The sequence below is a fragment of the Syngnathus floridae genome, chromosome 11 (genome assembly GCF_059516105.1).
Source record: "Syngnathus floridae isolate MCC-2025c chromosome 11, RoL_Sflo_1.0, whole genome shotgun sequence".
Taxonomy (NCBI): domain Eukaryota; kingdom Metazoa; phylum Chordata; class Actinopteri; order Syngnathiformes; family Syngnathidae; genus Syngnathus; species Syngnathus floridae.
In genome coordinates, this window is record NC_142423.1 from 110,335 (window position 1) to 181,534 (window position 71,200).

General features: G+C 47.2%; 6 protein-coding genes and 2 long non-coding RNA genes across 11 annotated transcripts; all 8 read left to right on the top strand.

Moving 5' to 3' along the window:
• The first annotated feature begins 3,003 nt into the window (after positions 1–3,003).
• Positions 3,004–4,014, top strand: LOC148390200 (janus kinase and microtubule-interacting protein 3-like). The gene is made up of 4 exons (XM_088390867.1): positions 3,004–3,227; positions 3,313–3,546; positions 3,667–3,862; positions 3,939–4,014. Exons 1-3 carry the CDS (start codon positions 3,138–3,140, stop codon positions 3,850–3,852), a joined length of 510 nt encoding a protein of 169 aa, XP_088246993.1. The 5' UTR covers positions 3,004–3,137; the 3' UTR covers positions 3,853–3,862; positions 3,939–4,014.
• On the top strand, positions 4,000–4,783 carry LOC148390201 (janus kinase and microtubule-interacting protein 3-like). Its single transcript, XM_088390868.1, has 2 exons — positions 4,000–4,306; positions 4,386–4,783. The coding sequence occupies exons 1-2, from the start codon at positions 4,094–4,096 to the stop codon at positions 4,500–4,502; spliced, it is 330 nt and encodes a 109-aa protein (XP_088246994.1). The 5' UTR covers positions 4,000–4,093; the 3' UTR covers positions 4,503–4,783.
• A 20,476-nt stretch (positions 4,784–25,259) lies between these two features.
• On the top strand, positions 25,260–27,747 carry LOC148390202 (janus kinase and microtubule-interacting protein 3-like). 2 transcript variants are annotated; one of them, XM_088390364.1, is made up of 10 exons: positions 25,260–25,331; positions 25,544–25,606; positions 25,693–25,791; positions 25,877–26,116; positions 26,231–26,296; positions 26,358–26,426; positions 26,503–26,580; positions 26,637–26,870; positions 26,950–27,075; positions 27,445–27,747. In XM_088390364.1, exons 1-9 carry the CDS (start codon positions 25,263–25,265, stop codon positions 27,064–27,066), a joined length of 1,035 nt encoding a protein of 344 aa, XP_088246490.1. In that variant the 5' UTR covers positions 25,260–25,262; the 3' UTR covers positions 27,067–27,075; positions 27,445–27,747. The 2 variants fall into 2 exon arrangements, with proteins under 2 accessions (XP_088246490.1, XP_088246491.1); XM_088390365.1 differs by having other exon boundaries at positions 25,877–26,110.
• A 638-nt stretch (positions 27,748–28,385) lies between these two features.
• On the top strand, positions 28,386–35,167 carry LOC148390203 (uncharacterized). Its single transcript, XR_015861387.1, has 8 exons — positions 28,386–28,951; positions 29,129–29,175; positions 29,299–29,376; positions 30,941–31,111; positions 31,235–31,312; positions 32,877–33,047; positions 33,171–33,248; positions 35,079–35,167. It is a non-coding gene; the product is annotated as an uncharacterized LOC148390203 (long non-coding RNA).
• Positions 35,168–44,732: 9,565 nt separating this feature from the next.
• On the top strand, positions 44,733–46,059 carry LOC148390204 (uncharacterized). The gene is made up of 4 exons (XR_015861152.1): positions 44,733–44,840; positions 45,099–45,292; positions 45,417–45,530; positions 45,762–46,059. It is a non-coding gene; the product is annotated as an uncharacterized LOC148390204 (long non-coding RNA).
• A 1,599-nt stretch (positions 46,060–47,658) lies between these two features.
• Positions 47,659–50,061, top strand: LOC148390205 (janus kinase and microtubule-interacting protein 3-like). Of its 3 annotated transcripts, XM_088390343.1 has the most exons (10): positions 47,659–47,730; positions 47,943–48,005; positions 48,092–48,190; positions 48,276–48,515; positions 48,630–48,695; positions 48,757–48,825; positions 48,902–48,979; positions 49,036–49,269; positions 49,349–49,474; positions 49,844–50,061. In XM_088390343.1, the coding sequence occupies exons 1-9, from the start codon at positions 47,662–47,664 to the stop codon at positions 49,463–49,465; spliced, it is 1,035 nt and encodes a 344-aa protein (XP_088246469.1). In that variant the 5' UTR covers positions 47,659–47,661; the 3' UTR covers positions 49,466–49,474; positions 49,844–50,061. The 3 variants fall into 3 exon arrangements, with proteins under 3 accessions (XP_088246469.1, XP_088246468.1, XP_088246470.1); XM_088390342.1 differs by having other exon boundaries at positions 49,349–50,061; XM_088390344.1 differs by having other exon boundaries at positions 48,276–48,509; positions 49,349–50,061.
• A 15,042-nt stretch (positions 50,062–65,103) lies between these two features.
• Positions 65,104–66,118, top strand: LOC148390206 (janus kinase and microtubule-interacting protein 3-like). Its single transcript, XM_088390845.1, has 4 exons — positions 65,104–65,327; positions 65,417–65,650; positions 65,771–65,966; positions 66,043–66,118. The coding sequence occupies exons 1-3, from the start codon at positions 65,238–65,240 to the stop codon at positions 65,954–65,956; spliced, it is 510 nt and encodes a 169-aa protein (XP_088246971.1). The 5' UTR covers positions 65,104–65,237; the 3' UTR covers positions 65,957–65,966; positions 66,043–66,118.
• LOC148390207 (janus kinase and microtubule-interacting protein 3-like) lies at positions 66,104–67,287 on the top strand. The gene is made up of 2 exons (XM_088390846.1): positions 66,104–66,410; positions 66,490–67,287. Exons 1-2 carry the CDS (start codon positions 66,198–66,200, stop codon positions 66,604–66,606), a joined length of 330 nt encoding a protein of 109 aa, XP_088246972.1. The 5' UTR covers positions 66,104–66,197; the 3' UTR covers positions 66,607–67,287.
• Positions 67,288–71,200: the final 3,913 nt, after the last annotated feature.

The following is a 71,200-nucleotide window of genomic DNA, read 5'->3' on the forward strand; positions in this document are numbered from 1 at the left end:
TGTCACAGCAAAGGTGTTCTAGTCGATTCCAGAAAAAAATTGGCCGGTTGCTCTCTTTGTTTTTGTCACAATTCTGGCAAATGAGTTTGCCCGCCTGCCTGAGCGCTCCCCGTTTGTACATCCAGACGGATGAGATCAAGCTGAAAGACAGAGCGGTTAGTGTTTTGGATGAAGCCCTGGGGCCGGCCACGTCCACCGCCTTCAGCTGCAGACTCAGGCTGCCGAGCAGCAGATCGCTGCCCTGAGGGATTCCCAAAGGGCGGGCCTAAACTACCCTGGAAGTGGGGTCAACGCCGCTACTAGCAATCCTCTTCATTGCGTAAGCCACCTCATCACACACTTGCAGTACGCATGACTTAGTTCGTTGCTGGAGGAAGGTAGCACAAAAACAGTTTTGAACTTTGAACGAGTGCTTGTGTGTGTGTGTTGCGGGGCGTTTTCAGTCTCAGGAGGATCGGGACACGCGACGGTTTCATCTGAAAATCGCTGAGCTCAGCGCAGTCATCAGGAAACTGGAGGATCGAAACGCCCTGCTTTCTGAAGAGCGCAATGAACTGGTAATTTATTGACGGCACGCTTGAAGGTTTGCGCTACGTTTGATGCGCGCCATCCAGCGAGGCACCCATTGCGCTTGCTTATTAGTTGAGCGGCGCGGCGAGTCGGTTGCCTGGTAGATGTCTTTTATTGGGAGCCAAAGCCACGATTCCGTTCAAACCGATGCAAAAGGAATGGATACGTTCTGGCCCGCGTGTTGTGCGTCTTTCACATCCCGCACTTCATGCTTGCAGCTAAAGCGACTGAGAGAAACAGAAAGCCAGTTTCTGCCACTCCTGTACAAAAACAAACGCCTGAGCAGGAAGAATGAAGAACTCTCGCTGGTGCTGTGTCGCCTTGAAAACAAAGTGCGCTTTGTCACCCAGGAGAACGAGGAGATGGCAAGCTTGGTAAGTCGACGCGGACAACGGCGGCGTGCCAACAGAGTCCACTGCATTTGTGTTCCACAGAGAAGGCCTAGTTCGCTCAATGACCTGGACCGCGGTTGCGGCCAGCAGGACGGTGAAATGGAGTTCCTTCAAGTTGTGGAGCAGCGGCACATCATCGACGACTTGTCCAAGGTCTTCAGGCAGGCGACTCGGTGCACGTACGGCAGCGCCGCGCTCGCTCGCTGTCGCCAGGAAACCTTTTCCGTCCAAAGCTTGGCCGGCGGCCGCCATCCAAAAAATTGGCCCCTTAAATTCCGACCTTTCAAGCAGGAGCATTGTGCGCACGCGTTTGAACACGCTTTAGACTTGTTTTGCCGTTTTCAGCAGCTCAAAGCTCCCGTTTTGTCAGCGCCTTTGCCACTCGCTGTGCGCTGAAAACGACGGACTTGCCCGGCTGCTCAGCCCGTCAACCATGAGCCGCGAGCGCGACGTCATTGTCCGTAGGCAGCTAGTGGCAAAATGCACCCTGTTAGAGTTGCGCTCGCTCCAACTTATTTTGCAAGAACCACACGGGAGACAAGTAAGTTCTTTTGGACACCTGCAGGTGGAGAGTCCATCCGTTGTACGAATGAAGTCTGACTCTCGGCTCCTGCACGAGCATTTTAATTAAGAGAAACAGGGTGGGTGTAAGAGTGGATTGAATAGAGGAAGCCCTTGACCTCTAGTCAAAACATAGCAAGGGGTGTTTTACGACTTTGTGTAGGAAGGGATAAGCGATAGGGATAAATAAGGGATAAATAATATTATTTATTACAGGTCGCAGTCAAAGTCAAAGCAACACAATGATACGATAAAGATAATCTGGAAAACCCTGACACACCCTGTAGTTGTCACTTTTGGAAAAGACGAGCGTCCCTCCAATCATCGCCGGTGACGTGTTTTTCAGGCTCTGGAGACAGGAGCTCATGTCAGAAATGTCATTGTGAGTCGCGTTTGTTTCTGCGCCGGAGCCGTTCGTTCCCTTTGCATCCAAAGAATCTCAAAGGCGGATTATTTGTGTCGACAGGAGAGAGATTTGCTGCTACGATACCGACGTCGAGAATCTCTGAGGAGGAACAAAGCGTGAGGTCCTGCAAGGTGAGTCTGTTTGTTTGCGGCTGCTTGGTGTTGCGCAAGATGAAATGGCCTTTTTCTCGCTATCGTTCCTCTCGTCGATTCATCGTGAGGTGTCGCTTCAGTTTGTTCAGAGAGATGTTTGCTTCCGCGCCCGCAGGTCATCGAAACATTTTACGGCTACGACGAAGACGTGTTGGTGGACTCGGACGGATCGTCCTTGTCTTTTCACACCGACAGAACCCCCGACACGGAACCCGAAGAGGTAGCCCGCCATTTCTGCCAGCGTATTGGCACCAAACATTCCTCTTCAGCCTGGAATCGGACTCGTCTTTGCGTCGCGGGTGCTTTGTCGCCGGTCTGACTGATTCTGGTACTAGTGCTGTGTTGCATTGGTGTGTGCATGAAGAGGCGGAGCTTCGCTACCGCCAGCTGACGCAAGAATATCAAGCGCTGCAACGAGCCTACGCTCTGCTAGCCCAGACCAGCGAAAGGGGACTACGACGCCGAGAAGGAGATCAAGGTGGCGCCCCTTCCCGCAACCCCCGGCCGGGTCGCAGCCTCCCCGTTCTCACCCAGCCTCGGGTGTTCTCTGGTCTGAAAGGAGGAGGAGGAGCCTCCCTCCTCCTCCTTTCAGACCAGAGAAAAGCTGATGGTAGAAATGGGTCACTATCAAAGCAGAGTAGCAGATCTGGAGTCAGCGCTGAAGCAACAAGGACAGGTAAGCTCATCAATGAGCACACCTTTTTCTCAGACAAAATAGCTACATTCTTCAGTCACTCATCCGTCTGGCATTACTGGACCAACCCCCCCCCCCCCCCCCCCCCCGAACGTGGCTGGGAAAATGCGGAGAAAAGCAAATGTCATTTTCCAGTCAACCAAAGAATTTGTGGATGAAAATGACACAACATTCCAAAGCTGTCCACGCGTTTGTCTCTTCTAGAATGTCAAGTGGGTGGAGGAGAAGCAGCTGCTGCGTCAGAGCAATCAGCAGTTGGCCGAAAAGGTGACGGAAAGAAAGGCGCTGGGCGGAGTCGCTTGGCGTCACACCTGTCGGGAAGCCCCGCAGATGAGGTCTGACTGTCTTTTCAGGTCAGGCGGATGGAGGCGGAAGAAGCGCGTCTGAAAGAGCACATCCAGGATATCCGAGACCAAAACGAACTGCTTGAGTTCCGCATCCTGGAGCTGGAGGTGGGAAGACTCGCACAAGCGTGTTGAGGCCAGAGATGTGACGGACGGACGGACGGACGGACGGATGCATGCCTCTGCCTTTCAGGAGAGGGAGTGGCGCTCCCCCGTCTTGAAGTTTCTGCAAGTCCGTTTCCCAGACGGCCTCAGCCCTTTGCAGATCTACTGCGAGGCCGAGGGCGTGAGCGTACGTAAGGCGTCCCTCGCAACCCTAACCTTAACCCGAGGTCCCAGAACACCTTACATTGCTCCTTGCGCCTTTCCCCCGGACATCGTCATCAGTGATCTGATGAAGAAGCTGGACATCCTGGGCTATAACGCCGTAAGTGTATGTCGAACTCCTTATGTTCGCACTCCACGAGACTCGGCGGCTCAAATGTGACTTTTGGAAGGCTTTGCGCTGAAAGAAGCTTGTTGACGCTGTGCCTTTGGGCTCTTGCAGAATCTCACCAACGAGGAGCAGGTGGTCGTGATTCACGCCAGGACCCTTCTCACCCTAGCCGAGAAGGTAACGCGCACGTCCACGCACGCTCTCGCATTCTGCTTATGTGACAGCAGCCTTTCCTCAGTGGTTAGAATACATCAAAGTGACCAAGTCAGCACTTCAACAGAAGATGTTGGACATTGAAAGTGAGAAGGTAGACAGACACGCGACATCAGCCAAGGGGAACTCCGGCAATGTGCCCCAACAATTCTGACCTTGAGCTGTGCTAGGATATGTTCTGCAAGCAGAAGGGCTACCTGGATGAAGAGTTGGACTTCAGGAAGTGTTCCATGGACCAGGCTCATAAGGTAAGCCGCCCTCAAATCTCCCGCCGGACCACTGATGGACGAGGATTGCGGCCCAGAGGATCCTGGAGCTGGAGGCCATGTTGTACGAGGCGCTACCGCAGCGGGACTGCCCCGCCACGGACGGCGAAAAAGCCAGCCACGCTGGCGTGAATGACGTGCTGACGGCGGATCAGAGAGAAGAGCTTAGGAGCGCCGTGGACCAATGGAAGCGAGCCCTGATGTGCGAGTTGAGGGAGCGCGACGCTTGCATCCTCCAAGAGAGAATGGATCTGCTGCACAGCGCGCAACAGGTAAGGGCCCAAAGCCAGCCCGGCACTTACTTGCACGCTTACTGGCTTTTGAATGCCACTTTCCATTTGTCCGTCCTAGAGGAACAAAGAGCTGAAAGAATTCATCGAAGCTCAGAAGAGACAAATCAAACAATTGGAGGAGAAGTTTCTGTTTCTCTTTCTATTCTTCTCCTTGGCCTTCATTCTGTGGCCCTAACACCAGCTGGTGAGTGAGCTCCAGCGGCACCGCACTCGACACCTCCGATACACTGCCAGCCGGTCTCAGACGTTGGCAGACGCTCCGATGCCAACGTATACCCCCCGCCACGGTGACAGAGGCACCGCGTCACACCGGCGCTCATCCAATCAGAAGGCAGGAAAAGCAAATTCACATGCAGGGCACTTTTGAACCAGAAGAGAGCGCCACAAAAAACGGTTGTTGCCCCAAACGCGCACTAAAAAGGGTCAGAATAACAAGAGTCCCACTGGCCAGCCGGGGCCACCCGTCCAGCGGTTTCTTCAGGGGGGAAAAAAATTGGAGTCACCGGTGAGTACATTTTGCATTTAGCTCTGCTTTTCTGCTTCTGTCTTCAAGTGTGTGGCATCCTGCGATCAAAGAGTCAGCCAACCCCAAAGCGGTTGACCTCAACGTCCCACCACCATGCCTACCAGAGCAGGTGACGTGATGCTTTGGACATCCTTCCGTCTCAGATGCCCAAAAGTACTCTTTGCCACATCTGCGGCAATACGGTGTCTTTTCAAAGGTGCAAATAAATCCAGCGTGGGCGGAACACGCACGTCTTCGGTTTTTCCCGCTTTGTTTGTGTGACAGCTGTTGTGAAAATTTTATACAAATAAAGTTGTATAGTACAGGTTTGGCCAAGCCGCAACTCCCGAACCGCATGCGGCTCTTTTATGTTCATATCAACATTTGTGTGTGTGTGTGTGTGTGTGTGGGGGGGGGGGGGGTTGTGCGTGTTGGCTTCACTTGAGTTCAATTTGGTATTTTGGTCAAAAGCGCATGTGGTGAAATTCCACAAAGTAGGATGGGCAAACACATTTCTTTAAACTATGAGTGTCAATTGGGCTCTCGAAATGGCAGGGAAAAGATGCACAGCAAAACGAAAATACGTAGATGAACACAGGACGTTTTAATCAGAGTGGGAAAGTTTCTATTTTTTGTTGAACGTGATGGCAAACCATTCTGCCTGATATGTCAGACCTCAGCGCATTTCAAAGATTCAAATCTTCAGCGCCATGCACTTCAGCTCACTCCATGCTAACATTGATCAGGCGTCGAACCCGCATCATCATGCTTAAGAGGTGGCCATGCTAACCAGTGCGCCATTATGTCAACGCATAATAACTAAGTCTACTGGTCAAAACAGCGGTTACTATATGACGTCGCTACGTCGTGGTCACGTGACGCAGACAAGACGTCAATGGACGTGGGCAGAGTTAACTTGTTTAAAAGGGAGTAGGCAGAAGAAATATTTAATTTATTTAAATCTATTTTGAGTGCACACCATTATGCCAATGCATAACAACTGTAAATCTACTAAACAAAACAGCGGTTGCTATATGACATCTGCCACGTCGTGGTCACGTGACATACGTGACGTCGATGGGCGTAACTTTCGCCGGAATTCAAATCCGCGGGGAGAGTTAACTTGTTTAAAAGAGAGTGGGCAGAAGAATTATTTAATTTATTTAAATCTATTTGGTGTGTGCGCCATTATGTCAATGCATAACAACTGTAAGTCTACTAAACAAAACAGCGGTTGCTATTTGACGTCTGCCACGTCGTGGTCAGGTGACGCGGACGTGACGTCAACGCCTACTTTACATCCCACCGATCACAGGACTCCTCGGCTGCATAACCGTGCCCCCTTCCCAACCAATCGGATTTGCTATACGCGAAAACGACGCCAATGGAAAGAGCTTCCGCCCAAATTTAAATCCGTGGGCGTGGCTCGCAGCAGGAAGTAGGAAAATGGCGGCGATGTTGACAAAGACACAGCGGATGGTAACATACGACTAACAAGAGAAATATTTTTATTTTCTGCTTGCAACTGGACCGTCCAGAGCGTACACGGTAAGTACAACTCATCGTTTTTAAAAAGAAGTACTTTTGTTGCCCTGAAAAGCGAGTGAGCGTGGCGTTTGTGGGGGACGTCGAATTTCGACGATTCTTTCTGGTCAACGGTTGTAAATGATTGTGTTGATTAAAAAAGAAAACTTGATGTAACTCTACTTTTAACTGCCGTTTCAGATAGATTTGGAATTGCATCACATCCAATTTTGCCTAGAGCGTACACGGTAAGTAACACTCGTTGTGTTTAAGGAGATTTACGTTTGTAATAGCAGAAGTGTAGCCGCGTTGCGTTGTACGTGTGAATGTTGGTCCGGGCGAAATGTTAATGTTTAATTTCATTCCTTTAGGTTCCACGGTGTTTGTTGGCTGCAAGTTTTCCACTGCAAGAAGAGGCTCATATCATTGACCAGGAGCGAGCTACAATGGTGAGTAGCCATAACATTTATGTTAAACACTTCCTATTTCATGTCTAACAGTACTTGATTTAACAAATAACCATAAATAAATACAGTGTGGGCACTGAAGTTAACATATGTGATTATACTGCCTAATCTGTCACCGAGTAGATTGTTGCAAAGTAATATAAGATCCAAAGTTGTAATTCAGAATAGTTTTCAAAAGAAGGCCATTAGAATTATATACAAGTCTGATTACCCTGAACAAGCTATTAATTAAATCACAAATTCTTCAATTCAAAGATTTGGTAGATTATCAGACAAATAATGTCTAACAGTAATTGATTTAACACATCACGATAAGTAGATTGAGTGTGGGCACTCTCAAGTTAACATATGTGATTATACTGCCCAATCTGTTACAGAGTATGTTGTTGCCAAGTAATGTAGAATAGATCCAAAGTAGTAATCCAGAATAGTTTTGAAGAGGCCATTAGAATGATAAACAAATCTGATTACCTTGAACATAATAACAAGCTAAGTGTTTAATATGTCCTATGAAGTCAAAATTGGGCACCATCATGTGGTGAAATTTGGAATTGCATCACATCCAATTTTGCCTGGGAACAAACAGATTACATAAATCTTAGTTTTGAATAAGCCACTCCTTCTCAAACAAGTAAACTCTGCCCATTTTGCGCAGTAGATGTTCTGTTAATATCTAGTATTTATACAAAGTCATAATTTAAATTGCTTTCAACCTTCATTCATCGGTTCAACCAACATTACTCGCTCTTATTACCAACTTGTATTGATTTAACTAAGCGTTTAATACTTCCTATCAGGTCTCAAATCGAGATTTGGCAAAATACAATTTCAGCAAATCCAATTTTGCCAGGGAACAAAAATAGATTAAATAAACTAAATAAGTCCTCTTCCCATTAAATAAATCAGAAAAGTCTGTCTTGTAACCAGTCCTCTTCAAACAAGTAAAGTCTGCCCATTTTGTGCCGTAGATTTTGTGTCTATGCCTAGTATTTAAACAAAATCATAATTTAAACGACTTCTTTCCTTCATTCACTTTGGAAATTTGGAATTGCAGCAAATCGAATTTTGGCAGGGAACAAAAATAGATCAATTAAACTAAATAAGTCTTCTTCCCATTAAATAAATTAAAAAAGTCTGTCTTGTAACCAGTCCTTTTCAAACAAGTAAAGTCTGCCCATTTTGTGCCGTCGATTTTGTGTTAATGCCTAGTATTTATACAAAATCATAATTTAAAGGACTTCATTCCTTCATTCACTTTGGAAATTTGGAATTGCAGCACATCAAATTTTGCCTGGGAAGAAAAGTAGATTAAATAAATTTAATAAGTCTTACTACTTCCCATTAAATAAATTAAATACGTCTTACTTGTTCCCACTCCTTTTCAAAACAGTAGTTTAAAACGAGGGCCCTTCACTCAATCTTTAACCTCAACCCCGCACGTTGTGTTGTATCTGTGAATGTTGGTTGTGGCCAAATGATAGTTTTCTTTCATTCGTTTAGGTTCCAAGAAAACTTGATGTAACTCTACTTTTAACTGCCGTTTCAGATAAGCGGGTATTACGTCGCAGTCAAATGCCGCGGATATGACGTAATTGCCCGAACCTCCGCCAAAATTCAAATCTGTTGGCGCGATGGCCGTGAGCCACTGAGCAGCGACGATTATCAACAGAAATATCTTTATTTTCTGCTTGCAACTGGACCGTCTAGAGCGTACACGGTAAGTAACACTCATTGTGTTTAAGGAGATTTACGTTTGTAATAGCAGAAGTGTAGCCGCGTTGCGTTGTACGTGTGAAAATTGGTCGAGGCGAAATGTTAATGTTTAATTTCATTCCTTTAGGTTCCACGGTGTTTGTTGGCTGCAAGTTTTCCACTGCAAGAAGAGGCTCGTATCATTGACCAGGAGCGAGCTACAATGGTGAGTAGCCATAACATTTATGTTAAACACTTCCTATTTCATGTCTAACAGTACTTGATTTAACAAATAACCATAAATAAATACAGTGTGGGCACTGAAGTTAACATATGTGATTATACTGCCTAATCTGTCACGGAGTAGATTGTTGCAAAGTAATATAAGATCCAAAGTTGTAATTCAGAATAGTTTTCAAAAGAAGGCCATTAGAATTATATACAAGTCTGATTACCCTGAACAAGCTATTAATTAAATCACAAATTCTTCAATTCAAAGATTTGGTAGATTATCAGACAAATAATGTCTAACAGTAATTGATTTAACACATCACGATAAGTAGATTGAGTGTGGGCACTCTCAAGTTAACATATGTGATTATACTGCCTAATCTGTTACAGAGTATGTTGTTGCCAAGTAATGTAGAATAGATCCAAAGTAGTAATCCAGAATAGTTTTGAAGAGGCCATTAGAATGATAAACAAATCTGATTACCTTGAACATAATAACAAGCTAAGTGTTTAATATGTCCTATGAAGTCAAAATTGGGCACCATCATGTGGTGAAATTTGGAATTGCATCACATCCAATTTTGCCTGGGAACAAACAGATTACATAAATCTTAGTTTTGAATAAGCCACTCCTTCTCAAACAAGTAAACTCTGCCCATTTTGCGCAGTAGATGTTCTGTTAATATCTAGTATTTATACAAAGTCATAATTTAAATTGCTTTCAACCTTCATTCATCGGTTCAACCAACATTACTCGCTCTTATTACCAACTTGTATTGATTTAACTAAGCGTTTAATACTTCCTATCAGGTCTCAAATCGAGATTTGGCAAAATACAATTTCAGCAAATCCAATTTTGCCAGGGAACAAAAATAGATTAAATAAACTAAATAAGTCCTCTTCCCATTAAATAAATCAGAAAAGTCTGTCTTGTAACCAGTCCTCTTCAAACAAGTAAAGTCTGCCCATTTTGTGCCGTAGATTTTGTGTCTATGCCTAGTATTTAAACAAAATCATAATTTAAACGACTTCTTTCCTTCATTCACTTTGGAAATTTGGAATTGCAGCAAATCGAATTTTGGCAGGGAACAAAAATAGATCAATTAAACTAAATAAGTCTTCTTCCCATTAAATAAATTAAAAAAGTCTGTCTTGTAACCAGTCCTTTTCAAACAAGTAAAGTCTGCCCATTTTGTGCCGTCGATTTTGTGTTAATGCCTAGTATTTATACAAAATCATAATTTAAAGGACTTCATTCCTTCATTCACTTTGGAAATTTGGAATTGCAGCACATCAAATTTTGCCTGGGAAGAAAAGTAGATTAAATAAATTTAATAAGTCTTACTACTTCCCATTAAATAAATTAAATACGTCTTACTTGTTCCCACTCCTTTTCAAAACAGTAGTTTAAAACGAGGGCCCTTCACTCAATCTTTAACCCCAACCCCGCACGTTGTGTTGTATCTGTGAATGTTGGTTGTGGCCAAATGATAGTTTTCTTTCATTCGTTTAGGTTCCAAGAAAACTTGATGTAACTCTACTTTTAACTGCCGTTTCAGATAAGCGGGTATTACGTCGCAGTCATGTGCCGTGGATATGACGTAATTGCCCGAACCTCCGCCAAAATTCAAATCTGTTGGCGCGATGGCCGTGAGCCACTGAGCAGCGACGATTATCAACAGAAATATCTTTATTTTCTGCTTGCAACTGGACCGTCTAGAGCGTACACGGTAAGTAACACTCATTGTGTTTAAGGAGATTTACGTTTGTAATAGCAGAAGTGTAGCCGCGTTGCGTTGTACGTGTGAAAATTGGTCGAGGCGAAATGTTAATGTTTAATTTCATTCCTTTAGGTTCCACGGTGTTTGTTGGCTGCAAGTTTTCCACTGCAAGAAGAGGCTCGTATCATTGACCAGGAGCGAGCTACAATGGTGAGTAGCCATAACATTTATGTTAAACACTTCCTATTTCATGTCTAACAGTACTTGATTTAACAAATAACCATAAATAAATACAGTGTGGGCACTGAAGTTAACATATGTGATTATACTGCCTAATCTGTCACGGAGTAGATTGTTGCAAAGTAATATAAGATCCAAAGTTGTAATTCAGAATAGTTTTCAAAAGAAGGCCATTAGAATTATATACAAGTCTGATTACCCTTAACATAACAACAAGCTATTAATTAAATCACAAATTCTTCAATTCAAAGATTTGGTAGATTATCAGACAAATAATGTCTAACAGTAATTGATTTAAAACATCACGATAAGTAGATTGAGTGTGGGCACTCTCAAGTTAACAGATATGATTATACTGCCTAATCTGTTACAGAGTATGTTGTTGCCAAGTAATGTAGAATAGATCCAAAGTAGTAATCCAGAATAGTTTTGAAGAGGCCATTAGAATAATAAACAAATCTGATTACCTTGAACATAATAACAAGCTAAGTGTTTAATATGTCCTATGAAGTCAAAATTGGGCACCATCATGTGGTGAAATTTGGAATTGCATCACATCCAATTTTGCCTGGGAACAAACAGATTAAATAAATCTTAGTTTTGAATAAGCCACTCCTTCTCAAACAAGTAAACTCTGCCCATTTCGCGCAGTAGATGTTCTGTTAATATCTAGTATTTATACAAAGTCATAATTTAAATTGCTTTCAACCTTCATTCATCGGTTCAACCAACATTACTCGCTCTTATTACCAACTTGTATTGATTTAACTAAGCGTTTAATACTTCCTATCAGGTCTCAAGGCAAGATTTGGCAAAATACAATTTCAGCAAATCCAATTTTGCCAGGGAACAAAAATAGATTAAATAAACTAAATAAGTCTTCTTCCCATTAAATAAATCAGAAAAGTCTGTCTTGTAACCAGTCCTCTTCAAACAAGTAAAGTCTGCCCATTTTGTGCCGTAGATTTTGTGTCTATGCCTAGTATTTAAACAAAATCATAATTTAAACGACTTCTTTCCTTCATTCACTTTGGAAATTTGGAATTGCAGCAAATCGAATTTTGCCAGGGAACAAAAATAGATCAATTAAACTAAATAAGTCTTCTTCCCATTAAATAAATTAAAAAAGTCTGTCTTGTAACCAGTCCTTTTCAAACAAGTAAAGTCTGCCCATTTTGTGCCGTCGATTTTGTGTTAATGCCTAGTATTTATACAAAATCATAATTTAAAGGACTTCATTCCTTCATTCACTTTGGAAATTTGGAATTGCAGCACATCAAATTTTGCCTGGGAAGAAAAGTAGATTAAATAAATTTAATAAGTCTTACTACTTCCCATTAAATAAATTAAATACGTCTTACTTGTTCCCACTCCTTTACAAAAAAGTAGTTTAAAACGAGGTCCCTTCACTCAACCTTTAACCCTATTTATTCACCTTCTAGGCTAAGTGTTAAAGGCTAAGTGTTAAAGGCTAAGTGTTAAAGGCTAAGTGTTAGAGGCTAAGTGCCAGAGGCTAGGCGCCAGAGGCGAGTTTTTGTGGGCTGAAGTTTTAGTGGGGTTAGTGTGAATACAATCCAAAAGAATACAACAGAATACAATACAATAGAATATAATACATAGATTAAATTCAATAGCTCTTACTACTTCCCATTAAATAAATTAAATACGTCTTACTTGTTCCCAATCCTTTTCAAAAAAGTAGTTTAAAACGAGGGCCCTGCACTCAACCTTTAACCTCAACCCCGCACGTCACATTGTGTTGTATCTGTGAATGTTGGTTGTGGCCAAATGATAGTTTTCTTTCATTCGTTTAGGTTCCACGGTGTTTGTTGGCTATGTTTTCCACTGTCAGAAGGATGAAAATACAAAGTACAACGCTTGGACGTGGGCGAAGACGTCACCGGTGAGTCCTTCCTTCCTATTTATTTACCTTCTAGATGCTAGAGGCTAAGTGTTAGAGGCTAAGTGTTAGAGGCTAAGTGTTAAACACAATACGAACAACACAACGATACTGCACTGAAAAACACGATACCGCACTGAGAAACACGATACCGCACTGAACAACACGATACCGCACTGAACAACACCATGCCGCACTGAACACCATGCCACACTGAACAACACCATCCCGCACTGAACAACACCATGCCGCACTAAACAACACCATGCCGCACTGAACAACACCATGCCTCACTGAACGACACCATGCCGCACTGAAAGACACCATGCCGCACTGAACGACACCATGCCGCACTGAAAGACACCATCCCGCACTGAACACCATGCCGCACTGAACAACACCATCCTGCACTGAACAACACCATCCCGCACTGAACAACACCATGCCGCACTGAACAACATTATGCCGCACTGAACATTATGCCGCACTGAACAACACCATGCCGCACTGAACAACACCATGCCGCACTGAACAACATTATGCCGCACTGAACAACACCATGCCGCACTGAACAACACCATGCCGCACTGAACAACACCATGCCGCACTGAACAACATTATGCCGCACTGAACAACACCATGCCGCACTGAACAACACCATCCTGCACTGAACACCACCATTCCGCATTGAACACCATGCCGCACTGAACAACACCATCCCGCACTGAACAACATTACGCTGCACTGAACAACACCATGCCGCACTGAACAACACCATGCCGCACTGAACAACACCATTCCGCACTGAACAACACCATGCCGCACTGAACAACATTACGCTGCACTGAACAACACCATGCCGCACTGAACAACATTATAACGCACTGAACAACACCATCCCGCACTGAACAACACCATGCCGCACTAAACAACATTATGCCGCACTGAACAACACCATGCCGCACTGAACAACACCATCCTGCACTGAATAACACCATTCCGCATTGAACACCATACCGCACTGAACAACACCATCCCGCACTGAACAACACCATCCCGCACTGAACAACACCATGCCGCACTGAACAACATTATGCCGCACTGAACAACATTATGCCGCACTGAACAACACCATGCCGCACTGAACAACACCATGCCGCACTGAACAACACCATGCCGCACTGAACAACATTATAACGCACTGAACAACACCATCCCGCACTGAACAACACCATGCCGCACTAAACAACATTATACCGCACTGAACAACATTATGCCGAAATGAACAACACCATGCCGCACTGAACAACACCATGCCGCACTGAACAACACCATCCTGCACTGAACAACACCATCCCGCACTGAACAACACCATGCCGCACTGAACAACACCATGCCGCACTGAACAACACCATGCTGCAATGAACAACACCATCCCGCACTGAACAACATTATGCCGCACTGAACAACATTATGCCGCACTGAACAACATTATGCCGCACTGAACAACATTATGCCGCACTGAACAACATTATGCCGCACTGAACAACACCATGCCGCACTGAACAACACGATCCCGCATTGAACAACACCATGCCGCACTGAACAACACCATCCTGCACTGAACAACACCATCCCGCACTGAACAACACCATGCCGCACTGAACAACATTATGGCGCACTGAACAACATTATGCCGCACTGAACAACACCATGCCGCACTGAACAACACCATGCCGCACTGAACAACACCATGCCGCAATGAACAACACCATCCCGCACTGAACAACACCATGCCGCACTGAGCAACACCATGCCGCACTGAACAACACCATCCCGCACTGAACAACACCATGCCGCACTGAACAACACCATTCCGCACTGAACAACACCATGCCGCACTGAACAACATTACGCTGCACTGAACAACACCATGCCGCACTGAACAACACCATGCCGCACTGAACAAAACCATCCTGCACTGAACAACACCATGCCGCACTGAACAACACCATGCCGCACTGAACAACATTATGCCGCACTGAAAAACACCATCCTGCACTGAACAACACCATCCTGCACTGAACAACACCATGCCGCATTGAACAACACCATGCCGCACTGAACAACACCATCCTGCACTGAACGACACCATCCTGCACTTAACAACACCACCCCGCACTGAACAACACGATCCCGCATTGAACAACACCATCCCGCACTGAACAACACCATGCCGCACTGAACAACACCATTCCGCACTGAACAACACCATGCCGCACTGAACAACACCATGCCGCACTGAACAACACCATGCCGCACTGAACAACACCATGCCGCACTGAACAACATTATGCCGCACTGAACAACACCATGCCGCACTGAACAACACCATCCCGCACTGAACAACACCATGCCGCATTGAACAACACCATGCCGCACTGAACAACACCATCCTGCACTGAACAACACCATCCCGCACTAAACAACACCATGCCGCACTGAACAACATTATGGCGCACTGGACAACATTATGCCGCACTGAACAACACCATGCCGCACTGAACAACACCATGCCGCACTGAACAACACCATGCCGCACTGAACAACACCATGCCGCACTGAACAACATTATGCCGCACTGAACAACACCATGCTGCACTGAACAACACCATGCCGCACTGAACAACACGATCCCGCATTGAACAACACCATCCTGCACTGAACAACACCATGCCGCACTGAACAACACCATGCCGCACTGAACAACACCATTCCGCACTGAACACCATGCCGCACTGAACAACACCATCCTGCACTGAACAACACCATCCCGCACTGAACAACACCATGCCGCATTAAACAACACCATGCCGCACTGAACAACACCATCTTGCACTGAACAACACCATGCCGCACTGAACAACACCATGCCGCACTGAACAACACCATGCCGCACTGAACAACATTATGCCGCACTGAACAACATTATGCCGCACTAAACAACATTATGTCGCACTGAACAACACCATGCCGCACTGAACAACACCATGCTGCACTGAACAACATTATGCCGCACTGAACAACACGATCCCGCATTGAACAACACCATCCCGCAGTGAACAACACCATGCCGCATTGAACAACACCATGCCGCACTGAACAACACCATGCTGCACTGAACAACATTATGCTGCACTGAACAACACGATCCTGCATTGAACAACACCATGCCGCACTGAACAACACCATCCTGCACTGAACAACACCATGCCGCACTGAACAACACCATGCCGCACTGAACAACATTATGCCGCACTGAAAAACACCATGCCGCACTGAACAACACCATCCCGCACTGAACAACACCATGCCGCATTGAACAACACCATGCCGCACTGAACAACACCATGCTGCACTGAACAACATTATGCTGCACTGAACAACACGATCCTGCATTGAACAACACCATGCCGCACTGAACAACACCATCCTGCACTGAACAACACCATCCTGCACTGAACAACACCACCCCGCACTGAACAACATGATCCCGCATTGAACAACACCATCCCGCACTGAACAACACCATGCCGCACTGAACAACACCATTCCGCACTGAACAACACCATGCCGCACTGAACAACACCATGCCGCACTGAACAACACCATGCCGCACTGAACAACACCATGCCGCACTGAACAACATTATGCCGCACTGAACAACACCATGCCGCACTGAACAACACCATCCCGCACTGAACAACACCATGCCGCATTGAACAACACCATGCCGCACTGAACAACACCATCCTGCACTGAACAACACCATCCCGCACTAAACAACACCATGCCGCACTGAACAACATTATGGCAAACTGGACAACATTATGCCGCACTGAACAACACCATGCCGCACTGAACAACACCATGCCGCACTGAACAACACCATGCCGCACTGAACAACACCATGCCGCACTGAACAACATTATGCCGCACTGAACAACACCATGCCGCACTGAACAACACCATGCCGCACTGAACAACACGATCCCGCATCGAACAACACCATCCTGCACTGAACAACACCATGCCGCACTGAACAACACCATGCCGCACTGAACAACACCATTCCGCACTGAACAACACCATGCCGCACTGAACAACACCATCCTGCACTGAACAACACCATCCCGCACTGAACAACACCATGCCGCATTGAACAACACCATGCCGCACTGAACAACACCATCCTGCACTGAACAACACCATGCCGCACTGAACAACACCATGCCGCACTGAACAACACCATGCCGCACTGAACAACATTATGCCGCACTGAACAACATTATGCCGCACTAAACAACATTATGTCGCACTGAACAACACCATGCCGCACTGAACAACACCATGCTGCACTGAACAACATTATGCCGCACTGAACAACACGATCCCGCATTGAACAACACCATCCCGCAGTGAACAACACCATGCCGCATTGAACAACACCATGCCGCACTGAACAACACCATGCTGCACTGAACAACATTATGCTGCACTGAACAACACGATCCTGCATTGAACAACACCATGCCGCACTGAACAACACCATCCTGCACTGAACAACACCTTTCCACACTGAACAACACCATGCCGCACTGAACAACATTATGCCGCAGTGAACAACACCATGCCGCACTGAACAACACCATGCCGCACTGAACAACACCATGCCGCACTGAACAACACTATGCCGCAATGAACAACACCATCCCGCACTGAACAACACCATGCCGCATTGAACAACACCATGCCGCACTGAACAACACCATCCCGCACTGAACAACACCACCCCGCACTGAACAACACGATCCCGCATTGAACAACACCACCCCGCACTGAACAACATGATCCCGCATTGAACAACACCATCCCACACTGAACAACACCATGCCGCACTGAACAACACCATTCCGCACTGAACAACACGATCCTGCATTGAACAACACCATGCCGCACTGAACAACACCATCCTGCACTGAACAACACCATGCCGCACTGAACAACACCATCCCGCACTGAACAACACCATGCCGCATTGAACAACACCATGCCGCACTGAACAACACCATCCTGCACTGAACAACACCATCCCGCACTGAACAACACCATGCCGCACTGAACAACATTATGGCGCACTGAACAACATTATGCCGCACTGAACAACACCATGCCGCACTGAACAACACCATGCCGCACTGAACAACACCATGCCGCACTGAACAACATTATGCCGCACTGAACAACATTATGCCGCACTGAACAACACCATGCCGCACTGAACAACACCATGCCGCACTGAACAACACCATGCCCCACTGAACAACACGACGTCGCACTGAACAACACGACGCCGCACAGAACAACACGACGCCGCACAGAATAACACAATACCGCACAGAACAACACAATACCGCACAAACAGTTTTAGATAATATTACGTCGCAGTCATGTGACGCGGACATGACGTCAATAGGCGGAACTCACGGCAAAATTATAATCCGTGGGCGTGGCTTGCAACAGGAAGTAGGAAAGCGGCAGTTCTGGCAAACAAGACACAGCGGTTAGTAACACGATGACTAACAAGGCAAATATTTTTGTTTTCAGCTTGCAACTTGACCGTCTAGAGCGTACAAGGTAATTACAACTGTTTTTTTTTTAGCCCTGAAAAGCGAGGGAGTGTGGCGTTTGGGAGGAATGTCGAACTCGGCGTCTGCTTCCAGCCACAGACGCCAAATTTCGACGATTATTTCGACTGGTCAACGGTTGTAAATTATTGCGTTGACTAAAAACTTTATTTAACTCTACTCTTAACTTTGCCGTTTCAGATATGCGGGTATTACACCGCGGAAATGACGTCAATAGGCTGAACTCTCGCCAAAATTCAAATCTGTGGGCGCAATGGCCTTGAGCGAGACACCGGATACAAACACGACGATTATCAACAGAAATATCTTTATTTTCTGCTTGCAAGTGGACCGTCTAGAGCGTACACGGTAAGTACAACTCATTGTGTTTAAAAAGATTTACGTTTGTGTAGTTTGCGTTGCGTTGTATCTGTGAATGTTGGTTGAGGCTAAATGTTAATGTTTAATTTCATTCCTTTAGGTTCCACGGTGTTTGTTGGCTGTATGTTTTCCACTGCAAGAAGAGGCTCGTATCATTGACCAGCAGGAGCTACAATGGTGAGTACCCCTTTCGTCTTCCATTTATGTTAAACACTTCCTATTTCATGTCTAACAGTACTCGATTTAACAAATAACCATAAATAAATACAGTGTGGGCAGTCACGTTAACATATGTGATTATCCTGCCTAATATGTTTATCACAAATATGTCACTAATCACTAATATGTTTATTTGTTTATCACAACACCTTTGGACCTTCAGCAATCGATTATTTCCCTTCATCTACATAGAGACAGAACGATGGTGTCTTAAACATCTCATTCATTTCACCAAATAACTTCACGCAGGTGGATAACGGCCGTCTCGGTCACGCTATGTTGCGTGATGCAGTTTTGAAGAACCAAATGCATTTATTCAATGAATAAGTCAAGCTAGTTCTATGTTTATGATGTTGTAAGTTACGGTACCGATTGAAGTTGAGTTCGAAGCCAGTGGAAAACAGCGCTGCGTTTGTGCTCTCCAGGTACAAATGTTGTGATCTCTGACTGACGACCGGGCGAGACTCGAGTAAGAGATGTCCAAACGAGCTCCGGCAGGGCGGGCCAAGGCGGAGCGAACGGACGCCCTTCAGGCCGCCAATGACGAGCTGAGAACCAAACTGATGGACGTCCAGTTAGAACTTCAGCAGGAGAAGAACAAGGTGAAAACCTCAACAGACAGACACTGCCTGCCTCCCTGCCTGCCTCCCTGCCTGCCTCCCTGCCTGCCTCCCTCCCTCCCAGTTTTCCCGATGTAGATTAGACATGCGTGTGCCATGACTGTGTCAGCCTACATCAACAAATGCACCGAGGACGTCAGCACCACTAAGAATATCATCACCCGGGGCAACCAACGACCCTGGATGACTGAGGAGGTACGTCAAACGCTACGAGCGCGGAACTCTGCCTTCAAGTCTGGCGACAAGGAGACACTGAGGACAGCGAGAGCCAACTTGAACCGTGCCATCAGGATAGCGAAGCGAGACCGCAGTCGAAAATTTCAAGATCGTTTCCACGACGTCAAAAACATCAGGAGTATGTGGCAAGGCATACGGGCGATTACAGACTACAACTCACCCTCCCCCCCCCCGGTGGGTGTAGTTGATGCTGACTTTCTAAATGGTCTAAATAACTTCTTTGGGAGGTTCGAGGCACTAAACGGCACTCCAGCAGTTAAAACTGTCCCCCATCAGGAAGAGGAGGTACTCTGCCTTGACTCCGCCGATGTGTTGAAGACCCTGAGGAGAGTCAACCCCTGTAAGGCCCCTGGCCCCGACAACATTCCTGGGCGTGTGTTCAGGGAATGTGCAAGTCATCTGGCTGGGGTCATCACAGACATTTTTAACACCTCGCTGGGCCAAGCCACAGTGCCGGCGTGCTTTAAGACTGCCTCCATCATTCCGGTGCCGAAGAAACCTCAAATCACCTCATTTAATGATTACCGGCCTGTTGCACTGACTCCGGTTATGATGAAGTGCTTCGAAAGGCTGCTTAAAGGTCACATCGTTTCCAGACTCCCCCTATTATTTGACCCGTTCCAGTTTGCCGACCGGCAAAACCGCTCCACTCAGGACGCCATCTCCTCCGTTCTTCACCTGAGCCTGGCTCACCTGGAGGAGAAGAACACCCATGTGCGGAGGCTGTTCCTGGACTTCAGCTCAGCGTTTAACACCATCATCCCACAGCATCTGGTAGGAAAATTGGAACACCTGGGCTTCAACACCCCCCTTCGCAACTGGCTGCTAGACTTCCTCACCAACAGACCTCAGTCAGTCCGGGTCGGACAGAACACCTCTGATGTCATCACCCTCAGCACAGGCTCCCTTCAGGGCTGCGTCCTGAGCCCCCTGCTGTGCACCCTGATGACACACGACTGCGTCCTCAGGTTCACCACCAATCACATCGTGAAGTCAGCAGACGACACAACGGTGGTGGGGCTCATCAGAGACAACAACGACCTGGACTACAGAGAGGAGGTGGAGCAGCTGGTGGGCTGGTGCAGAGAAAACAGCCTGATCCTGAATGAGGAGAAGATGAAGGAGATCATCGTCGACTTCAGGAAAAAACAGCCTCACCACGCTCCACTGATCATCAACAGCTCAGCTGTGGAGGTGGTCAGCACCACCAAATTCCTGGGGGTCCACATCACAGAAGACCTCACCTGGACTATGAACACTACGGCACTGGTCAAGAGGGCACAGAAGCGCTTGTACTTCCTGCGGAGGATGAGGAGAGCCCACCTGCCCCCACCCATCATGAGGACGTTCTACAGGAGCACCATAGAGAGCATTCTGACAAGCTGTCTCTCTGTGTGGTGTGGAGGCTGCACCGCCTCCGATTGGAAGAACGTGAGGAGAGTGGTGAGGACAGCAGAGAGGATCATAGGGGCTCCTCTTCCCTCCATTCAGGACATTTCATCTCAGCGCTGCATGTCCCGTGCCCGTAACATCATCAATGACCCATCACACCCCCACCATGGACTGTTCTCCCTGCTGCCCTCTGGGAAGAGGTTTGCAGCATCCGCTGCAGGTCCACCAGGTTCTGCAACAGCTTTTTCCCTGCTGTCATCAGACTGTTGAACACTAGAACTGTTGAGCTCTAAACTGAACTCTGCATCACACATTCACAGAACTGTACTTTATGACACTACGGACCTCTATCTTGCACTATCTCGCACTACCAACTTTACTGAACTTGTATAAACCCTTTAAATAGAAGTTTAATACATGGTTTAGCATTCCTCTGCACACTCTTGAATACTGTTTTGCCTACTTGCACTATTGCATAATTATCACTGCTGCACTTTATACTTATTTTTAATATATATATATATATATATATAGTATATATGTATATATATATATTTTCATAGGATATGTTACTTCTATTCAACTGCAATATCACTACTTTGTTGTAAGACGTATGCAACGGAATTTCGTTTTGTATGCACCATGTGCAGACAAGATGACAATAAAGTTTGTCTAAGTCTAAGTCATGTCAGGTCAGCTGTCTGGAGAGAGAGAGAAGTCAGGACCTGCGGGCGGAGCACCACCGTGCCACCGCCGCCATGACGGAACTCAAAAGCAAACTCCATGAGGAGAAGCAGAAAGAGTTAGCCATTACCAGGGAGACATTACTGCGGCAGCATGAAATGGAGCTGATGAGAGTGATCAAAATCAAAGATGGAGAGATCCAGCGACTGAATGCCTTGGTCCTCAGCCTGAGGGACGGCTCCATGGACAAGGTGATCCGCTCTATCCGTGTCTGACTATCCGCACGCCACGTCGGGCTTCGATGCGGCCGCTACCGTATTGTGTAGCTTGTCCCCAGTAAGCGTCGCGGCGCTCCGTTGCGGTCTCAACGGCCCGGTGTGGCGCAATGTCTGCTCAGGTGAGGAGGGGGGGCGCTTTGCTGGCGGAGGTGGAGGAGACGCGGCGGTGTCGGGAGACCGAGCGGTGTCGCCTCCACCAGGAGCGCGGAAGAAGCCCTGGCAGCGGCCCAGCAGGCCTGGCAGTCCCGAGCGGCCGAGCTCCGATCGGCTCATCACCAGCATCGGGAGGAGCTGAGCCGAACCAAGAGAGACTGCGAGAGGGAGATCCGCCGACTGGTAGGACTGATCAGATGCGCGGTGCGTGGCTATGTTCCCAATTTCGTTGTATACCTGCAGTGCAATGACACCTAAGGCATTCTATTCTATTCTATTTCACAAGAAGAAAATGTCCGGTTGCTCGCTTCGCTTTTGTCACAGCAAAGGTGTTCTAGTCGATTCCAGAAAAAAATTGGCCGGTTGCTCTCTTTGTTTTTGTCACAATTCTGGCAAATGAGTTTGCCCGCCTGCCTGAGCGCTCCCCGTTTGTACATCCAGACGGATGAGATCAAGCTGAAAGACAGAGCGGTTAGTGTTTTGGATGAAGCCCTGGGGCCGGCCACGTCCACCGCCTTCAGCTGCAGACTCAGGCTGCCGAGCAGCAGATCGCTGCCCTGAGGGATTCCCAAAGGGCGGGCCTAAACTACCCTGGAAGTGGGGTCAACGCCGCTACTAGCAATCCTCTTCATTGCGTAAGCCACCTCATCACACACTTGCAGTACGCATGACTTAGTTCGTTGCTGGAGGAAGGTAGCACAAAAACAGTTTTGAACTTTGAACGAGTGCTTGTGTGTGTGTGTTGCGGGGCGTTTTCAGTCTCAGGAGGATCGGGACACGCGACGGTTTCATCTGAAAATCGCTGAGCTCAGCGCAGTCATCAGGAAACTGGAGGATCGAAACGCCCTGCTTTCTGAAGAGCGCAATGAACTGGTAATTTATTGACGGCACGCTTGAAGGTTTGCGCTACGTTTGATGCGCGCCATCCAGCGAGGCACCCATTGCGCTTGCTTATTAGTTGAGCGGCGCGGCGAGTCGGTTGCCTGGTAGATGTCTTTTATTGGGAGCCAAAGCCACGATTCCGTTCAAACCGATGCAAAAGGAATGGATACGTTCTGGCCCGCGTGTTGTGCGTCTTTCACATCCCGCACTTCATGCTTGCAGCTAAAGCGACTGAGAGAAACAGAAAGCCAGTTTCTGCCACTCCTGTACAAAAACAAACGCCTGAGCAGGAAGAATGAAGAACTCTCGCTGGTGCTGTGTCGCCTTGAAAACAAAGTGCGCTTTGTCACCCAGGAGAACGAGGAGATGGCAAGCTTGGTAAGTCGACGCGGACAACGGCGGCGTGCCAACAGAGTCCACTGCATTTGTGTTCCACAGAGAAGGCCTAGTTCGCTCAATGACCTGGACCGCGGTTGCGGCCAGCAGGACGGTGAAATGGAGTTCCTTCAAGTTGTGGAGCAGCGGCACATCATCGACGACTTGTCCAAGGTCTTCAGGCAGGCGACTCGGTGCACGTACGGCAGCGCCGCGCTCGCTCGCTGTCGCCAGGAAACCTTTTCCGTCCAAAGCTTGGCCGGCGGCCGCCATCCAAAAAATTGGCCCCTTAAATTCCGACCTTTCAAGCAGGAGCATTGTGCGCACGCGTTTGAACACGCTTTAGACTTGTTTTGCCGTTTTCAGCAGCTCAAAGCTCCCGTTTTGTCAGCGCCTTTGCCACTCGCTGTGCGCTGAAAACGACGGACTTGCCCGGCTGCTCAGCCCGTCAACCATGAGCCGCGAGCGCGACGTCATTGTCCGTAGGCAGCTAGTGGCAAAATGCACCCTGTTAGAGTTGCGCTCGCTCCAACTTATTTTGCAAGAACCACACGGGAGACAAGTAAGTTCTTTTGGACACCTGCAGGTGGAGAGTCCATCCGTTGTACGAATGAAGTCTGACTCTCGGCTCCTGCACGAGCATTTTAATTAAGAGAAACAGGGTGGGTGTAAGAGTGGATTGAATAGAGGAAGCCCTTGACCTCTAGTCAAAACATAGCAAGGGGTGTTTTACGACTTTGTGTAGGAAGGGATAAGCGATAGGGATAAATAAGGGATAAATAATATTATTTATTACAGGTCGCAGTCAAAGTCAAAGCAACACAATGATACGATAAAGATAATCTGGAAAACCCTGACACACCCTGTAGTTGTCACTTTTGGAAAAGACGAGCGTCCCTCCAATCATCGCCGGTGACGTGTTTTTCAGGCTCTGGAGACAGGAGCTCATGTCAGAAATGTCATTGTGAGTCGCGTTTGTTTCTGCGCCGGAGCCGTTCGTTCCCTTTGCATCCAAAGAATCTCAAAGGCGGATTATTTGTGTCGACAGGAGAGAGATTTGCTGCTACGATACCGACGTCGAGAATCTCTGAGGAGGAACAAAGCGTGAGGTCCTGCAAGGTGAGTCTGTTTGTTTGCGGCTGCTTGGTGTTGCGCAAGATGAAATGGCCTTTTTCTCGCTATCGTTCCTCTCGTCGATTCATCGTGAGGTGTCGCTTCAGTTTGTTCAGAGAGATGTTTGCTTCCGCGCCCGCAGGTCATCGAAACATTTTACGGCTACGACGAAGACGTGTTGGTGGACTCGGACGGATCGTCCTTGTCTTTTCACACCGACAGAACCCCCGACACGGAACCCGAAGAGGTAGCCCGCCATTTCTGCCAGCGTATTGGCACCAAACATTCCTCTTCAGCCTGGAATCGGACTCGTCTTTGCGTCGCGGGTGCTTTGTCGCCGGTCTGACTGATTCTGGTACTAGTGCTGTGTTGCATTGGTGTGTGCATGAAGAGGCGGAGCTTCGCTACCGCCAGCTGACGCAAGAATATCAAGCGCTGCAACGAGCCTACGCTCTGCTAGCCCAGACCAGCGAAAGGGGACTACGACGCCGAGAAGGAGATCAAGGTGGCGCCCCTTCCCGCAACCCCCGGCCGGGTCGCAGCCTCCCCGTTCTCACCCAGCCTCGGGTGTTCTCTGGTCTGAAAGGAGGAGGAGGAGCCTCCCTCCTCCTCCTTTCAGACCAGAGAAAAGCTGATGGTAGAAATGGGTCACTATCAAAGCAGAGTAGCAGATCTGGAGTCAGCGCTGAAGCAACAAGGACAGGTAAGCTCATCAATGAGCACACCTTTTTCTCAGACAAAATAGCTACATTCTTCAGTCACTCATCCGTCTGGCATTACTGGACCAACCCCCCCCCCCCGAACGTGGCTGGGAAAATGCGGAGAAAAGCAAATGTCATTTTCCAGTCAACCAAAGAATTTGTGGATGAAAATGACACAACATTCCAAAGCTGTCCACGCGTTTGTCTCTTCTAGAATGTCAAGTGGGTGGAGGAGAAGCAGCTGCTGCGTCAGAGCAATCAGCAGTTGGCCGAAAAGGTGACGGAAAGAAAGGCGCTGGGCGGAGTCGCTTGGCGTCACACCTGTCGGGAAGCCCCGCAGATGAGGTCTGACTGTCTTTTCAGGTCAGGCGGATGGAGGCGGAAGAAGCGCGTCTGAAAGAGCACATCCAGGATATCCGAGACCAAAACGAACTGCTTGAGTTCCGCATCCTGGAGCTGGAGGTGGGAAGACTCGCACAAGCGTGTTGAGGCCAGAGATGTGACGGACGGACGGACGGACGGACGGATGCATGCCTCTGCCTTTCAGGAGAGGGAGTGGCGCTCCCCCGTCTTGAAGTTTCTGCAAGTCCGTTTCCCAGACGGCCTCAGCCCTTTGCAGATCTACTGCGAGGCCGAGGGCGTGAGCGTACGTAAGGTGTCCCTCGCAACCCTAACCTTAACCCGAGGTCCCAGAACACCTTACATTGCTCCTTGCGCCTTTCCCCCGGACATCGTCATCAGTGATCTGATGAAGAAGCTGGACATCCTGGGCTATAACGCCGTAAGTGTATGTCGAACTCCTTATGTTCGCACTCCACGAGACTCGGCGGCTCAAATGTGACTTTTGGAAGGCTTTGCGCTGAAAGAAGCTTGTTGACGCTGTGCCTTTGGGCTCTTGCAGAATCTCACCAACGAGGAGCAGGTAGTCGTGATTCACGCCAGGACCCTTCTCACCCTAGCCGAGAAGGTAACGCGCACGTCCACGCACGCTCTCGCATTCTGCTTATGTGACAGCAGCCTTTCCTCAGTGGTTAGAATACATCAAAGTGACCAAGTCAGCACTTCAACAGAAGATGTTGGACATTGAAAGTGAGAAGGTAGACAGACACGCGACATCAGCCAAGGGGAACTCCGGCAATGTGCCCCAACAATTCTGACCTTGAGCTGTGCTAGGATATGTTCTGCAAGCAGAAGGGCTACCTGGATGAAGAGTTGGACTTCAGGAAGTGTTCCATGGACCAGGCTCATAAGGTAAGCCGCCCTCAAATCTCCCGCCGGACCACTGATGGACGAGGATTGCGGCCCAGAGGATCCTGGAGCTGGAGGCCATGTTGTACGAGGCGCTACCGCAGCGGGACTGCCCCGCCACGGACGGCGAAAAAGCCAGCCACGCTGGCGTGAATGACGTGCTGACGGCGGATCAGAGAAAAGAGCTTAGGAGCGCCGTGGACCAATGGAAGCGAGCCCTGATGTGCGAGTTGAGGGAGCGCGACGCTTGCATCCTCCAAGAGAGAATGGATCTGCTGCACAGCGCGCAACAGGTAAGGGCCCAAAGCCAGCCCGGCACTTACTTGCACGCTTACTGGCTTTTGAATGCCACTTTCCATTTGTCCGTCCTAGAGGAACAAAGAGCTGAAAGAATTCATCGAAGCTCAGAAGAGACAAATCAAACAATTGGAGGAGAAGTTTCTGTTTCTCTTTCTATTCTTCTCCTTGGCCTTCATTCTGTGGCCCTAACACCAGCTGGTGAGTGAGCTCCAGCGGCACCGCACTCGACACCTCCGATACACTGCCAGCCGGTCTCAGACGTTGGCAGACGCTCCGATGCCAACGTATACCCCCCGCCACGGTGACAGAGGCACCGCGTCACACCGGCGCTCATCCAATCAGAAGGCAGGAAAAGCAAATTCACATGCAGGGCACTTTTGAACCAGAAGAGAGCGCCACAAAAAACGGTTGTTGCCCCAAACGCGCACTAAAAAGGGTCAGAATAACAAGAGTCCCACTGGCCAGCCGGGGCCACCCGTCCAGCTGTTTCTTCAGGGGGGAAAAAAATTGGAATCACCGGTGAGTACATTTTGCATTTAGCTCTGCTTTTCTGCTTCTGTCTTCAAGTGTGTGGCATCCTGCGATCAAAGAGTCAGCCAACCCCAAAGCGGTTGACCTCAACGTCCCACCACCATGCCTACCAGAGCAGGTGACGTGATGCTTTGGACATCCTTCCGTCTCAGATGCCCAAAAGTACTCTTTGCCACATCTGCGGCAATACGGTGTCTTTTCAAAGGTGCAAATAAATCCAGCGTGGGCGGAACACGCACGTCTTCGGTTTTTCCCGCTTTGTTTGTGTGACAGCTGTTGTGAAAATTTTATACAAATAAAGTTGTATAGTACAGGTTTGGCCAAGCCGCAACTCCCGAACCGCATGCGGCTCTTTTATGTTCATATCAACATTTGTGTGTGTGTGTGTGTGTGTGGGGGGGGGGGGGGGGGGGGGGGTTGTGCGTGTTGGCTTCACTTGAGTTCAATTTGGTATTTTGGTCAAAAGCGCATGTGGTGAAATTCCACAAAGTAGGATGGGCAAACACATTTCTTTAAACTATGAGTGTCAATTGGGCTCTCGAAATGGCAGGGAAAAGATGCACAGCAAAACGAAAATACGTAGATGAACACAGGACGTTTTAATCAGAGTGGGAAAGTTTCTATTTTTTGTTGAACGTGATGGCAAACCATTCTGCCTGATATGTCAGACCTCAGCGCATTTCAAAGATTCAAATCTTCAGCGCCATGCACTTCAGCTCACTCCATGCTAACATTGATCAGGCGTCGAACCCGCATCATCATGCTTAAGAGGTGGCCATGCTAACCAGTGCGCCATTATGTCAACGCATAATAACTAAGTCTACTGGTCAAAACAGCGGTTACTATATGACGTCGCTACGTCGTGGTCACGTGACGCAGACAAGACGTCAATGGACGTGGGCAGAGTTAACTTGTTTAAAAGGGAGTAGGCAGAAGAAATATTTAATTTATTTAAATCTATTTTGAGTGCACACCATTATGCCAATGCATAACAACTGTAAATCTACTAAACAAAACAGCGGTTGCTATATGACATCTGCCACGTCGTGGTCACGTGACATACGTGACGTCGATGGGCGTAACTTTCGCCGGAATTCAAATCCGCGGGGAGAGTTAACTTGTTTAAAAGAGAGTGGGCAGAAGAATTATTTAATTTATTTAAATCTATTTGGTGTGTGCGCCATTATGTCAATGCATAACAACTGTAAGTCTACTAAACAAAACAGCGGTTGCTATTTGACGTCTGCCACGTCGTGGTCAGGTGACGCGGACGTGACGTCAACGCCTACTTTACATCCCACCGATCACAGGACTCCTCGGCTGCATAACCGTGCCCCCTTCCCAACCAATCGGATTTGCTATACGCGAAAACGACGCCAATGGAAAGAGCTTCCGCCCAAATTTAAATCCGTGGGCGTGGCTCGCAGCAGGAAGTAGGAAAATGGCGGCGATGTTGACAAAGACACAGCGGATGGTAACATACGACTAACAAGAGAAATATTTTTATTTTCTGCTTGCAACTGGACCGTCCAGAGCGTACACGGTAAGTACAACTCATCGTTTTTAAAAAGAAGTACTTTTGTTGCCCTGAAAAGCGAGTGAGCGTGGCGTTTGTGGGGGACGTCGAATTTCGACGATTCTTTCTGGTCAACGGTTGTAAATGATTGTGTTGATTAAAAAAGAAAACTTGATGTAACTCTACTTTTAACTGCCGTTTCAGATAGATTTGGAATTGCATCACATCCAATTTTGCCTAGAGCGTACACGGTAAGTAACACTCGTTGTGTTTAAGGAGATTTACGTTTGTAATAGCAGAAGTGTAGCCGCGTTGCGTTGTACGTGTGAATGTTGGTCCGGGCGAAATGTTAATGTTTAATTTCATTCCTTTAGGTTCCACGGTGTTTGTTGGCTGCAAGTTTTCCACTGCAAGAAGAGGCTCATATCATTGACCAGGAGCGAGCTACAATGGTGAGTAGCCATAACATTTATGTTAAACACTTCCTATTTCATGTCTAACAGTACTTGATTTAACAAATAACCATAAATAAATACAGTGTGGGCACTGAAGTTAACATATGTGATTATACTGCCTAATCTGTCACCGAGTAGATTGTTGCAAAGTAATATAAGATCCAAAGTTGTAATTCAGAATAGTTTTCAAAAGAAGGCCATTAGAATTATATACAAGTCTGATTACCCTGAACAAGCTATTAATTAAATCACAAATTCTTCAATTCAAAGATTTGGTAGATTATCAGACAAATAATGTCTAACAGTAATTGATTTAACACATCACGATAAGTAGATTGAGTGTGGGCACTCTCAAGTTAACATATGTGATTATACTGCCCAATCTGTTACAGAGTATGTTGTTGCCAAGTAATGTAGAATAGATCCAAAGTAGTAATCCAGAATAGTTTTGAAGAGGCCATTAGAATGATAAACAAATCTGATTACCTTGAACATAATAACAAGCTAAGTGTTTAATATGTCCTATGAAGTCAAAATTGGGCACCATCATGTGGTGAAATTTGGAATTGCATCACATCCAATTTTGCCTGGGAACAAACAGATTACATAAATCTTAGTTTTGAATAAGCCACTCCTTCTCAAACAAGTAAACTCTGCCCATTTTGCGCAGTAGATGTTCTGTTAATATCTAGTATTTATACAAAGTCATAATTTAAATTGCTTTCAACCTTCATTCATCGGTTCAACCAACATTACTCGCTCTTATTACCAACTTGTATTGATTTAACTAAGCGTTTAATACTTCCTATCAGGTCTCAAATCGAGATTTGGCAAAATACAATTTCAGCAAATCCAATTTTGCCAGGGAACAAAAATAGATTAAATAAACTAAATAAGTCCTCTTCCCATTAAATAAATCAGAAAAGTCTGTCTTGTAACCAGTCCTCTTCAAACAAGTAAAGTCTGCCCATTTTGTGCCGTAGATTTTGTGTCTATGCCTAGTATTTAAACAAAATCATAATTTAAACGACTTCTTTCCTTCATTCACTTTGGAAATTTGGAATTGCAGCAAATCGAATTTTGGCAGGGAACAAAAATAGATCAATTAAACTAAATAAGTCTTCTTCCCATTAAATAAATTAAAAAAGTCTGTCTTGTAACCAGTCCTTTTCAAACAAGTAAAGTCTGCCCATTTTGTGCCGTCGATTTTGTGTTAATGCCTAGTATTTATACAAAATCATAATTTAAAGGACTTCATTCCTTCATTCACTTTGGAAATTTGGAATTGCAGCACATCAAATTTTGCCTGGGAAGAAAAGTAGATTAAATAAATTTAATAAGTCTTACTACTTCCCATTAAATAAATTAAATACGTCTTACTTGTTCCCACTCCTTTTCAAAACAGTAGTTTAAAACGAGGGCCCTTCACTCAATCTTTAACCTCAACCCCGCACGTTGTGTTGTATCTGTGAATGTTGGTTGTGGCCAAATGATAGTTTTCTTTCATTCGTTTAGGTTCCAAGAAAACTTGATGTAACTCTACTTTTAACTGCCGTTTCAGATAAGCGGGTATTACGTCGCAGTCAAATGCCGCGGATATGACGTAATTGCCCGAACCTCCGCCAAAATTCAAATCTGTTGGCGCGATGGCCGTGAGCCACTGAGCAGCGACGATTATCAACAGAAATATCTTTATTTTCTGCTTGCAACTGGACCGTCTAGAGCGTACACGGTAAGTAACACTCATTGTGTTTAAGGAGATTTACGTTTGTAATAGCAGAAGTGTAGCCGCGTTGCGTTGTACGTGTGAAAATTGGTCGAGGCGAAATGTTAATGTTTAATTTCATTCCTTTAGGTTCCACGGTGTTTGTTGGCTGCAAGTTTTCCACTGCAAGAAGAGGCTCGTATCATTGACCAGGAGCGAGCTACAATGGTGAGTAGCCATAACATTTATGTTAAACACTTCCTATTTCATGTCTAACAGTACTTGATTTAACAAATAACCATAAATAAATACAGTGTGGGCACTGAAGTTAACATATGTGATTATACTGCCTAATCTGTCACCGAGTAGATTGTTGCAAAGTAATATAAGATCCAAAGTTGTAATTCAGAATAGTTTTCAAAAGAAGGCCATTAGAATTATATACAAGTCTGATTACCCTGAACAAGCTATTAATTAAATCACAAATTCTTCAATTCAAAGATTTGGTAGATTATCAGACAAATAATGTCTAACAGTAATTGATTTAACACATCACGATAAGTAGATTGAGTGTGGGCACTCTCAAGTTAACATATGTGATTATACTGCCTAATCTGTTACAGAGTATGTTGTTGCCAAGTAATGTAGAATAGATCCAAAGTAGTAATCCAGAATAGTTTTGAAGAGGCCATTAGAATGATAAACAAATCTGATTACCTTGAACATAATAACAAGCTAAGTGTTTAATATGTCCTATGAAGTCAAAATTGGGCACCATCATGTGGTGAAATTTGGAATTGCATCACATCCAATTTTGCCTGGGAACAAACAGATTACATAAATCTTAGTTTTGAATAAGCCACTCCTTCTCAAACAAGTAAACTCTGCCCATTTTGCGCAGTAGATGTTCTGTTAATATCTAGTATTTATACAAAGTCATAATTTAAATTGCTTTCAACCTTCATTCATCGGTTCAACCAACATTACTCGCTCTTATTACCAACTTGTATTGATTTAACTAAGCGTTTAATACTTCCTATCAGGTCTCAAATCGAGATTTGGCAAAATACAATTTCAGCAAATCCAATTTTGCCAGGGAACAAAAATAGATTAAATAAACTAAATAAGTCCTCTTCCCATTAAATAAATCAGAAAAGTCTGTCTTGTAACCAGTCCTCTTCAAACAAGTAAAGTCTGCCCATTTTGTGCCGTAGATTTTGTGTCTATGCCTAGTATTTAAACAAAATCATAATTTAAACGACTTCTTTCCTTCATTCACTTTGGAAATTTGGAATTGCAGCAAATCGAATTTTGGCAGGGAACAAAAATAGATCAATTAAACTAAATAAGTCTTCTTCCCATTAAATAAATTAAAAAAGTCTGTCTTGTAACCAGTCCTTTTCAAACAAGTAAAGTCTGCCCATTTTGTGCCGTCGATTTTGTGTTAATGCCTAGTATTTATACAAAATCATAATTTAAAGGACTTCATTCCTTCATTCACTTTGGAAATTTGGAATTGCAGCACATCAAATTTTGCCTGGGAAGAAAAGTAGATTAAATAAATTTAATAAGTCTTACTACTTCCCATTAAATAAATTAAATACGTCTTACTTGTTCCCACTCCTTTTCAAAACAGTAGTTTAAAACGAGGGCCCTTCACTCAATCTTTAACCCCAACCCCGCACGTTGTGTTGTATCTGTGAATGTTGGTTGTGGCCAAATGATAGTTTTCTTTCATTCGTTTAGGTTCCAAGAAAACTTGATGTAACTCTACTTTTAACTGCCGTTTCAGATAAGCGGGTATTACGTCGCAGTCATGTGCCGTGGATATGACGTAATTGCCCGAACCTCCGCCAAAATTCAAATCTGTTGGCGCGATGGCCGTGAGCCACTGAGCAGCGACGATTATCAACAGAAATATCTTTATTTTCTGCTTGCAACTGGACCGTCTAGAGCGTACACGGTAAGTAACACTCATTGTGTTTAAGGAGATTTACGTTTGTAATAGCAGAAGTGTAGCCGCGTTGCGTTGTACGTGTGAAAATTGGTCGAGGCGAAATGTTAATGTTTAATTTCATTCCTTTAGGTTCCACGGTGTTTGTTGGCTGCAAGTTTTCCACTGCAAGAAGAGGCTCGTATCATTGACCAGGAGCGAGCTACAATGGTGAGTAGCCATAACATTTATGTTAAACACTTCCTATTTCATGTCTAACAGTACTTGATTTAACAAATAACCATAAATAAATACAGTGTGGGCACTGAAGTTAACATATGTGATTATACTGCCTAATCTGTCACGGAGTAGATTGTTGCAAAGTAATATAAGATCCAAAGTTGTAATTCAGAATAGTTTTCAAAAGAAGGCCATTAGAATTATATACAAGTCTGATTACCCTTAACATAACAACAAGCTATTAATTAAATCACAAATTCTTCAATTCAAAGATTTGGTAGATTATCAGACAAATAATGTCTAACAGTAATTGATTTAAAACATCACGATAAGTAGATTGAGTGTGGGCACTCTCAAGTTAACAGATATGATTATACTGCCTAATCTGTTACAGAGTATGTTGTTGCCAAGTAATGTAGAATAGATCCAAAGTAGTAATCCAGAATAGTTTTGAAGAGGCCATTAGAATAATAAACAAATCTGATTACCTTGAACATAATAACAAGCTAAGTGTTTAATATGTCCTATGAAGTCAAAATTGGGCACCATCATGTGGTGAAATTTGGAATTGCATCACATCCAATTTTGCCTGGGAACAAACAGATTAAATAAATCTTAGTTTTGAATAAGCCACTCCTTCTCAAACAAGTAAACTCTGCCCATTTCGCGCAGTAGATGTTCTGTTAATATCTAGTATTTATACAAAGTCATAATTTAAATTGCTTTCAACCTTCATTCATCGGTTCAACCAACATTACTCGCTCTTATTACCAACTTGTATTGATTTAACTAAGCGTTTAATACTTCCTATCAGGTCTCAAGGCAAGATTTGGCAAAATACAATTTCAGCAAATCCAATTTTGCCAGGGAACAAAAATAGATTAAATAAACTAAATAAGTCTTCTTCCCATTAAATAAATCAGAAAAGTCTGTCTTGTAACCAGTCCTCTTCAAACAAGTAAAGTCTGCCCATTTTGTGCCGTAGATTTTGTGTCTATGCCTAGTATTTAAACAAAATCATAATTTAAACGACTTCTTTCCTTCATTCACTTTGGAAATTTGGAATTGCAGCAAATCGAATTTTGGCAGGGAACAAAAATAGATCAATTAAACTAAATAAGTCTTCTTCCCATTAAATAAATTAAAAAAGTCTGTCTTGTAACCAGTCCTTTTCAAACAAGTAAAGTCTGCCCATTTTGTGCCGTCGATTTTGTGTTAATGCCTAGTATTTATACAAAATCATAATTTAAAGGACTTCATTCCTTCATTCACTTTGGAAATTTGGAATTGCAGCACATCAAATTTTGCCTGGGAAGAAAAGTAGATTAAATAAATTTAATAAGTCTTACTACTTCCCATTAAATAAATTAAATACGTCTTACTTGTTCCCACTCCTTTACAAAAAAGTAGTTTAAAACGAGGTCCCTTCACTCAACCTTTAACCCTATTTATTCACCTTCTAGGCTAAGTGTTAAAGGCTAAGTGTTAAAGGCTAAGTGTTAGAGGCTAAGTGCCAGAGGCTAGGCGCCAGAGGCGAGTTTTTGTGGGCTGAAGTTTTAGTGGGGTTAGTGTGAATACAATCCAAAAGAATACAACAGAATACAATACAATAGAATATAATACATAGATTAAATTCAATAGCTCTTACTACTTCCCATTAAATAAATTAAATACGTCTTACTTGTTCCCAATCCTTTTCAAAAAAGTAGTTTAAAACGAGGGCCCTGCACTCAACCTTTAACCTCAACCCCGCACGTCACATTGTGTTGTATCTGTGAATGTTGGTTGTGGCCAAATGATAGTTTTCTTTCATTCGTTTAGGTTCCACGGTGTTTGTTGGCTATGTTTTCCACTGTCAGAAGGATGAAAATACAAAGTACAACGCTTGGACGTGGGCGAAGACGTCACCGGTGAGTCCTTCCTTCCTATTTATTTACCTTCTAGATGCTAGAGGCTAAGTGTTAGAGGCTAAGTGTTAGAGGCTAAGTGTTAAACACAATACGAACAACACAACGATACTGCACTGAAAAACACGATACCGCACTGAGAAACACGATACCGCACTGAACAACACGATACCGCACTGAACAACACCATGCCGCACTGAACACCATGCCACACTGAACAACACCATCCCGCACTGAACAACACCATGCCGCACTAAACAACACCATGCCGCACTGAACAACACCATGCCTCACTGAACGACACCATGCCGCACTGAAAGACACCATGCCGCACTGAACGACACCATGCCGCACTGAAAGACACCATCCCGCACTGAACACCATGCCGCACTGAACAACACCATCCTGCACTGAACAACACCATCCCGCACTGAACAACACCATGCCGCACTGAACAACATTATGCCGCACTGAACATTATGCCGCACTGAACAACACCATGCCGCACTGAACAACACCATGCCGCACTGAACAACATTATGCCGCACTGAACAACACCATGCCGCACTGAACAACACCATGCCGCACTGAACAACATTATGCCGCACTGAACAACACCATGCCGCACTGAACAACACCATCCTGCACTGAACAACACCATTCCGCATTGAACACCATGCCGCACTGAACAACACCATCCCGCACTGAACAACATTACGCTGCACTGAACAACACCATGCCGCACTGAACAACACCATGCCGCACTGAACAACACCATTCCGCACTGAACAACACCATGCCGCACTGAACAACATTACGCTGCACTGAACAACACCATGCCGCACTGAACAACATTATAACGCACTGAACAACACCATCCCGCACTGAACAACACCATGCCGCACTAAACAACATTATGCCGCACTGAACAACACCATGCCGCACTGAACAACACCATCCTGCACTGAACAACACCATTCCGCATTGAACACCATACCGCACTGAACAACACCATCCCGCACTGAACAACACCATCCCGCACTGAACAACACCATGCCGCACTGAACAACATTATGCCGCACTGAACAACATTATGCCGCACTGAACAACACCATGCCGCACTGAACAACACCATGCCGCACTGAACAACACCATGCCGCACTGAACAACATTATAACGCACTGAACAACACCATCCCGCACTGAACAACACCATGCCGCACTAAACAACATTATACCGCACTGAACAACATTATGCCGAAATGAACAACACCATGCCGCACTGAACAACACCATGCCGCACTGAACAACACCATCCTGCACTGAACAACACCATCCCGCACTGAACAACACCATGCCGCACTGAACAACACCATGCCGCACTGAACAACACCATGCTGCAATGAACAACACCATCCCGCACTGAACAACATTATGCCGCACTGAACAACATTATGCCGCACTGAACAACATTATGCCGCACTGAACAACATTATGCCGCACTGAACAACATTATGCCGCACTGAACAACACCATGCCGCACTGAACAACACGATCCCGCATTGAACAACACCATGCCGCACTGAACAACACCATCCTGCACTGAACAACACCATCCCGCACTGAACAACACCATGCCGCACTGAACAACATTATGGCGCACTGAACAACATTATGCCGCACTGAACAACACCATGCCGCACTGAACAACACCATAACGCACTGAACAACACCATGCCGCAATGAACAACACCATCCTGCACTGAACAACACCATGCCGCACTGAGCAACACCATGCCGCACTGAACAACACCATCCCGCACTGAACAACACCATGCCGCACTGAACAACACCATTCCGCACTGAACAACACCATGCCGCACTGAACAACATTACGCTGCACTGAACAACACCATGCCGCACTGAACAACACCATGCCGCACTGAACAAAACCATCCTGCACTGAACAACACCATGCCGCACTGAACAACACCATGCCGCACTGAACAACATTATGCCGCACTGAAAAACACCATCCTGCACTGAACAACACCATCCTGCACTGAACAACACCATGCCGCATTGAACAACACCATGCCGCACTGAACAACACCATCCTGCACTGAACAACACCATCCTGCACTTAACAACACCACCCCGCACTGAACAACACGATCCCGCATTGAACAACACCATCCCGCACTGAACAACACCATGCCGCACTGAACAACACCATTCCGCACTGAACAACACCATGCCGCACTGAACAACACCATGCCGCACTGAACAACACCATGCCGCACTGAACAACACCATGCCGCACTGAACAACATTATGCCGCACTGAACAACACCATGCCGCACTCAACAACACCATCCCGCACTGAACAACACCATGCCGCATTGAACAACACCATGCCGCACTGAACAACACCATCCTGCACTGAACAACACCATCCCGAACTAAACAACACCATGCCGCACTGAACAACATTATGGCGCACTGGACAACAGTATGCCGCACTGAACAACACCATGCCGCACTGAACAACACCATGCCGCACTGAACAACACCATGCCGCACTGAACAACACCATGCCGCACTGAACAACATTATGCCGCACTGAACAACACCATGCTGCACTGAACAACACCATGCCGCACTGAACAACACGATCCCGCATTGAACAACACCATCCTGCACTGAACAACACCATGCCGCACTGAACAACACCATGCCGCACTGAACAACACCATTCCGCACTGAACAACACCATGCCGCACTGAACAACACCATCCTGCACTGAACAACACCATCCCGCACTGAACAACACCATGCCGCATTAAACAACACCATGCCGCACTGAACAACACCATCTTGCACTGAACAACACCATGCCGCACTGAACAACACCATGCCGCACTGAACAACACCATGCCGCACTGAACAACATTATGCCGCACTGAACAACATTATGCCGCACTAAACAACATTATGTCGCACTGAACAACACCATGCCGCACTGAACAACACCATGCTGCACTGAACAACATTATGCCGCACTGAACAACACGATCCCGCATTGAACAACACCATCCCGCAGTGAACAACACCATGCCGCATTGAACAACACCATGCCGCACTGAACAACACCATGCTGCACTGAACAACATTATGCTGCACTGAACAACACGATCCTGCATTGAACAACACCATGCCGCACTGAACAACACCATCCTGCACTGAACAACACCATGCCGCACTGAACAACACCATGCCGCACTGAACAACATTATGCCGCACTGAAAAACACCATGCCGCACTGAACAACACCATCCCGCACTGAACAACACCATGCCGCATTGAACAACACCATGCCGCACTGAACAACACCATGCTGCACTGAACAACATTATGCTGCACTGAACAACACCATGCCGCACTGAACAACACCATCCCGCACTGAACAACACCATGCCGCATTGAACAACACCATGCCGCACTGAACAACACCATCCTGCACTGAACAACACCATCCCGCACTAAACAACACCATGCCGCACTGAACAACATTATGGCAAACTGGACAACATTATGCCGCACTGAACAACACCATGCCGCACTGAACAACACCATGCCGCACTGAACAACACCATGCCGCACTGAACAACACCATGCCGCACTGAACAACATTATGCCGCACTGAACAACACCATGCCGCACTGAACAACACCATGCCGCACTGAACAACACGATCCCGCATCGAACAACACCATCCTGCACTGAACAACACCATGCCGCACTGAACAACACCATGCCGCACTGAACAACACCATCCTGCACTGAACAACACCATCCTGCACTTAACAACACCACCCCGCACTGAACAACACGATCCCGCATTGAACAACACCATCCCGCACTGAACAACACCATGCCGCACTGAACAACACCATTCCGCACTGAACAACACCATTCCGCACTGAACAACACCATGCCGCACTGAACAACACCATCCTGCACTGAACAACACCATCCCGCACTGAACAACACCATGCCGCATTGAACAACACCATGCCGCACTGAACAACACCATCCTGCACTGAACAACACCATGCCGCACTGAACAACACCATGCCGCACTGAACAACACCATGCCGCACTGAACAACATTATGCCGCACTGAACAACATTATGCCGCACTAAACAACATTATGTCGCACTGAACAACACCATGCCGCACTGAACAACACCATGCTGCACTGAACAACATTATGCCGCACTGAACAACACGATCCCGCATTGAACAACACCATCCCGCAGTGAACAACACCATGCCGCATTGAACAACACCATGCCGCACTGAACAACACCATGCTGCACTGAACAACATTATGCTGCACTGAACAAAACGATCCTGCATTGAACAACACCATGCCGCACTGAACAACACCATCCTGCACTGAACAACACCTTTCCACACTGAACAACACCATGCCGCACTGAACAACATTATGCCGCACTGAACAACACCATGCCGCACTGAACAACACCATGCCGCACTGAACAACACCATGCCGCACTGAACAACACTATGCCGCAATGAACAACACCATCCCGCACTGAACAACACCATGCCGCATTGAACAACACCATGCCGCACTGAACAACACCATCCCGCACTGAACAACACCACCCCGCACTGAACAACACGATCCCGCATTGAACAACACCATCCCGGACTGAACAACACCATGCCGCACTGAACAACACCATTCCGCACTGAACAACACCATGCCGCACTGAACAACACCATGCCGCACTGAACAACACCATGCCGCACTGAACAACACCATGCCGCACTGAACAACATTATGCCGCACTGAACAACACCATGCCGCACTGAACAACACCATCCCGCACTGAACAACACCATGCCGCATTGAACAACACCATGCCGCACTGAACAACACCATCCTGCACTGAACAACACCATCCCGCACTGAACAACACCATGCCGCACTGAACAACATTATGGCGCACTGAACAACATTATGCCGCACTGAACAACACCATGCCGCACTGAACAACACCATGCCGCACTGAACAACACCATGCCGCACTGAACAACATTATGCCGCACTGAACAACATTATGCCGCACTGAACAACACCATGCCGCACTGAACAACACCATGCCGCACTGAACAACACCATGCCGCACTGAACAACACGACGTCGCACTGAACAACACGACGCCGCACAGAACAACACGACGCCGCACAGAATAACACAATACCGCACAGAACAACACAATACCGCACAAACAGTTTTAGATAATATTACGTCGCAGTCATGTGACGCGGACATGACGTCAATAGGCGGAACTCACGGCAAAATTATAATCCGTGGGCGTGGCTTGCAACAGGAAGTAGGAAAGCGGCAGTTCTGGCAAACAAGACACAGCGGTTAGTAACACGATGACTAACAAGGCAAATATTTTTGTTTTCAGCTTGCAACTTGACCGTCTAGAGCGTACAAGGTAATTACAACTGTTTTTTTTTAGCCCTGAAAAGCGAGGGAGTGTGGCGTTTGGGAGGAATGTCGAACTCGGCGTCTGCTTCCAGCCACAGACGCCAAATTTCGACGATTATTTCGACTGGTCAACGGTTGTAAATTATTGCGTTGACTAAAAACTTTATTTAACTCTACTCTTAACTTTGCCGTTTCAGATATGCGGGTATTACACCGCGGAAATGACGTCAATAGGCTGAACTCTCGCCAAAATTCAAATCTGTGGGCGCAATGGCCTTGAGCGAGACACCGGATACAAACACGACGATTATCAACAGAAATATCTTTATTTTCTGCTTGCAAGTGGACCGTCTAGAGCGTACACGGTAAGTACAACTCATTGTGTTTAAAAAGATTTACGTTTGTGTAGTTTGCGTTGCGTTGTATCTGTGAATGTTGGTTGAGGCTAAATGTTAATGTTTAATTTCATTCCTTTAGGTTCCACGGTGTTTGTTGGCTGTATGTTTTCCACTGCAAGAAGAGGCTCGTATCATTGACCAGCAGGAGCTACAATGGTGAGTACCCCTTTCGTCTTCCATTTATGTTAAACACTTCCTATTTCATGTCTAACAGTACTCGATTTAACAAATAACCATAAATAAATACAGTGTGGGCAGTCACGTTAACATATGTGATTATCCTGCCTAATATGTTTATCACAAATATGTCACTAATCACTAATATGTTTATTTGTTTATCACAACACCTTTGGACCTTCAGCAATCGATTATTTCCCTTCATCTACATAGAGACAGAACGATGGTGTCTTAAACATCTCATTCATTTCACCAAATAACTTCACGCAGGTGGATAACGGCCGTCTCGGTCACGCTATGTTGCGTGATGCAGTTTTGAAGAACCAAATGCATTTATTCAATGAATAAGTCAAGCTAGTTCTATGTTTATGATGTTGTAAGTTACGGTACCGATTGAAGTTGAGTTCGAAGCCAGTGGAAAACAGCGCTGCGTTTGTGCTCTCCAGGTACAAATGTTGTGATCTCTGACTGACGACCGGGCGAGACTCGAGTAAGAGATGTCCAAACGAGCTCCGGCAGGGCGGGCCAAGGCGGAGCGAACGGACGCCCTTCAGGCCGCCAATGACGAGCTGAGAACCAAACTGATGGACGTCCAGTTAGAACTTCAGCAGGAGAAGAACAAGGTGAAAACCTCAACAGACAGACACTGCCTGCCTCCCTGCCTGCCTCCCTGCCTGCCTCCCTGCCTGCCTCCCTCCCTCCCAGTTTTCCCGATGTAGATTAGACATGCGTGTGCCATGACTGTGTCAGCCTACATCAACAAATGCACCGAGGACGTCAGCACCACTAAGAATATCATCACCCGGGGCAACCAACGACCCTGGATGACTGAGGAGGTACGTCAAACGCTACGAGCGCGGAACTCTGCCTTCAAGTCTGGCGACAAGGAGACACTGAGGACAGCGAGAGCCAACTTGAACCGTGCCATCAGGATAGCGAAGCGAGACCGCAGTCGAAAATTTCAGGATCGTTTCCACGACGTCAAAAACATCAGGAGTATGTGGCAAGGCATACGGGCGATTACAGACTACAACTCACCCTCCCCCCCCCCGGTGGGTGTAGTTGATGCTGACTTTCTAAATGGTCTAAATAACTTCTTTGGGAGGTTCGAGGCACTAAACGGCACTCCAGCAGTTAAAACTGTCCCCCATCAGGAAGAGGAGGTACTCTGCCTTGACTCCGCCGATGTGTTGAAGACCCTGAGGAGAGTCAACCCCTGTAAGGCCCCTGGCCCCGACAACATTCCTGGGCGTGTGTTCAGGGAATGTGCAAGTCATCTGGCTGGGGTCATCACAGACATTTTTAACACCTCGCTGGGCCAAGCCACAGTGCCGGCGTGCTTTAAGACTGCCTCCATCATTCCGGTGCCGAAGAAACCTCAAATCACCTCATTTAATGATTACCGGCCTGTTGCACTGACTCCGGTTATGATGAAGTGCTTCGAAAGGCTGCTTAAAGGTCACATCGTTTCCAGACTCCCCCTATTATTTGACCCGTTCCAGTTTGCCGACCGGCAAAACCGCTCCACTCAGGACGCCATCTCCTCCGTTCTTCACCTGAGCCTGGCTCACCTGGAGGAGAAGAACACCCATGTGCGGAGGCTGTTCCTGGACTTCAGCTCAGCGTTTAACACCATCATCCCACAGCATCTGGTAGGAAAATTGGAACACCTGGGCTTCAACACCCCCCTTCGCAACTGGCTGCTAGACTTCCTCACCAACAGACCTCAGTCAGTCCGGGTCGGACAGAACACCTCTGATGTCATCACCCTCAGCACAGGCTCCCTTCAGGGCTGCGTCCTGAGCCCCCTGCTGTGCACCCTGATGACACACGACTGCGTCCTCAGGTTCACCACCAATCACATCGTGAAGTCAGCAGACGACACAACGGTGGTGGGGCTCATCAGAGACAACAACGACCTGGACTACAGAGAGGAGGTGGAGCAGCTGGTGGGCTGGTGCAGAGAAAACAGCCTGATCCTGAATGAGGAGACGATGAAGGAGATCATCGTCGACTTCAGGAAAAAACAGCCTCACCACGCTCCACTGATCATCAACAGCTCAGCTGTGGAGGTGGTCAGCACCACCAAATTCCTGGGGGTCCACATCACAGAAGACCTCACCTGGACTATGAACACTACGGCACTGGTCAAGAGGGCACAGAAGCGCTTGTACTTCCTGCGGAGGATGAGGAGAGCCCACCTGCCCCCACCCATCATGAGGACGTTCTACAGGAGCACCATAGAGAGCATTCTGACAAGCTGTCTCTCTGTGTGGTGTGGAGGCTGCACCGCCTCCGATTGGAAGAACGTGAGGAGAGTGGTGAGGACAGCAGAGAGGATCATAGGGGCTCCTCTTCCCTCCATTCAGGACATTTCATCTCAGCGCTGCATGTCCCGTGCCCGTAACATCATCAATGACCCATCACACCCCCACCATGGACTGTTCTCCCTGCTGCCCTCTGGGAAGAGGTTTGCAGCATCCGCTGCAGGTCCACCAGGTTCTGCAACAGCTTTTTCCCTGCTGTCATCAGACTGTTGAACACTAGAACTGTTGAGCTCTAAACTGAACTCTGCATCACACATTCACAGAACTGTACTTTATGACACTACGGACCTCTATCTTGCACTATCTCGCACTACCAACTTTACTGAACTTGTATAAACCCTTTAAATAGAAGTTTAATACATGGTTTAGCATTCCTCTGCACACTCTTGAATACTGTTTTGCCTACTTGCACTATTGCATAATTATCACTGCTGCACTTTATACTTATTTTTAATATATATATATATATATATATAGTATATATGTATATATATATATTTTCATAGGATATGTTACTTCTATTCAACTGCAATATCACTACTTTGTTGTAAGACGTATGCAACGGAATTTCGTTTTGTATGCACCATGTGCAGACAAGATGACAATAAAGTTTGTCTAAGTCTAAGTCATGTCAGGTCAGCTGTCTGGAGAGAGAGAGAAGTCAGGACCTGCGGGCGGAGCACCACCGTGCCACCGCCGCCATGACGGAACTCAAAAGCAAACTCCATGAGGAGAAGCAGAAAGAGTTAGCCATTACCAGGGAGACATTACTGCGGCAGCATGAAATGGAGCTGATGAGAGTGATCAAAATCAAAGATGGAGAGATCCAGCGACTGAATGCCTTGGTCCTCAGCCTGAGGGACGGCTCCATGGACAAGGTGATCCGCTCTATCCGTGTCTGACTATCCGCACGCCACGTCGGGCTTCGATGCGGCCGCTACCGTATTGTGTAGCTTGTCCCCAGTAAGCGTCGCGGCGCTCCGTTGCGGTCTCAACGGCCCGGTGTGGCGCAATGTCTGCTCAGGTGAGGAGGGGGGGCGCTTTGCTGGCGGAGGTGGAGGAGACGCGGCGGTGTCGGGAGACCGAGCGGTGTCGCCTCCACCAGGAGCGCGGAAGAAGCCCTGGCAGCGGCCCAGCAGGCCTGGCAGTCCCGAGCGGCCGAGCTCCGATCGGCTCATCACCAGCATCGGGAGGAGCTGAGCCGAACCAAGAGAGACTGCGAGAGGGAGATCCGCCGACTGGTAGGACTGATCAGATGCGCGGTGCGTGGCTATGTTCCCAATTTCGTTGTATACCTGCAGTGCAATGACACCTAAGGCATTCTATTCTATTCTATTTCACAAGAAGAAAATGTCCGGTTGCTCGCTTCGCTTTTGTCACAGCAAAGGTGTTCTAGTCGATTCCAGAAAAAAATTGGCCGGTTGCTCTCTTTGTTTTTGTCACAATTCTGGCAAATGAGTTTGCCCGCCTGCCTGAGCGCTCCCCGTTTGTACATCCAGACGGATGAGATCAAGCTGAAAGACAGAGCGGTTAGTGTTTTGGATGAAGCCCTGGGGCCGGCCACGTCCACCGCCTTCAGCTGCAGACTCAGGCTGCCGAGCAGCAGATCTCTGCCCTGAGGGATTCCCAAAGGGCGGGCCTAAACTACCCTGGAAGTGGGGTCAACGCCGCTACTAGCAATCCTCTTCATTGCGTAAGCCACCTCATCACACACTTGCAGTACGCATGACTTAGTTCGTTGCTGGAGGAAGGTAGCACAAAAACAGTTTTGAACTTTGAACGAGTGCTTGTGTGTGTGTGTTGCGGGGCGTTTTCAGTCTCAGGAGGATCGGGACACGCGACGGTTTCATCTGAAAATCGCTGAGCTCAGCGCAGTCATCAGGAAACTGGAGGATCGAAACGCCCTGCTTTCTGAAGAGCGCAATGAACTGGTAATTTATTGACGGCACGCTTGAAGGTTTGCGCTGCGTTTGATGCGCGCCATCCAGCGAGGCACCCATTGCGCTTGCTTATTAGTTGAGCGGCGCGGCGAGTCGGTTGCCTGGTAGATGTCTTTTATTGGGAGCCAAAGCCACGATTCCGTTCAAACCGATGCAAAAGGAATGGATACGTTCTGGCCCGCGTGTTGTGCGTCTTTCACATCCCGCACTTCATGCTTGCAGCTAAAGCGACTGAGAGAAACAGAAAGCCAGTTTCTGCCACTCCTGTACAAAAACAAACGCCTGAGCAGGAAGAATGAAGAACTCTCGCTGGTGCTGTGTCGCCTTGAAAACAAAGTGCGCTTTGTCACCCAGGAGAACGAGGAGATGGCAAGCTTGGTAAGTCGACGCGGACAACGGCGGCGTGCCAACAGAGTCCACTGCATTTGTGTTCCACAGAGAAGGCCTAGTTCGCTCAATGACCTGGACCGCGGTTGCGGCCAGCAGGACGGTGAAATGGAGTTCCTTCAAGTTGTGGAGCAGCGGCACATCATCGACGACTTGTCCAAGGTCTTCAGGCAGGCGACTCGGTGCACGTACGGCAGCGCCGCGCTCGCTCGCTGTCGCCAGGAAACCTTTTCCGTCCAAAGCTTGGCCGGCGGCCGCCATCCAAAAAATTGGCCCCTTAAATTCCGACCTTTCAAGCAGGAGCATTGTGCGCACGCGTTTGAACACGCTTTAGACTTGTTTTGCCGTTTTCAGCAGCTCAAAGCTCCCGTTTTGTCAGCGCCTTTGCCACTCGCTGTGCGCTGAAAACGACGGACTTGCCCGGCTGCTCAGCCCGTCAACCATGAGCCGCGAGCGCGACGTCATTGTCCGTAGGCAGCTAGTGGCAAAATGCACCCTGTTAGAGTTGCGCTCGCTCCAACTTATTTTGCAAGAACCACACGGGAGACAAGTAAGTTCTTTTGGACACCTGCAGGTGGAGAGTCCATCCGTTGTACGAATGAAGTCTGACTCTCGGCTCCTGCACGAGCATTTTAATTAAGAGAAACAGGGTGGGTGTAAGAGTGGATTGAATAGAGGAAGCCCTTGACCTCTAGTCAAAACATAGCAAGGGGTGTTTTACGACTTTGTGTAGGAAGGGATAAGCGATAGGGATAAATAAGGGATAAATAATATTATTTATTACAGGTCGCAGTCAAAGTCAAAGCAACACAATGATACGATAAAGATAATCTGGAAAACCCTGACACACCCTGTAGTTGTCACTTTTGGAAAAGACGAGCGTCCCTCCAATCATCGCCGGTGACGTGTTTTTCAGGCTCTGGAGACAGGAGCTCATGTCAGAAATGTCATTGTGAGTCGCGTTTGTTTCTGCGCCGGAGCCGTTCGTTCCCTTTGCATCCAAAGAATCTCAAAGGCGGATTATTTGTGTCGACAGGAGAGAGATTTGCTGCTACGATACCGACGTCGAGAATCTCTGAGGAGGAACAAAGCGTGAGGTCCTGCAAGGTGAGTCTGTTTGTTTGCGGCTGCTTGGTGTTGCGCAAGATGAAATGGCCTTTTTCTCGCTATCGTTCCTCTCGTCGATTCATCGTGAGGTGTCGCTTCAGTTTGTTCAGAGAGATGTTTGCTTCCGCGCCCGCAGGTCATCGAAACATTTTACGGCTACGACGAAGACGTGTTGGTGGACTCGGACGGATCGTCCTTGTCTTTTCACACCGACAGAACCCCCGACACGGAACCCGAAGAGGTAGCCCGCCATTTCTGCCAGCGTATTGGCACCAAACATTCCTCTTCAGCCTGGAATCGGACTCGTCTTTGCGTCGCGGGTGCTTTGTCGCCGGTCTGACTGATTCTGGTACTAGTGCTGTGTTGCATTGGTGTGTGCATGAAGAGGCGGAGCTTCGCTACCGCCAGCTGACGCAAGAATATCAAGCGCTGCAACGAGCCTACGCTCTGCTAGCCCAGACCAGCGAAAGGGGACTACGACGCCGAGAAGGAGATCAAGGTGGCGCCCCTTCCCGCAACCCCCGGCCGGGTCGCAGCCTCCCCGTTCTCACCCAGCCTCGGGTGTTCTCTGGTCTGAAAGGAGGAGGAGGAGCCTCCCTCCTCCTCCTTTCAGACCAGAGAAAAGCTGATGGTAGAAATGGGTCACTATCAAAGCAGAGTAGCAGATCTGGAGTCAGCGCTGAAGCAACAAGGACAGGTAAGCTCATCAATGAGCACACCTTTTTCTCAGACAAAATAGCTACATTCTTCAGTCACTCATCCGTCTGGCATTACTGGACCAACCCCCCCCCCCCGAACGTGGCTGGGAAAATGCGGAGAAAAGCAAATGTCATTTTCCAGTCAACCAAAGAATTTGTGGATGAAAATGACACAACATTCCAAAGCTGTCCACGCGTTTGTCTCTTCTAGAATGTCAAGTGGGTGGAGGAGAAGCAGCTGCTGCGTCAGAGCAATCAGCAGTTGGCCGAAAAGGTGACGGAAAGAAAGGCGCTGGGCGGAGTCGCTTGGCGTCACACCTGTCGGGAAGCCCCGCAGATGAGGTCTGACTGTCTTTTCAGGTCAGGCGGATGGAGGCGGAAGAAGCGCGTCTGAAAGAGCACATCCAGGATATCCGAGACCAAAACGAACTGCTTGAGTTCCGCATCCTGGAGCTGGAGGTGGGAAGACTCGCACAAGCGTGTTGAGGCCAGAGATGTGACGGACGGACGGACGGACGGACGGATGCATGCCTCTGCCTTTCAGGAGAGGGAGTGGCGCTCCCCCGTCTTGAAGTTTCTGCAAGTCCGTTTCCCAGACGGCCTCAGCCCTTTGCAGATCTACTGCGAGGCCGAGGGCGTGAGCGTACGTAAGGTGTCCCTCGCAACCCTAACCTTAACCCGAGGTCCCAGAACACCTTACATTGCTCCTTGCGCCTTTCCCCCGGACATCGTCATCAGTGATCTGATGAAGAAGCTGGACATCCTGGGCTATAACGCCGTAAGTGTATGTCGAACTCCTTATGTTCGCACTCCACGAGACTCGGCGGCTCAAATGTGACTTTTGGAAGGCTTTGCGCTGAAAGAAGCTTGTTGACGCTGTGCCTTTGGGCTCTTGCAGAATCTCACCAACGAGGAGCAGGTAGTCGTGATTCACGCCAGGACCCTTCTCACCCTAGCCGAGAAGGTAACGCGCACGTCCACGCACGCTCTCGCATTCTGCTTATGTGACAGCAGCCTTTCCTCAGTGGTTAGAATACATCAAAGTGACCAAGTCAGCACTTCAACAGAAGATGTTGGACATTGAAAGTGAGAAGGTAGACAGACACGCGACATCAGCCAAGGGGAACTCCGGCAATGTGCCCCAACAATTCTGACCTTGAGCTGTGCTAGGATATGTTCTGCAAGCAGAAGGGCTACCTGGATGAAGAGTTGGACTTCAGGAAGTGTTCCATGGACCAGGCTCATAAGGTAAGCCGCCCTCAAATCTCCCGCCGGACCACTGATGGACGAGGATTGCGGCCCAGAGGATCCTGGAGCTGGAGGCCATGTTGTACGAGGCGCTACCGCAGCGGGACTGCCCCGCCACGGACGGCGAAAAAGCCAGCCACGCTGGCGTGAATGACGTGCTGACGGCGGATCAGAGAAAAGAGCTTAGGAGCGCCGTGGACCAATGGAAGCGAGCCCTGATGTGCGAGTTGAGGGAGCGCGACGCTTGCATCCTCCAAGAGAGAATGGATCTGCTGCACAGCGCGCAACAGGTAAGGGCCCAAAGCCAGCCCGGCACTTACTTGCACGCTTACTGGCTTTTGAATGCCACTTTCCATTTGTCCGTCCTAGAGGAACAAAGAGCTGAAAGAATTCATCGAAGCTCAGAAGAGACAAATCAAACAATTGGAGGAGAAGTTTCTGTTTCTCTTTCTATTCTTCTCCTTGGCCTTCATTCTGTGGCCCTAACACCAGCTGGTGAGTGAGCTCCAGCGGCACCGCACTCGACACCTCCGATACACTGCCAGCCGGTCTCAGACGTTGGCAGACGCTCCGATGCCAACGTATACCCCCCGCCACGGTGACAGAGGCACCGCGTCACACCGGCGCTCATCCAATCAGAAGGCAGGAAAAGCAAATTCACATGCAGGGCACTTTTGAACCAGAAGAGAGCGCCACAAAAAACGGTTGTTGCCCCAAACGCGCACTAAAAAGGGTCAGAATAACAAGAGTCCCACTGGCCAGCCGGGGCCACCCGTCCAGCTGTTTCTTCAGGGGGGAAAAAAATTGGAGTCACCGGTGAGTACATTTTGCATTTAGCTCTGCTTTTCTGCTTCTGTCTTCAAGTGTGTGGCATCCTGCGATCAAAGAGTCAGCCAACCCCAAAGCGGTTGACCTCAACGTCCCACCACCATGCCTACCAGAGCAGGTGACGTGATGCTTTGGACATCCTTCCGTCTCAGATGCCCAAAAGTACTCTTTGCCACATCTGCGGCAATACGGTGTCTTTTCAAAGGTGCAAATAAATCCAGCGTGGGCGGAACACGCACGTCTTCGGTTTTGTTTGTGTGACAGCTGTTGTGAAAATTTTATACAAATAAAGTTGTATAGTACAGGTTTGGCCAAGCCGCAACTCCCGAACCGCATGCGGCTCTTTTATGTTCATATCAACATTTGTGTGTGTGTGTGTGTGTGTGGGGGGGGGGGGGGGGGTTGTGCGTGTTGGCTTCACTTGAGTTCAATTTGGTATTTTGGTCAAAAGCGCATGTGGTGAAATTCCACAAAGTAGGATGGGCAAACACATTTCTTTAAACTATGAGTGTCAATTGGGCTCTCGAAATGGCAGGGAAAAGATGCACAGCAAAACGAAAATACGTAGATGAACACAGGACGTTTTAATCAGAGTGGGAAAGTTTCTATTTTTTGTTGAACGTGATGGCAAACCATTCTGCCTGATATGTCAGACCTCAGCGCATTTCAAAGATTCAAATCTTCAGCGCCATGCACTTCAGCTCACTCCATGCTAACATTGATCAGGCGTCGAACCCGCATCATCATGCTTAAGAGGTGGCCATGCTAACCAGTGCGCCATTATGTCAACGCATAATAACTAAGTCTACTGGTCAAAACAGCGGTTACTATATGACGTCGCTACGTCGTGGTCACGTGACGCAGACAAGACGTCAATGGACGTGGGCAGAGTTAACTTGTTTAAAAGGGAGTAGGCAGAAGAAATATTTAATTTATTTAAATCTATTTTGAGTGCACACCATTATGCCAATGCATAACAACTGTAAATCTACTAAACAAAACAGCGGTTGCTATATGACATCTGCCACGTCGTGGTCACGTGACATACGTGACGTCGATGGGCGTAACTTTCGCCGGAATTCAAATCCGCGGGGAGAGTTAACTTGTTTAAAAGAGAGTGGGCAGAAGAATTATTTAATTTATTTAAATCTATTTGGTGTGTGCGCCATTATGTCAATGCATAACAACTGTAAGTCTACTAAACAAAACAGCGGTTGCTATTTGACGTCTGCCACGTCGTGGTCACGTGACGCGGACGTGACGTCGACGCCTACTTTACATCCCACCGATCACAGGACTCCTCGGCTGCATAACCGTGCCCCCTTCCCAACCAATCGGATTTGCTATACGCGAAAACGACGCCAATGGAAAGAGCTTCCGCCCAAATTTAAATCCGTGGGCGTGGCTCGCAGCAGGAAGTAGGAAAATGGCGGCGATGTTGACAAAGACACAGCGGATGGTAACATACGACTAACAAGAGAAATATTTTTATTTTCTGCTTGCAACTGGACCGTCCAGAGCGTACACGGTAAGTACAACTCATCGTTTTTAAAAAGAAGTACTTTTGTTGCCCTGAAAAGCGAGTGAGCGTGGCGTTTGTGGGGGACGTCGAATTTCGACGATTCTTTCTGGTCAACGGTTGTAAATGATTGTGTTGATTAAAAAAGAAAACTTGATGTAACTCTACTTTTAACTGCCGTTTCAGATAGATTTGGAATTGCATCACATCCAATTTTGCCTAGAGCGTACACGGTAAGTAACACTCGTTGTGTTTAAGGAGATTTACGTTTGTAATAGCAGAAGTGTAGCCGCGATGCGTTGTACGTGTGAATGTTGGTCCGGGCGAAATGTTAATGTTTAATTTCATTCCTTTAGGTTCCACGGTGTTTGTTGGCTGCAAGTTTTCCACTGCAAGAAGAGGCTCATATCATTGACCAGGAGCGAGCTACAATGGTGAGTAGCCATAACATTTATGTTAAACACTTCCTATTTCATGTCTAACAGTACTTGATTTAACAAATAACCATAAATAAATACAGTGTGGGCACTGAAGTTAACATATGTGATTATACTGCCTAATCTGTCACCGAGTAGATTGTTGCAAAGTAATATAAGATCCAAAGTTGTAATTCAGAATAGTTTTCAAAAGAAGGCCATTAGAATTATATACAAGTCTGATTACCCTGAACAAGCTATTAATTAAATCACAAATTCTTCAATTCAAAGATTTGGTAGATTATCAGACAAATAATGTCTAACAGTAATTGATTTAACACATCACGATAAGTAGATTGAGTGTGGGCACTCTCAAGTTAACATATGTGATTATACTGCCTAATCTGTTACAGAGTATGTTGTTGCCAAGTAATGTAGAATAGATCCAAAGTAGTAATCCAGAATAGTTTTGAAGAGGCCATTAGAATGATAAACAAATCTGATTACCTTGAACATAATAACAAGCTAAGTGTTTAATATGTCCTATGAAGTCAAAATTGGGCACCATCATGTGGTGAAATTTGGAATTGCATCACATCCAATTTTGCCTGGGAACAAACAGATTACATAAATCTTAGTTTTGAATAAGCCACTCCTTCTCAAACAAGTAAACTCTGCCCATTTTGCGCAGTAAATGTTCTGTTAATATCTAGTATTTATACAAAGTCATAATTTAAATTGCTTTCAACCTTCATTCATCGGTTCAACCAACATTACTCGCTCTTATTACCAACTTGTATTGATTTAACTAAGCGTTTAATACTTCCTATCAGGTCTCAAATCGAGATTTGGCAAAATACAATTTCAGCAAATCCAATTTTGCCAGGGAACAAAAATAGATTAAATAAACTAAATAAGTCCTCTTCCCATTAAATAAATCAGAAAAGTCTGTCTTGTAACCAGTCCTCTTCAAACAAGTAAAGTCTGCCCATTTTGTGCCGTAGATTTTGTGTCTATGCCTAGTATTTAAACAAAATCATAATTTAAACGACTTCTTTCCTTCATTCACTTTGGAAATTTGGAATTGCAGCAAATCGAATTTTGCCAGGGAACAAAAATAGATCAATTAAACTAAATAAGTCTTCTTCCCATTAAATAAATTAAAAAAGTCTGTCTTGTAACCAGTCCTTTTCAAACAAGTAAAGTCTGCCCATTTTGTGCCGTCGATTTTGTGTTAATGCCTAGTATTTGTACAAAATCATAATTTAAAGGACTTCATTCCTTCATTCACTTTGGAAATTTGGAATTGCAGCACATCAAATTTTGCCTGGGAAGAAAAGTAGATTAAATAAATTTAATAAGTCTTACTACTTCCCATTAAATAAATTAAATACGTCTTACTTGTTCCCACTCCTTTACAAAAAAGTAGTTTAAAACGAGGTCCCTTCACTCAACCTTTAACCCTATTTATTCACCTTCTAGGCTAAGTGTTAAAGGCTAAGTGTTAAAGGCTAAGTGTTAAAGGCTAAGTGTTAGAGGCTAAGTGCCAGAGGCTAGGCGCCAGAGGCGAGTTTTTGTGGGCTGAAGTTTTAGTGGGGTTAGTGTGAATACAATCCAAAAGAATACAACAGAATACAATACAATAGAATATAATACATAGATTAAATTCAATAGCTCTTACTACTTCCCATTAAATAAATTAAATACGTCTTACTTGTTCCCAATCCTTTTCAAAAAAGTAGTTTAAAACGAGGGCCCTTCACTCAACCTTTAACCTCAACCCCGCACGTCACATTGTGTTGTATCTGTGAATGTTGGTTGTGGCCAAATGATAGTTTTCTTTCATTCGTTTAGGTTCCACGGTGTTTGTTGGCTATGTTTTCCACTGTCAGAAGGATGAAAATACAAAGTACAACGCTTGGACGTGGGCGAAGACGTCACCGGTGAGTCCTTCCTTCCTATTTATTTACCTTCTAGATGCTAGAGGCTAAGTGTTAGAGGCTAAGTGTTAGAGGCTAAGTGTTAAACACAATACGAACAACACAACGATACTGCACTGAACAACACGATACCGCACTGAGAAACACGATACCGCACTGAACAACACGATACCGCACTGAACAACACCATGCCGCACTGAACACCATGCCACACTGAACAACACCATCCCGCACTGAACAACACCATGCCGCACTAAACAACACCATGCCGCACTGAACAACACCATGCCTCACTGAACGACACCATGCCGCACTGAAAGACACCATGCCGCACTGAACGACACCATGCCGCACTGAAAGACACCATCCCGCACTGAACACCATGCCGCACTGAACAACACCATCCTGCACTGAACAACACCATCCCGCACTGAACAACACCATGCCGCACTGAACAACATTATGCCGCACTGAACATTATGCCGCACTGAACAACACCATGCCGCACTGAACAACACCATGCCGCACTGAACAACATTATGCCGCACTGAACAACACCATGCCGCACTGAACAACACCATGCCGCACTGAACAACACCATGCCGCACTGAACAACATTATGCCGCACTGAACAACACCATGCCGCACTGAACAACACCATCCTGCACTGAACAACACCATTCCGCATTGAACACCATGCCGCACTGAACAACACCATCCCGCACTGAACAACACCATCCCGCACTGAACAACACCATGCCGCACTGAACAACATTATGCCGCACTGAACAACATTATGCCGCACTGAACAACACCATGCCGCACTGAACAACACCATGCCGCACTGAACAACACCATGCCGCACTGAACAACATTATAACGCACTGAACAACACCATCCCGCACTGAACAACACCATGCCGCACTAAACAACATTATGGCGCACTGAACAACATTATGCCGCACTGAACAACACCATGCCGCACTGAACAACACCATGCCGCACTGAACAACACCATGCCGCAATGAACAACACCATCCCGCACTGAACAACACCATGCCGCACTGAGCAACACCATGCCGCACTGAACAACACCATCCTGCACTGAACAACACCATGCCGCACTGAACAACACCATTCCGCACTGAACAACACCATGCCGCACTGAACAACATTACGCTGCACTGAACAACACCATGCCGCACTGAACAACACCATGCCGCACTGAACAACACCATGCCGCATTGAACAACACCATGCCGCATTGAACAACACCATGCCGCACTGAACAACACCATCCTGCACTGAACAACACCATGCCGCATTGAACAACACCATGCCGCACTGAACAACACCATCCTGCACTGAACAACACCATCCCGCACTGAACAACACCATCCCGCATTGAACAACACCATCCTGCACTGAACAACACCATGCCGCACTGAACAACACCATGCCGCACTGAACAACACCATTCCGCACTGAACAACACCATGCCGCACTGAACAACACCATCCTGCACTGAACAACACCATCCCGCACTGAACAACACCATGCCGCATTGAACAACACCATCCTGCACTGAACAACACCATCCTGCACTGAACAACACCATGCCGCACTGAACAACACCATGCCGCACTGAACAACACCATGCCGCACTGAACAACACCATGCCGCAATGAACAACATTATGCCGCACTGAACAACATTATGTCGCACTGAACAACACCATGCCGCACTGAACAACACCATGCCGCACTGAACAACATTATGCCGCACTGAAAAACACCATGCCGCACTGAACAACACCATCCCGCACTGAACAACACCATGCCGCATTGAACAACACCATGCCGCACTGAACAACACCATGCTGCACTGAACAACATTATGCTGCACTGAACAACACGATCCTGCATTGAACAACACCATGCCGCACTGAACAACACCATCCTGCACTGAACAACACCATCCTGCACTGAACAACACCACCCCGCACTTAACAACACGATCCCGCATTGAACACCATCCCGCACTGAACAACACCATGCCGCACTGAACAACACCATTCCGCACTGAACAACACCATGCCGCACTGAACAACACCATGCCGCACTGAACAACACCATGCCGCACTGAACAACACCATGCCGCACTGAACAACATTATGCCGCACTGAACAACACCATGCCGCACTGAACAACACCATCCCGCACTGAACAACACCATGCCGCATTGAACAACACCATGCCGCACTGAACAACACCATCCTGCACTGAACAACACCATCCCGCACTAAACAACACCATGCCGCACTGAACAACATTATGGCGCACTGGACAACATTATGCCGCACTGAACAACACCATGCCGCACTGAACAACACCATGCCGCACTGAACAACACCATGCCGCACTGAACAACACCATGCCGCACTGAACAACATTATGCCGCACTGAACAACACCATGCCGCACTGAACAACACCATGCCGCACTGAACAACACGATCCCGCATTGAACAACACCATCCCGCACTGAACAACACCACCCCGCACTGAACAACACGATCCCGCATTGAACAACACCATCCCGGACTGAACAACACCATGCCGCACTGAACAACACCATCCTGCACTGAACAACACCATCCCGCACTGAACAACACCATGCCGCATTGAACAACACCATGCCGCACTGAACAACACCATCCTGCACTGAACAACACCATGCCGCACTGAACAACACCATGCCGCACTGAACAACACCATGCCGCACTGAACAACATTATGCCGCACTGAACAACATTATGCCGCACTAAACAACATTATGTCGCACTGAACAACACCATGCCGCACTGAACAACACCATGCTGCACTGAACAACATTATGCCGCACTGAACAACACGATCCCGCATTGAACAACACCATCCCGCAGTGAACAACACCATGCCGCATTGAACAACACCATGCCGCACTGAACAACACCATGCTGCACTGAACAACATTATGCTGCACTGAACAACACGATCCTGCATTGAACAACACCATGCCGCACTGAACAACACCATCCTGCACTGAACAACACCTTTCCACACTGAACAACACCATGCCGCACTGAACAACATTATGCCGCACTGAACAACACCATGCCGCACTGAACAACACCATGCCGCACTGAACAACACCATGCCGCACTGAACAACACCATGCCGCAATGAACAACACCATCCCGCACTGAACAACACCATGCCGCTTTGAACAACACCATGCCGCACTGAACAACACCATCCCGCACTGAACAACACCACCCCGCACTGAACAACACGATCCCGCATTGAACAACACCATCCCGGACTGAACAACACCATGCCGCACTGAACAACACCATGCCGCACTGAACAACACCATGCCGCACTGAACAATACCATGCCGCACTGAACAACACCATGCCGCACTGAACAACACCATGCCGCACTGAACAACATTATGCCGCACTGAACAACACCATGCCGCACTGAACAACACCATCCCGCACTGAACAACACCATGCCGCATTGAACAACACCATGCCGCACTGAACAACACCATCCTGCACTGAACAACACCATCCCGCACTGAACAACACCATGCCGCACTGAACAACATTATGGCGCACTGAACAACATTATGCCGCACTGAACAACACCATGCCGCACTGAACAACACCATGCCGCACTGAACAACACCATGCTGCACTGAACAACATTATGCCGCACTGAACAACATTATGCCGCACTGAACAACACCATGCCGCACTGAACAACACCATGCCGCACTGAACAACACCATGCCGCACTGAACAACACGACGTCGCACTGAACAACACGACGCCGCACAGAACAACACGACGCCGCACAGAATAACACAATACCGCACAGAACAACACAATACCGCACAAACAGTTTTAGATAATATTACGTCGCAGTCATGTGACGCGGACATGACGTCAATAGGCGGAACTCACGGCAAAATTATAATCCGTGGGCGTGGCTTGCAACAGGAAGTAGGAAAGCGGCAGTTCTGGCAAACAAGACACAGCGGTTAGTAACACGATGACTAACAAGGCAAATATTTTTGTTTTCAGCTTGCAACTTGACCGTCTAGAGCGTACAAGGTAATTACAACTGTTTTTTTTTAGCCCTGAAAAGCGAGGGAGTGTGGCGTTTGGGAGGAATGTCGAACTCGGCGTCTGCTTCCAGCCACAGACGCCAAATTTCGACGATTATTTCGACTGGTCAACGGTTGTAAATTATTGCGTTGACTAAAAACTTTATTTAACTCTACTCTTAACTTTGCCGTTTCAGATATGCGGGTATTACACCGCGGAAATGACGTCAATAGGCTGAACTCTCGCCAAAATTCAAATCTGTGGGCGCAATGGCCTTGAGCGAGACACCGGATACAAACACGACGATTATCAACAGAAATATCTTTATTTTCTGCTTGCAAGTGGACCGTCTAGAGCGTACACGGTAAGTACAACTCATTGTGTTTAAAAAGATTTACGTTTGTGTAGTTTGCGTTGCGTTGTATCTGTGAATGTTGGTTGAGGCTAAATGTTAATGTTTAATTTCATTCCTTTAGGTTCCACGGTGTTTGTTGGCTGTATGTTTTCCACTGCAAGAAGAGGCTCGTATCATTGACCAGCAGGAGCTACAATGGTGAGTACCCCTTTCGTCTTCCATTTATGTTAAACACTTCCTATTTCATGTCTAACAGTACTCGATTTAACAAATAACCATAAATAAATACAGTGTGGGCAGTCACGTTAACATATGTGATTATCCTGCCTAATATGTTTATCACAAATATGTCACTAATCACTAATATGTTTATTTGTTTATCACAACACCTTTGGACCTTCAGCAATCGATTATTTACCTTCATCTACATAGAGACAGAACGATGGTGTCTTAAACATCTCATTCATTTCACCAAATAACTTCACGCAGGTGGATAACGGCCGTCTCGGTCACGCTATGTTGCGTGATGCAGTTTTGAAGAACCAAATGCATTTATTCAATGAATAAGTCAAGCTAGTTCTATGTTTATGATGTTGTAAGTTACGGTACCGATTGAAGTTGAGTTCGAAGCCAGTGGAAAACAGCGCTGCGTTTGTGCTCTCCAGGTACAAATGTTGTGATCTCTGACTGACGACCGGGCGAGACTCGAGTAAGAGATGTCCAAACGAGCTCCGGCAGGGCGGGCCAAGGCGGAGCGAACGGACGCCCTTCAGGCCGCCAATGACGAGCTGAGAACCAAACTGATGGACGTCCAGTTAGAACTTCAGCAGGAGAAGAACAAGGTGAAAACCTCAACAGACAGACACTGCCTGCCTCCCTGCCTGCCTCCCTGCCTGCCTCCCTGCCTGCCTCCCTCCCTCCCAGTTTTCCCGATGTAGATTAGACATGCGTGTGCCATGACTGTGTCAGCCTACATCAACAAATGCACCGAGGACGTCAGCACCACTAAGAATATCATCACCCGGGGCAACCAACGACCCTGGATGACTGAGGAGGTACGTCAAACGCTACGAGCGCGGAACTCTGCCTTCAAGTCTGGCGACAAGGAGACACTGAGGACAGCGAGAGCCAACTTGAACCGTGCCATCAGGATAGCGAAGCGAGACCGCAGTCGAAAATTTCAGGATCGTTTCCACGACGTCAAAAACATCAGGAGTATGTGGCAAGGCATACGGGCGATTACAGACTACAACTCACCCCCCCCCCCCCGGTGGGTGTAGTTGATGCTGACTTTCTAAATGGTCTAAATAACTTCTTTGGGAGGTTCGAGGCACTAAACGGCACTCCAGCAGTTAAAACTGTCCCCCATCAGGAAGAGGAGGTACTCTGCCTTGACTCCGCCGATGTGTTGAAGACCCTGAGGAGAGTCAACCCCTGTAAGGCCCCTGGCCCCGACAACATTCCTGGGCGTGTGTTCAGGGAATGTGCAAGTCATCTGGCTGGGGTCATCACAGACATTTTTAACACCTCGCTGGGCCAAGCCACAGTGCCGGCGTGCTTTAAGACTGCCTCCATCATTCCGGTGCCGAAGAAACCTCAAATCACCTCATTTAATGATTACCGGCCTGTTGCACTGACTCCGGTTATGATGAAGTGCTTCGAAAGGCTGCTTAAAGGTCACATCGTTTCCAGACTCCCCCTATTATTTGACCCGTTCCAGTTTGCCGACCGGCAAAACCGCTCCACTCAGGACGCCATCTCCTCCGTTCTTCACCTGAGCCTGGCTCACCTGGAGGAGAAGAACACCCATGTGCGGAGGCTGTTCCTGGACTTCAGCTCAGCGTTTAACACCATCATCCCACAGCATCTGGTAGGAAAATTGGAACACCTGGGCTTCAACACCCCCCTTCGCAACTGGCTGCTAGACTTCCTCACCAACAGACCTCAGTCAGTCCGGGTCGGACAGAACACCTCTGATGTCATCACCCTCAGCACAGGCTCCCTTCAGGGCTGCGTCCTGAGCCCCCTGCTGTGCACCCTGATGACACACGACTGCGTCCTCAGGTTCACCACCAATCACATCGTGAAGTCAGCAGACGACACAACGGTGGTGGGGCTCATCAGAGACAACAACGACCTGGACTACAGAGAGGAGGTGGAGCAGCTGGTGGGCTGGTGCAGAGAAAACAGCCTGATCCTGAATGAGGAGAAGATGAAGGAGATCATCGTCGACTTCAGGAAAAAACAGCCTCACCACGCTCCACTGATCATCAACAGCTCAGCTGTGGAGGTGGTCAGCACCACCAAATTCCTGGGGGTCCACATCACAGAAGACCTCACCTGGACTATGAACACTACGGCACTGGTCAAGAGGGCACAGAAGCGCTTGTACTTCCTGCGGAGGATGAGGAGAGCCCACCTGCCCCCACCCATCATGAGGACGTTCTACAGGAGCACCATAGAGAGCATTCTGACAAGCTGTCTCTCTGTGTGGTGTGGAGGCTGCACCGCCTCCGATTGGAAGAACGTGAGGAGAGTGGTGAGGACAGCAGAGAGGATCATAGGGGCTCCTCTTCCCTCCATTCAGGACATTTCATCTCAGCGCTGCATGTCCCGTGCCCGTAACATCATCAATGACCCATCACACCCCCACCATGGACTGTTCTCCCTGCTGCCCTCTGGGAAGAGGTTTGCAGCATCCGCTGCAGGTCCACCAGGTTCTGCAACAGCTTTTTCCCTGCTGTCATCAGACTGTTGAACACTAGAACTGTTGAGCTCTAAACTGAACTCTGCATCACACATTCACAGAACTGTACTTTATGACACTACGGACCTCTATCTTGCACTATCTCGCACTACCAACTTTACTGAACTTGTATAAACCCTTTAAATAGAAGTTTAATACATGGTTTAGCATTCCTCTGCACACTCTTGAATACTGTTTTGCCTACTTGCACTATTGCATAATTATCACTGCTGCACTTTATACTTATTTTTAATATATATATATATATATATAGTATATATGTATATATATATATTTTCATAGGATATGTTACTTCTATTCAACTGCAATATCACTACTTTGTTGTAAGACGTATGCAACGGAATTTCGTTTTGTATGCACCATGTGCAGACAAGATGACAATAAAGTTTGTCTAAGTCTAAGTCATGTCAGGTCAGCTGTCTGGAGAGAGAGAGAAGTCAGGACCTGCGGGCGGAGCACCACCGTGCCACCGCCGCCATGACGGAACTCAAAAGCAAACTCCATGAGGAGAAGCAGAAAGAGTTAGCCATTACCAGGGAGACATTACTGCGGCAGCATGAAATGGAGCTGATGAGAGTGATCAAAATCAAAGATGGAGAGATCCAGCGACTGAATGCCTTGGTCCTCAGCCTGAGGGACGGCTCCATGGACAAGGTGATCCGCTCTATCCGTGTCTGACTATCCGCACGCCACGTCGGGCTTCGATGCGGCCGCTACCGTATTGTGTAGCTTGTCCCCAGTAAGCGTCGCGGCGCTCCGTTGCGGTCTCAACGGCCCGGTGTGGCGCAATGTCTGCTCAGGTGAGGAGGGGGGGGCGCTTTGCTGGCGGAGGTGGAGGAGACGCGGCGGTGTCGGGAGACCGAGCGGTGTCGCCTCCACCAGGAGCGCGGAAGAAGCCCTGGCAGCGGCCCAGCAGGCCTGGCAGTCCCGAGCGGCCGAGCTCCGATCGGCTCATCACCAGCATCGGGAGGAGCTGAGCCGAACCAAGAGAGACTGCGAGAGGGAGATCCGCCGACTGGTAGGACTGATCAGATGCGCGGTGCGTGGCTATGTTCCCAATTTCGTTGTATACCTGCAGTGCAATGACACCTAAGGCATTCTATTCTATTCTATTTCACAAGAAGAAAATGTCCGGTTGCTCGCTTCGCTTTTGTCACAGCAAAGGTGTTCTAGTCGATTCAAGAAAAAAATTGGCCGGTTGCTCTCTTTGTTTTTGTCACAATTCTGGCAAATGAGTTTGCCCGCCTGCCTGAGCGCTCCCCGTTTGTACATCCAGACGGATGAGATCAAGCTGAAAGACAGAGCGGTTAGTGTTTTGGATGAAGCCCTGGGGCCGGCCACGTCCACCGCCTTCAGCTGCAGACTCAGGCTGCCGAGCAGCAGATCGCTGCCCTGAGGGATTCCCAAAGGGCGGGCCTAAACTACCCTGGAAGTGGGGTCAACGCCGCTACTAGCAATCCTCTTCATTGCGTAAGCCACCTCATCACACACTTGCAGTACGCATGACTTAGTTCGTTGCTGGAGGAAGGTAGCACAAAAACAGTTTTGAACTTTGAACGAGTGCTTGTGTGTGTGTGTTGCGGGGCGTTTTCAGTCTCAGGAGGATCGGGACACGCGACGGTTTCATCTGAAAATCGCTGAGCTCAGCGCAGTCATCAGGAAACTGGAGGATCGAAACGCCCTGCTTTCTGAAGAGCGCAATGAACTGGTAATTTATTGACGGCACGCTTGAAGGTTTGCGCTACGTTTGATGCGCGCCATCCAGCGAGGCACCCATTGCGCTTGCTTATTAGTTGAGCGGCGCGGCGAGTCGGTTGCCTGGTAGATGTCTTTTATTGGGAGCCAAAGCCACGATTCCGTTCAAACCGATGCAAAAGGAATGGATACGTTCTGGCCCGCGTGTTGTGCGTCTTTCACATCCCGCACTTCATGCTTGCAGCTAAAGCGACTGAGAGAAACAGAAAGCCAGTTTCTGCCACTCCTGTACAAAAACAAACGCCTGAGCAGGAAGAATGAAGAACTCTCGCTGGTGCTGTGTCGCCTTGAAAACAAAGTGCGCTTTGTCACCCAGGAGAACGAGGAGATGGCAAGCTTGGTAAGTCGACGCGGACAACGGCGGCGTGCCAACAGAGTCCACTGCATTTGTGTTCCACAGAGAAGGCCTAGTTCGCTCAATGACCTGGACCGCGGTTGCGGCCAGCAGGACGGTGAAATGGAGTTCCTTCAAGTTGTGGAGCAGCGGCACATCATCGACGACTTGTCCAAGGTCTTCAGGCAGGCGACTCGGTGCACGTACGGCAGCGCCGCGCTCGCTCGCTGTCGCCAGGAAACCTTTTCCGTCCAAAGCTTGGCCGGCGGCCGCCATCCAAAAAATTGGCCCCTTAAATTCCGACCTTTCAAGCAGGAGCATTGTGCGCACGCGTTTGAACACGCTTTAGACTTGTTTTGCCGTTTTCAGCAGCTCAAAGCTCCCGTTTTGTCAGCGCCTTTGCCACTCGCTGTGCGCTGAAAACGACGGACTTGCCCGGCTGCTCAGCCCGTCAACCATGAGCCGCGAGCGCGACGTCATTGTCCGTAGGCAGCTAGTGGCAAAATGCACCCTGTTAGAGTTGCGCTCGCTCCAACTTATTTTGCAAGAACCACACGGGAGACAAGTAAGTTCTTTTGGACACCTGCAGGTGGAGAGTCCATCCGTTGTACGAATGAAGTCTGACTCTCGGCTCCTGCACGAGCATTTTAATTAAGAGAAACAGGGTGGGTGTAAGAGTGGATTGAATAGAGGAAGCCCTTGACCTCTAGTCAAAACATAGCAAGGGGTGTTTTACGACTTTGTGTAGGAAGGGATAAGCGATAGGGATAAATAAGGGATAAATAATATTATTTATTACAGGTCGCAGTCAAAGTCAAAGCAACACAATGATACGATAAAGATAATCTGGAAAACCCTGACACACCCTGTAGTTGTCACTTTTGGAAAAGACGAGCGTCCCTCCAATCATCGCCGGTGACGTGTTTTTCAGGCTCTGGAGACAGGAGCTCATGTCAGAAATGTCATTGTGAGTCGCGTTTGTTTCTGCGCCGGAGCCGTTCGTTCCCTTTGCATCCAAAGAATCTCAAAGGCGGATTATTTGTGTCGACAGGAGAGAGATTTGCTGCTACGATACCGACGTCGAGAATCTCTGAGGAGGAACAAAGCGTGAGGTCCTGCAAGGTGAGTCTGTTTGTTTGCGGCTGCTTGGTGTTGCGCAAGATGAAATGGCCTTTTTCTCGCTATCGTTCCTCTCGTCGATTCATCGTGAGGTGTCGCTTCAGTTTGTTCAGAGAGATGTTTGCTTCCGCGCCCGCAGGTCATCGAAACATTTTACGGCTACGACGAAGACGTGTTGGTGGACTCGGACGGATCGTCCTTGTCTTTTCACACCGACAGAACCCCCGACACGGAACCCGAAGAGGTAGCCCGCCATTTCTGCCAGCGTATTGGCACCAAACATTCCTCTTCAGCCTGGAATCGGACTCGTCTTTGCGTCGCGGGTGCTTTGTCGCCGGTCTGACTGATTCTGGTACTAGTGCTGTGTTGCATTGGTGTGTGCATGAAGAGGCGGAGCTTCGCTACCGCCAGCTGACGCAAGAATATCAAGCGCTGCAACGAGCCTACGCTCTGCTAGCCCAGACCAGCGAAAGGGGACTACGACGCCGAGAAGGAGATCAAGGTGGCGCCCCTTCCCGCAACCCCCGGCCGGGTCGCAGCCTCCCCGTTCTCACCCAGCCTCGGGTGTTCTCTGGTCTGAAAGGAGGAGGAGGAGCCTCCCTCCTCCTCCTTTCAGACCAGAGAAAAGCTGATGGTAGAAATGGGTCACTATCAAAGCAGAGTAGCAGATCTGGAGTCAGCGCTGAAGCAACAAGGACAGGTAAGCTCATCAATGAGCACACCTTTTTCTCAGACAAAATAGCTACATTCTTCAGTCACTCATCCGTCTGGCATTACTGGACCAACCCCCCCCCCCCCGAACGTGGCTGGGAAAATGCGGAGAAAAGCAAATGTCATTTTCCAGTCAACCAAAGAATTTGTGGATGAAAATGACACAACATTCCAAAGCTGTCCACGCGTTTGTCTCTTCTAGAATGTCAAGTGGGTGGAGGAGAAGCAGCTGCTGCGTCAGAGCAATCAGCAGTTGGCCGAAAAGGTGACGGAAAGAAAGGCGCTGGGCGGAGTCGCTTGGCGTCACACCTGTCGGGAAGCCCCGCAGATGAGGTCTGACTGTCTTTTCAGGTCAGGCGGATGGAGGCGGAAGAAGCGCGTCTGAAAGAGCACATCCAGGATATCCGAGACCAAAACGAACTGCTTGAGTTCCGCATCCTGGAGCTGGAGGTGGGAAGACTCGCACAAGCGTGTTGAGGCCAGAGATGTGACGGACGGACGGACGGACGGACGGACGGATGCATGCCTCTGCCTTTCAGGAGAGGGAGTGGCGCTCCCCCGTCTTGAAGTTTCTGCAAGTCCGTTTCCCAGACGGCCTCAGCCCTTTGCAGATCTACTGCGAGGCCGAGGGCGTGAGCGTACGTAAGGCGTCCCTCGCAACCCTAACCTTAACCCGAGGTCCCAGAACACCTTACATTGCTCCTTGCGCCTTTCCCCCGGACATCGTCATCAGTGATCTGATGAAGAAGCTGGACATCCTGGGCTATAACGCCGTAAGTGTATGTCGAACTCCTTATGTTCGCACTCCACGAGACTCGGCGGCTCAAATGTGACTTTTGGAAGGCTTTGCGCTGAAAGAAGCTTGTTGACGCTGTGCCTTTGGGCTCTTGCAGAATCTCACCAACGAGGAGCAGGTGGTCGTGATTCACGCCAGGACCCTTCTCACCCTAGCCGAGAAGGTAACGCGCACGTCCACGCACGCTCTCGCATTCTGCTTATGTGACAGCAGCCTTTCCTCAGTGGTTAGAATACATCAAAGTGACCAAGTCAGCACTTCAACAGAAGATGTTGGACATTGAAAGTGAGAAGGTAGACAGACACGCGACATCAGCCAAGGGGAACTCCGGCAATGTGCCCCAACAATTCTGACCTTGAGCTGTGCTAGGATATGTTCTGCAAGCAGAAGGGCTACCTGGATGAAGAGTTGGACTTCAGGAAGTGTTCCATGGACCAGGCTCATAAGGTAAGCCGCCCTCAAATCTCCCGCCGGACCACTGATGGACGAGGATTGCGGCCCAGAGGATCCTGGAGCTGGAGGCCATGTTGTACGAGGCGCTACCGCAGCGGGACTGCCCCGCCACGGACGGCGAAAAAGCCAGCCACGCTGGCGTGAATGACGTGCTGACGGCGGATCAGAGAGAAGAGCTTAGGAGCGCCGTGGACCAATGGAAGCGAGCCCTGATGTGCGAGTTGAGGGAGCGCGACGCTTGCATCCTCCAAGAGAGAATGGATCTGCTGCACAGCGCGCAACAGGTAAGGGCCCAAAGCCAGCCCGGCACTTACTTGCACGCTTACTGGCTTTTGAATGCCACTTTCCATTTGTCCGTCCTAGAGGAACAAAGAGCTGAAAGAATTCATCGAAGCTCAGAAGAGACAAATCAAACAATTGGAGGAGAAGTTTCTGTTTCTCTTTCTATTCTTCTCCTTGGCCTTCATTCTGTGGCCCTAACACCAGCTGGTGAGTGAGCTCCAGCGGCACCGCACTCGACACCTCCGATACACTGCCAGCCGGTCTCAGACGTTGGCAGACGCTCCGATGCCAACGTATACCCCCCGCCACGGTGACAGAGGCACCGCGTCACACCGGCGCTCATCCAATCAGAAGGCAGGAAAAGCAAATTCACATGCAGGGCACTTTTGAACCAGAAGAGAGCGCCACAAAAAACGGTTGTTGCCCCAAACGCGCACTAAAAAGGGTCAGAATAACAAGAGTCCCACTGGCCAGCCGGGGCCACCCGTCCAGCTGTTTCTTCAGGGGGGAAAAAAATTGGAGTCACCGGTGAGTACATTTTGCATTTAGCTCTGCTTTTCTGCTTCTGTCTTCAAGTGTGTGGCATCCTGCGATCAAAGAGTCAGCCAACCCCAAAGCGGTTGACCTCAACGTCCCACCACCATGCCTACCAGAGCAGGTGACGTGATGCTTTGGACATCCTTCCGTCTCAGATGCCCAAAAGTACTCTTTGCCACATCTGCGGCAATACGGTGTCTTTTCAAAGGTGCAAATAAATCCAGCGTGGGCGGAACACGCACGTCTTCGGTTTTTCCCGCTTTGTTTGTGTGACAGCTGTTGTGAAAATTTTATACAAATAAAGTTGTATAGTACAGGTTTGGCCAAGCCGCAACTCCCGAACCGCATGCGGCTCTTTTATGTTCATATCAACATTTGTGTGTGTGTGTGTGTGTGTGTGTGGGGGGGGGGGTTGTGCGTGTTGGCTTCACTTGAGTTCAATTTGGTATTTTGGTCAAAAGCGCATGTGGTGAAATTCCACAAAGTAGGATGGGCAAACACATTTCTTTAAACTATGAGTGTCAATTGGGCTCTCGAAATGGCAGGGAAAAGATGCACAGCAAAACGAAAATACGTAGATGAACACAGGACGTTTTAATCAGAGTGGGAAAGTTTCTATTTTTTGTTGAACGTGATGGCAAACCATTCTGCCTGATATGTCAGACCTCAGCGCATTTCAAAGATTCAAATCTTCAGCGCCATGCACTTCAGCTCACTCCATGCTAACATTGATCAGGCGTCGAACCCGCATCATCATGCTTAAGAGGTGGCCATGCTAACCAGTGCGCCATTATGTCAACGCATAATAACTAAGTCTACTGGTCAAAACAGCGGTTACTATATGACGTCGCTACGTCGTGGTCACGTGACGCAGACAAGACGTCAATGGACGTGGGCAGAGTTAACTTGTTTAAAAGGGAGTAGGCAGAAGAAATATTTAATTTATTTAAATCTATTTTGAGTGCACACCATTATGCCAATGCATAACAACTGTAAATCTACTAAACAAAACAGCGGTTGCTATATGACATCTGCCACGTCGTGGTCACGTGACATACGTGACGTCGATGGGCGTAACTTTCGCCGGAATTCAAATCCGCGGGGAGAGTTAACTTGTTTAAAAGAGAGTGGGCAGAAGAATTATTTAATTTATTTAAATCTATTTGGTGTGTGCGCCATTATGTCAATGCATAACAACTGTAAGTCTACTAAACAAAACAGCGGTTGCTATTTGACGTCTGCCACGTCGTGGTCACGTGACGCGGACGTGACGTCGACGCCTACTTTACATCCCACCGATCACAGGACTCCTCGGCTGCATAACCGTGCCCCCTTCCCAACCAATCGGATTTGCTATACGCGAAAACGACGCCAATGGAAAGAGCTTCCGCCCAAATTTAAATCCGTGGGCGTGGCTCGCAGCAGGAAGTAGGAAAATGGCGGCGATGTTGACAAAGACACAGCGGATGGTAACATACGACTAACAAGAGAAATATTTTTATTTTCTGCTTGCAACTGGACCGTCCAGAGCGTACACGGTAAGTACAACTCATCGTTTTTAAAAAGAAGTACTTTTGTTGCCCTGAAAAGCGAGTGAGCGTGGCGTTTGTGGGGGACGTCGAATTTCGACGATTCTTTCTGGTCAACGGTTGTAAATGATTGTGTTGATTAAAAAAGAAAACTTGATGTAACTCTACTTTTAACTGCCGTTTCAGATAGATTTGGAATTGCATCACATCCAATTTTGCCTAGAGCGTACACGGTAAGTAACACTCGTTGTGTTTAAGGAGATTTACGTTTGTAATAGCAGAAGTGTAGCCGCGTTGCGTTGTACGTGTGAATGTTGGTCCGGGCGAAATGTTAATGTTTAATTTCATTCCTTTAGGTTCCACGGTGTTTGTTGGCTGCAAGTTTTCCACTGCAAGAAGAGGCTCATATCATTGACCAGGAGCGAGCTACAATGGTGAGTAGCCATAACATTTATGTTAAACACTTCCTATTTCATGTCTAACAGTACTTGATTTAACAAATAACCATAAATAAATACAGTGTGGGCACTGAAGTTAACATATGTGATTATACTGCCTAATCTGTCACCGAGTAGATTGTTGCAAAGTAATATAAGATCCAAAGTTGTAATTCAGAATAGTTTTCAAAAGAAGGCCATTAGAATTATATACAAGTCTGATTACCCTGAACAAGCTATTAATTAAATCACAAATTCTTCAATTCAAAGATTTGGTAGATTATCAGACAAATAATGTCTAACAGTAATTGATTTAACACATCACGATAAGTAGATTGAGTGTGGGCACTCTCAAGTTAACATATGTGATTATACTGCCTAATCTGTTACAGAGTATGTTGTTGCCAAGTAATGTAGAATAGATCCAAAGTAGTAATCCAGAATAGTTTTGAAGAGGCCATTAGAATGATAAACAAATCTGATTACCTTGAACATAATAACAAGCTAAGTGTTTAATATGTCCTATGAAGTCAAAATTGGGCACCATCATGTGGTGAAATTTGGAATTGCATCACATCCAATTTTGCCTGGGAACAAACAGATTACATAAATCTTAGTTTTGAATAAGCCACTCCTTCTCAAACAAGTAAACTCTGCCCATTTTGCGCAGTAGATGTTCTGTTAATATCTAGTATTTATACAAAGTCATAATTTAAATTGCTTTCAACCTTCATTCATCGGTTCAACCAACATTACTCGCTCTTATTACCAACTTGTATTGATTTAACTAAGCGTTTAATACTTCCTATCAGGTCTCAAATCGAGATTTGGCAAAATACAATTTCAGCAAATCCAATTTTGCCAGGGAACAAAAATAGATTAAATAAACTAAATAAGTCCTCTTCCCATTAAATAAATCAGAAAAGTCTGTCTTGTAACCAGTCCTCTTCAAACAAGTAAAGTCTGCCCATTTTGTGCCGTAGATTTTGTGTCTATGCCTAGTATTTAAACAAAATCATAATTTAAACGACTTCTTTCCTTCATTCACTTTGGAAATTTGGAATTGCAGCAAATCGAATTTTGGCAGGGAACAAAAATAGATCAATTAAACTAAATAAGTCTTCTTCCCATTAAATAAATTTAAAAAGTCTGTCTTGTAACCAGTCCTTTTCAAACAAGTAAAGTCTGCCCATTTTGTGCCGTCGATTTTGTGTTAATGCCTAGTATTTATACAAAATCATAATTTAAAGGACTTCATTCCTTCATTCACTTTGGAAATTTGGAATTGCAGCAAATCGAATTTTGCCAGGGAACAAAAATAGATCAATTAAACTAAATAAGTCTTCTTCCCATTAAATAAATTAAAAAAGTCTGTCTTGTAACCAGTCCTTTTCAAACAAGTAAAGTCTGCCCATTTTGTGCCGTCGATTTTGTGTTAATGCCTAGTATTTATACAAAATCATAATTTAAAGGACTTCATTCCTTCATTCACTTTGGAAATTTGGAATTGCAGCACATCAAATTTTGCCTGGGAAGAAAAGTAGATTAAATAAATTTAATAAGTCTTACTACTTCCCATTAAATAAATTAAATACGTCTTACTTGTTCCCACTCCTTTACAAAAAAGTAGTTTAAAACGAGGTCCCTTCACTCAACCTTTAACCCTATTTATTCACCTTCTAGGCTAAGTGTTAAAGGCTAAGTGTTAAAGGCTAAGTGTTAAAGGCTAAGTGTTAGAGGCTAAGTGCCAGAGGCTAGGCGCCAGAGGCGAGTTTTTGTGGGCTGAAGTTTTAGTGGGGTTAGTGTGAATACAATCCAAAAGAATACAACAGAATACAATACAATAGAATATAATACATAGATTAAATTCAATAGCTCTTACTACTTCCCATTAAATAAATTAAATACGTCTTACTTGTTCCCAATCCTTTTCAAAAAAGTAGTTTAAAACGAGGGCCCTTCACTCAACCTTTAACCTCAACCCCGCACGTCACATTGTGTTGTATCTGTGAATGTTGGTTGTGGCCAAATGATAGTTTTCTTTCATTCGTTTAGGTTCCACGGTGTTTGTTGGCTATGTTTTCCACTGTCAGAAGGATGAAAATACAAAGTACAACGCTTGGACGTGGGCGAAGACGTCACCGGTGAGTCCTTCCTTCCTATTTATTTACCTTCTAGATGCTAGAGGCTAAGTGTTAGAGGCTAAGTGTTAGAGGCTAAGTGTTAAACACAATACGAACAACACAACGATACTGCACTGAACAACACGATACCGCACTGAGAAACACG

Coding starts and splice junctions, on each gene's coding strand:
- LOC148390200 (XM_088390867.1), top strand. CDS start 3,138: ATGGAGGCGGAAGAAGCGCGTCTGAAAGAGCACATCCAGGATATCCGA. Junction 3,228..3,312: donor TCCGCATCCTGGAGCTGGAG/GTGGGAAGACTC, acceptor TCTGCCTTTCAG/GAGAGGGAGTGGCGCTCCCC. Junction 3,547..3,666: donor ACATCCTGGGCTATAACGCC/GTAAGTGTATGT, acceptor GGGCTCTTGCAG/AATCTCACCAACGAGGAGCA.
- LOC148390201 (XM_088390868.1), top strand. CDS start 4,094: ATGTTGTACGAGGCGCTACCGCAGCGGGACTGCCCCGCCACGGACGGC. Junction 4,307..4,385: donor TGCTGCACAGCGCGCAACAG/GTAAGGGCCCAA, acceptor TGTCCGTCCTAG/AGGAACAAAGAGCTGAAAGA.
- LOC148390202 (XM_088390364.1), top strand. CDS start 25,263: ATGGTAGAAATGGGTCACTATCAAAGCAGAGTAGCAGATCTGGAGTCA. Junction 26,427..26,502: donor TGGACATTGAAAGTGAGAAG/GTAGACAGACAC, acceptor GAGCTGTGCTAG/GATATGTTCTGCAAGCAGAA. Junction 26,581..26,636: donor CCATGGACCAGGCTCATAAG/GTAAGCCGCCCT, acceptor ATTGCGGCCCAG/AGGATCCTGGAGCTGGAGGC.
- LOC148390205 (XM_088390342.1), top strand. CDS start 47,662: ATGGTAGAAATGGGTCACTATCAAAGCAGAGTAGCAGATCTGGAGTCA. Junction 47,731..47,942: donor CGCTGAAGCAACAAGGACAG/GTAAGCTCATCA, acceptor TGTCTCTTCTAG/AATGTCAAGTGGGTGGAGGA. Junction 48,006..48,091: donor ATCAGCAGTTGGCCGAAAAG/GTGACGGAAAGA, acceptor CTGTCTTTTCAG/GTCAGGCGGATGGAGGCGGA.
- LOC148390206 (XM_088390845.1), top strand. CDS start 65,238: ATGGAGGCGGAAGAAGCGCGTCTGAAAGAGCACATCCAGGATATCCGA. Junction 65,328..65,416: donor TCCGCATCCTGGAGCTGGAG/GTGGGAAGACTC, acceptor TCTGCCTTTCAG/GAGAGGGAGTGGCGCTCCCC. Junction 65,651..65,770: donor ACATCCTGGGCTATAACGCC/GTAAGTGTATGT, acceptor GGGCTCTTGCAG/AATCTCACCAACGAGGAGCA.
- LOC148390207 (XM_088390846.1), top strand. CDS start 66,198: ATGTTGTACGAGGCGCTACCGCAGCGGGACTGCCCCGCCACGGACGGC. Junction 66,411..66,489: donor TGCTGCACAGCGCGCAACAG/GTAAGGGCCCAA, acceptor TGTCCGTCCTAG/AGGAACAAAGAGCTGAAAGA.